A 72,089-nucleotide genomic window follows, 5' to 3' on the forward strand; every position below is an offset into this window, starting at 1 on the left:
GGTTTGGGATTAACTTTTGAGCATTATTTTGTACAAGTTTATTACTCTCTCATAGTGAAGTTGAATACTCTCTGTGGACACAGGCAGGATTTTGCCGAACCACGTATGTCTTGGTGTTCTCATGTATTTGTCTTCTTGGCTTATTTATTTATTATTTCATTTTTCATCATACATATATTGTTGTAGCGAGGGGATTTATTCCCAACACTGAGCGCTCGGAGGTTTTCCATTTTTCATCATACATATATTGTTGTGACTGTATGAAATTCATAAAAATTCACAGTTTATAAGGGTTTAATGTTTTTATTTAGGTTTAGGGGATAAAGTCCTACGACCTAGATACTAAATATTAAAGCTTAAGCCTTGCAAATACTTAAAAAAAAAAAAAAAAAAAAAAAACAAGTCAGAACAAAAGTTGTGACTAATGGACAATCACAGTTGAGTTTGTAAAAAAAGAACTTCTCCCAAGCTCTCGGTTTGGTAGTTAAAATGAAAAAACATTGAAATTTGGTACCTAAAATCAACGGACTTTTTCTTTTAGTCCAGACGATGCTCCTCAAACACGAAAACATATATGCAAAAGTATATATCAAGCCGGCCAACTTTAATGAGAGAGCAACATTATTTCTACGAAGTATATATTTATATTGTAATTAAGTATTTTTAATATTCTCATCATAAAGGTTTTCAAAGTGGAATTTTTTATCTTTTATTGTATATTCTTAACACATTAGTTATTCGCATTAAGATTTTTTTTTTGTAAGCCCAAAGGCATAAATAGCTTGATAGGTCGGCCCACAAGCGGTAGTGGGTGATAAGCTGGCCCACTTTTTAATGAGTCAACCGCCCGGTATCATTTGTTTTTTTAAACAACATTGAAATTGTTGAAGGGTTTCAATATAGGGATTGAAATTGTTGGATAATTTAATTTAAAAATTGCATAAAAATGATACTTATATAGATGCTTTTTGGTTTTTTATTACATACATGTGAAAAGTGAATAAACCAACACAAAACACAAAAGTACAATCATTGGAATAACATCAACCCTAAGGGCTTGTTTGTTATGATGGACTGTACGTGTTAGACTGAACTATTCTTATTTGATGGACTGTGTTGGATTGGAATAAGCTGGACTAAGTACTATCCTGTATTTGGTGCTGTGTCGAACTACGAAGCTGGATAAGCAAAATAGCAATGTCCTGTATGTGTTTGGTGCATGGTCAGACTAACTATAATTATCTTTATTTTTAAATTAATAAAATATTTTAATTATCAAATTGTTTTAATACAGTTTCAAGACTGAAATAATTAAATTTATTTATTTATTTGGTTAAATAAAATGTTATCTATTGGAAATGTACATTTTTGTATAACGAAAAGTTTAGTTCAACACAACACATTTTTGTATAATAAAATGTTGCACATCTCCATAATCGAACCTGTTAGACCCTAGAATTTATCGTATTTTAATTTTTCGGTTTGTTTTATTAGAATTTGGTTTTTATTCTTCGAGTTGACGAATTTTTCTGAAGTCCAAGTGATTAAGGTTAGACCTTGGTAGCGTAGAGCTCGTTTTTCTGAGAATAACGACATTTAGTTCGTTGAAATCAGAGTTCAACGAAGGAATTACGAATTTTCAAAGTTGGATAATTATTTTTAGATTATTATTTCAGGCTTACAAGGAGGTTTTGGCGTGTGTATGCTCACACGGAGCTTTCGGTGTGAGCAAGATCGCGTTCGCAAGCCCCCGTGCGACGCGAACGACGATGCATCTCAGCCACATACTCCAAATGAAGCGTCGTTTCACCCAAGCCTCTGATCCGTTTGTGCGACCCGCAACCTAACCGAACTACCCGTTTTGTCTCACACGTCGACCCGCGCCTAGACTTGATGGTTCCGCTCGACCCGGTTCGCTCCCAACCCATTTTATCTCACAAAAAACCTATTTTTCAACCTGTTTAACCCCTCAGACCCAGTTTGATTTTTCCCTTATCCCACATCGAAAATTCACTAGTTTTTTTTTTCCACTTTTTCAAGCCTATAAATAGAGAACCACCCCCTCCTTTTCACTCCACACCTTCAGCTGAAAGCTTTGTGATTTTTTCCAAAGTTTTCTTGAGATAAACCACTTGTTGGGAATCTCTTAAGTTTAAAATATTTGTTTAGGTTGTCTCGTTGGGTGGCCTTAAGGATTTTGAACCTACAAACATCTCAATCAAATAATTTTGGCAATTTGTGGGGAAATTCGATCTGCCACATTTTCTAGTCGCCTTGATAAGGTCTTTGGGTAAGACTTTTGAGCTCAGTTAAGCTATTTTATTTTGAGGTTAATTACTTTTAGGCTTTAATTTTATGTTTTAGCAATTCTATTGTGGAAATTAAGCTAAGGAGGTCTACAAACAGATATTTAATCTCTACTTTCTCTTTAAGTTTTTTATGCATGATTAATTAGTTAAGTTGGATTTATTAAATTAATTTTTTTTTGGCCAAGGGATTTATTAAATTAATTTATCAAGACTAAATTAGATTTAATTAAAAAATTAGTTGATTAAAGTTGGATTAATTATAATCAATTAATTATATAAATCAAGTTGGATTATAAAATTATTATTACTAAAAGGAAATAGATTTACTAGCAAGCATGCAAATAAAGTTTAAGTTTGATTAATTTACTTTGCTTGCATAACTAGTTACTAGTTAATTAATCAATTTATTAATGGATTGAGGCCACCCTATTAAAGTAACCAAACACGTGATGTCGAGGTCAGTATCGGCTGTTGTTGCTTTGCCGGCTTAAGGATACTGGGACTGATCCCCCAATCTCCCCCGTACTGATCTAGTCGTGTGTTGTTGGACTTTAATTGGTTAACTTACAGACTTATAAATAAAATCGAAGTTTAAGTAGAAACTCTAAGTCCTAAAAATACAGAGACTTAGTCTTAGTAGACTAGTTTCTAGAATTTTTTGGGAAAATATGACCGAAAAGAAAGGTCATGCCGAAACTCTATCAAAATTACCGTTTAACTAAAGTCGGTATTCTGTCAGATTTAGATTTCTAATTTCCCAGAGGTTAATCTTGTGTGGAAGTACATAGAGGTTAGTTTTGGACACCAGGTAGGGGGATTCGCCTAAAATTTAAAATTTACAAATCATTGCCTAAGGATGCATTTAAAATTTACAATCATCGCCTAAGGACATTGGTGCTGTGGAAGTACATAGAGGTTAATCTTGGACACCAAGTAGACGGATTCTCACACTTTGTGCATGTATGTATGATAATAAATATGTTGCTTGTGAACTCTGCATCGCTTTTGTATGCAATGTTGCATGGATTTGTTGTTATTGTTAATGATGATCGGAGAGTAAAGGGTCACAAAAAACGATGACCTTGGGTTTCAATCCCCTAAACTTCTGGAAGACGTAAGTACGAACGAGCTAGTCGATTTTTCCTTGAAGAGAGGCTAGGCTCAGGGAGTATTACCATGGTAAAGGATACTCTCACTACATTACCGAGTGTAGATGCGGTAAGTGTAATTGGCCATTAGTGATCGATCATCAGATGATGATATATTGAGATCCCATAAACGTTTTAAGAAGTTGCATGCTCATCATCAAAGATTTCGTGGATTTCAATGATTAAACTTTGATATTGGGCTGTTGGTGAATCTTTTCGAACTGTTTTATCACTAGCTATATTTATTAAATATTTTACTTACTATTTTCAAACCCAGCCAGGGTCCTCCAAGGGAATTACGTTATGATCGTATATGATGCTTACTCCTTACGTTGTTTGTTTTGCACTTGTTTATAATTGCAGATCACATTCCAGTTGACGATCTTGACTAGTTGGTTGGGCGAGGCACTCGTATATCTTGTTGAGCATTCTTAAGTTTTCTTCATGTTTAATATGTTGTTTTTGCTGGGTCTCCTACCCGTTTTATTATCTATCCTTTATTCGAGTTGTAATTATTCAGAACATCTTTCTAATAGTCGATTGGTATCCCGTTTTGGGTTTAATTTGTTTCACAAACATGATCTTTACTGATGTCATGTTGTGCTAAGGGTTATTTTGTAAAACTTAAATACCCTACTGGGTTGGATTATTTTAAATATATTTTGAAGTATGTTTATATGATTTTCATTGTATACTTTATTCTCTGATCCAATTCGTTTTCCATCGAACAAAGGCTAAACTCATCTTAAAAAACTTAGAATAATGATGCTAAGACGTGATATCATATTCTAGGGATCTTGGGGTTGGTGCCTCTGCCAGGACCCCCATTTGGGGCCTGACAGAACCACTGTTATAAAACTAAAGAAAATAACAAGAGACAATAAGAGAGAATTAGGGAGAATTCAGAGTGTTACTATTCTTCTCATTAGACTGCATATTTATAGGCTTACAAATGACGGATACAATAATCTAATGTCCATAAATCATAGATTACAAATCACTAAATGTGATAATTAGAGAATAGGTTACAAACCATTCAAATGTGTAACTTATGGACATTATGGTGGTCATCCACATTAATCCATATATTTATAACAAACACATATTTTTTCTTCTTTTTTTTGTCTTAAATATATAAATTTTGCAAAAAATTAGCAACATCCCCTTATTTTTTGGACATTTCCCAAATTTTACAACTTGTAGATTAATGTATAGTCCATAACACATAAGCGTATGGCCTTGCCGATGACTTGAATTGTTGGTTTTTGGCCTGTGGCCAGTCACCCGAAGTTTGTGGTGAGTTTTGTGGCATTTTCTGTGTTATTTGGGGGCTGGGCAGCCATCGTGCGTGGTGGTTACTATCTGTTTCGGTCGTTGAACAACCCATTTGTATTTCTATTTGGTATTTATTTGGTTTTTTGGTTTTACTAGGTACACGGGCTCTGAAAATCTTATTTTCGATGCTGTCATGCTGACGGATTTGACATCCGAGCGTGTTGTCATCCAAGGGTATTTCGGTCTTTTTACGTGGTTAAACTGTAAGTGAAATTAGATAGTTTGATTCGTTGCTTTGCTTGCGTGTAGGCGTTTGTTTGCTAGGATTTGATTTGGCTAGAACTAGGGGTGGACAATAACCATTCCAACCCGACCAACCCGACCATATTGGGTTGGTTTCTATCCCACATTTTAGAGGAATCGGTGCACAAACTGACCTACCCGACCTTAAATGGGTTGGTTTGCGGGTTGATCTTTCAAATAGTCGTCCCAACCCGACCCGACATCCTTTTGGTTCCACAGCAAAACCATTTCCATTTTGCTCCAAATGTGATTCGAACACAGGATCAATCTATTTACTACATGGAGCAACACCCACCACGCCACCTGTTTCTTATGTTCATTTGTTTACAAGAATATTATTTATTATATCCCAAGTTCCCAACAAGACCAATCAATTTACTTTACACCTAACACTCTTTAATTAATTAATTTTACTAACAGAAATTAAATATTCTATTAGAAGTTTTTACACTAATATATTTATTATTTTTTATTCCATAAGCATATCACATGTTTTTACACTATTATTTATATATCTTGTACACCCTTACCCTAATATCATTTGATATAAGAACTCTTTCCAATTAATTAATTGTTCTAAATTTATAATTTATATATTATAGTATACTAGTATATTAGATTATTAGTATAGTATACTAGTATAAAAACCAAACCCCAAACCCAAAACACTTATATATAGGTTTACATTTTCATAAACTAATTAATAACCAATATAGGTTTATATATTAAACATTTATATATAGGTTTGTATCCTTATCACACTGAATATTCACTTAAGTCAGTGAATCACAAAGAAATATATTTAATTATTCTAATATATTATATATGTATAAATATATTTATTGTAAGAATAAAGAATATATTAGACTTAAGTGAATATTTAATTAGTCTAATATATTAGATATGTATAAATATATTTATTGTAAGTATAAGATAACCAAACATTGGCAAACTGGTGGATAAGGTGTTGTCTTCTTTTCTTAATGGTCTTGTGTTCGAACCTTCCAGCCCGTTTCCTCATTTTTCAGGTATTTTACAAACCGTCTAACCCACTCAACTCGACCCGACCACATCAGTTTGGTTTGGTTTGGTTTCTATCTTTCAATTGGATTGGTTTGGTTTGCCAAAATGTGAACCCGTGGGTATCGGTTAGGTCTACGGTTTGGGCCCAAACCCGACCCAACCCTACCTGTGTCCACCCCTAGCTAGGACTTGGTAAAGTCTAGGCTTGAATCTTTGAGATTGGAAATGATGATGATTATGCAATGATATTATGGGTTAGGCTGTGAATGGTTGATGTTGAGGTTAATAGTTGACGTTCAGGCATTTGAATTGCTGAAATGATTTATGGATCATTGATGATGAGCTTTATGTGATTTATGAATTATGGATTTATGAGGATTATTTATTTATGTCTTGGTATTATTATGATTATCTTGTGGATTGTGAGTTGTGATAATTGAGAAAATGTATTTTGAGGCCATGTGATTTATTTATTGAGGTTAGTTAATTACGTCATTTCACTCATACGAGGTTTCGAGCTTACTGGGTTTGTTGTATAACCCGGTACACCATGGATGTGGTGTAGGGTTTGTGTTTTGCAGGTTAAGCAGGCTGAGGAAGCAGTGAGGAGAAAATGAGGCAGTGGGACTCAGAGAGATTTATTTAATTGTTTTTACTTATGTTGTTATGCATAGCTCAAAAGAAAGAGAAAACCGGTTTAAAAGTTTGATGTTCAGTATTTTTATGGGCCTGAAGTTCGGGGTGTTACAAAATGGTATCAAAACTAGACTCGGCCGGAAGTGTGTGAATTGCAAGACCCAAGGTCTAAGACCCTGAGTGGGTGGCTGTGCGAGGCAGTGGCGAGCTACCAAGTAAGGAGAAGTGAGTGATCCCACACTGCTCGGGTGAGGAAAGTTGATGTTACAGAAGGTTTGAGAAACCAGTTTGAGAAAATCAGCTGAGGAAAATATTTGAGAAAGCCAGTTTGAGAAAGAAAATGATTTTCAAGTGATTTCAGAAAAGTATTTTATTTGAGTCATGAAAATGTTTGAGAAAGTTGAGGAATGTCCCCTGCAGTGTCATCGCCTCTCTGCTCCTCAGCATGTTCAGGAAAGTTGAAGTTTGAGACTTAGTCTGAGGTTTGAATTTAGAAAAGTTTGAAGTTGGAGTAAGTTTATTTGTTAGAGAACAAAGGTTCAAGAGTAAAGGTGAAGAATGGTATTTTTAATTGGTTGAAGAGTTAGTTCACTGAGTAAATAGAGTTTTGAGGTTGTAGCTAGGTAGGACTTAGGTTGTTGTTTGTTTGTCAGAACTCAGCGCTTACAGTTTTGCAATCTCAATGTGGCAACGCTTCATAAGTGGTTGAGCGACTCGCACATGAAGATGGAAGTTCTGAAGAAGGAGAATCTAGAGTTATCGAGAACCACGGCAATCTACTCGAAGGAATTGATGACCAAGCTGGATGCACACGAAAGATCTTGGAAAGTGGATGCGGATGGAGCACGACAAGCTCGTTACCTACAACTCTCAAGTGAAGGATTCGGTCGTCATTTTATTTTTACTTTCCGTCTTGCTTGCGTTATTCATTTGATTCGGTCGTAGACATGAAGCACGCGTAAATCGGAGCTACGGTTTGGGTTTTACGGACGTTCAAAGTGAGGGGCATATTTGTAATTTATACTTAAATGGTTTTAAAACCCAAAGTCAGTTCCCTCTCTCCTCATTTCTCTCTCTCTCTCTCTCTCTCTCTCTCTCTCTCTCTCTCTCTCTCTCTCGCCGCCCCTGCCACCGGCGTGTGAGGGCACGTCCAGCGGAGGCTAGGGTCGGACTTTGGCTCCCCGCCATCGCCGCCCTCTCCTCTTCCTCCCCCTGGTGTCAGCGCAGCCCAGAAACCTCCCCAGACCTGCGAACCAGCTTAAGCTGATCCTTGGAGCTTCGATGGCGATCTCTCTTTTCCGGCCATAACGCGACTCCGGACCACATGGGTTGTCTTCCCCTCGTCGCAGCGAGCCTTTCTGTGCCGTTCCCTCACACCGATGACCACCGTACACGGCGGTGCGAACACAGAGAAGCCGCACCTTCTCCGGCCAGTTTCGGGCTTTTTCGGCAATAATTGGCCGTCGACCCAGGTAAAAAGTTGATCCTCTCGACGTTTTCTTCCTACTTGTGTAATTCGTTTACGTTGATTTTGAGTATTAAAATCGTGCAGGCCACCACCGCGAGTCCCGCCACGTTTGGTCGTGTCGATGACTTGAATTGTTGGTTTTTGGCCTATGGCCAGTCACTTGAAGCTTGTGGTGAATTTTGTGGCATTTTCTGTGTTGTTTGGGGGCTGGACAGCCACCGTGTATGGTGATTACCACTCGTTTCGGTCGTTTAACGGCCCATTTGTATTTCTGTTTGGTATTTATTTGGTTGTCTGGTCATAACATGTATACGGGCTCGGGAAATCTTATTCCAATTGTCATCATGCTGCCGAATTTGACATCCGAGCGTGTTGTCGTCCAAGGGCATTTCGGTCTTTTTACTTGGTTAAAATGTGAGTGAAATTAGATAGTTTAGGGTGCGTTTGGTAACGTATTTGAAAACTGTTTTCTGTTTTACAAGTTTAAAAAAACATAAAAACACTGTTTGGTAGCACGTTTTGACAGTTTTTATAAAACAAAATTTAAAAAACAGATTCACTTTTTAGCCTAAATTCCCAAAACACACTAATGACGTTTTACGTGTTTTATAAAAATATAACCCTAAAAAAAGTGAAAACACGGGATACACTTTTTACGCCTTTCTACTTGACGTAGTCTCTCATCTTCGATCACTCTCAACGACGTTCTGTTCTCCATCAAACCAGGTATTACGAAAACCTTTTCTTAGTTCTTGATTCGTTCAAGTCTCTGTAAATCTCACTTGTGTGGTAGATTTTCATGAATCTTAGTGTTGGTTTGTCTTATTTGTCTCAATTAATAGTTTGTAAAATTTATTAAAGCCCTAATTTAAGAATAATAGGAATCGATCATCTATGTTTGTATCTGAGTTTACTTTTCTGCTTATAATTTTTTTTTTCTGCTAATCTTTGTTCATCTGACTTCCACTCTTTACTATAAAATATAGACATGCTTTATATTTCATGCGACCTTCTTTTACTACCATTTGACATCAATATATATAGCTATTGCCTACAATAATGACGAAAAGATGAGCACATATTGTATGCCTTTCCTTGTATGTATGGTCTGCTAGAAAGTACATGTCACTCTTTTATAATCTAATTAAGTCTACGACTCTTTCTTTCTATTTCTTCTTCTTGATGTTTCTTCTTTCTTTTTCAATTTTTTTTTTCTAAGTATTGTCTCTGTAGCTTTGTATAGTTTCTTTTTGAGTCATTTTTGTTCTTGTTTCCCTGTTATAAACACAGGCTGAATAAGCTTGTCAAACTTATACTTTCCTCATTGCCTCTTGTTATTATTATTTTTTTATATTAATTTTATATTATTAGTTTGCTATTCATTATTATTAGAGCAACATGGTAGTGTAACAGTTTCTTGTGATTGTGATTTCAACACATATTAGGCTAACATACTGTTTGGAACCAAATGCCAAAAATAAAGGTTCAATTCATTTGTAAATGAGTTCTAATGTCTGAAATAGAATATCAGACTTCCAAACTTGAGACAACAATTATGGGAACAAGTCAATTTGGGTCAATTAATGCATAATTAATTTAGAGGGATTTCTTCATTAGATTTGAGAGCTGATGTGTGTTGATTTTTCTTGCTTATTTGGGTAGATGTTGGTTTGGTTGCTGCATTGTATAGTTGCCTTAAGCACTTTGTAGTGGACTCATTGTTCACTGTTTATGTTGTAGTTGCTGGGTATACTGTATTAAAATCTCTGTTTTCTTTGTACCAAAAAAATAAAATCTCAGTACAAAGTATTAATTATTTGTACCTAGTTTATGTGTGTGGTCTTCATTTAAGCTCAATATACATGGGTGGTGAGTTATTTCACATTGGTGCATGAATATTATTTTTATAATAATGTAAGAGTCATCAAAATTTAGACACTAAATAATATCTCAATAGTATTTTATATGTTAGAAATAAACGAGTTAATTAGCGTGGAGCATTGTATAGCAACAAAGAGCATTGTGATGATTTATCTCATAAAAAGAGACTTGAAACACCAGCCATTTAACAATGCTATATTAGGCACTTTTTAGGCGCAACATGTGTCTTGATTTTTCCCTTATTTGGTTAGATGTTGGTTTGTCATATCAACTCATTTTACTGTGATCTGATAGCAGTTTAACCAAGGTCTTGGTCTTCTATATTTTCTTCTGAAGTAAGCCTTGTCTTACACGCATACATGGTTGGAATACTCTATTTGTGCCTTGTTTATGTTTGAATGTTTTTCTATTAGGACTGTGGGGATAATGAGGTATGTATCTACTTGTTTCATTTGCTTGATATATTTTTATTTTCCTTAAAAGGAGATGGCTTCCAATGATGTGGATTTTGATGATAAAGCTGATTGGTCTGCAAAATCTGAGGGAATATTTATCCGAATATTGTATGAACATGTGAAGAGAGGAGATATGCAGACTTCGACTTTTAAAAAAAAAATTTGGCTAGCTATAAGTGATGAGTTGTTTGCAGAAAGTGGCAAAAGATACAATCTGGCACAACTTAAATCTAAATTCAATAGATTGCGTAAAAAACATCGTGAGTTTTCAGATCTCATTGAGCATACAGGATTTGGGTGGGATCCTATTGCAAACACTGTGACTGCTTCAGAAGAGGTTTGGGCTTCTTACATCAAGGTATTATTTTGATATTCACAAAATAATTTATTTAATTTTTATATAATTCACAATTGTGTTCATGTCATTGATTAATATATATTTTTTAATGGTTTGTAGAAAGTACCAGCAGTGAAGCCATATCGCAAAAAAGGCTTAGAGCACTATTCACTTTTAGGGGAGATTTTCAACACCACTACTGCAACGGGTCAGATGCATTATTCTTCTAGCCAACTACCTCCTAGCTCAGATGATGAGCGTGAATTAGAAGAGAACTTCCTTAATACTGGGGTTCATATGAATGTTGATGAAGATGTTGAACCTAGTGATAGTGGTAAAGGAAAAAGAAAAAGTGTTTCTGCTCCATCATCTGACCGTCGCCCAAAAAAATGGGACAAAATGGAAGCTTACTTGGAGGTTTGCAGTGAGGTCATGAACCAAAAGTTGCAGCGCAACAAAGAGAAAAGTGTAGAGGAAACTAGTAAGGAGATGTATACAATTGAAGAGTGCATTCAAATAGTGGAGGCAATGGGAGACATTGAAAATAGCCAGTTTATCAAGATGATGGATAAGATTGTGAATCTGGAATGGAGGAGACTTTTCCTAACCATGACCGAAGAAAGAAGAAGAGCTTGGTTGGCTAGTCTCTAGGATTACTATCTAGATGTGTGTTTGCACTTCTTTTTTATGTGTGACTTGCATTTTTATATGCTTGGTTATTCGGTACTGATGTTTGTTATGTTTTAGGCTTTTTGGTACTTATATTTGTTATGTCTCTGGATATTCGGTACTTATGTTTGTTCTGTCTTTGAATGTTTGATACTTGTGTTGGTAAATTTTATGGATATTTGTGAGTTATGATTCTTATTTGATGAATACTTGTGTTGTTTATTAAATGAACGATGTGCTTAGAATTTATTTTGGTTTTCGATACGTGAAAGGTACCAAAGATGGTTATTGACAATGAGGATAGTGATTCAGATCTTGAAGAAATGGCGCAACATATGATAATTTGCATGCATATTTATGAATATTGGCAATCATATGTAGATCGAACTCCATGTAATACATCTGCATTATCAGGGCCTGAATATGTGCAAGAGTTGCTGCATGGACATCCTGATAGAATGTATAATTCATTCAGGATGGAGAAGCATGTGTTTCTAAGGTTGTGTCAAACTCTTGAGAGCTTAGATTTGTTGCACAATGATAGACATGTGGGTATTCATGAGGCATTGGCAATTTTCTTATTTATAGTGTCACATAGTGTACGCATGCGAGTTGCTGCTGAACGTTTTCAAAGATCTAAAGAAACTATTCATAGACAGTTTAAGCGTGTATTAACAGCTTTATGTGCATTATCACCGCGCATTATACGCCCACATACTCGAGGAACAACTCCTCCGGAGATTCTGAACAATCCTAAATATTATCCGTATTTTGAGGTAATGATAAGTTATATTTATTTATGGAAATTCCTTAGATTATTGTATATGTCATTAAGTCTAACTATTTATTTATTTATTTTTTCTTAATTATAGAAGTGTATTGGTGCAATTGATGGGACACATGTCGCTGCATGGGCACCCGCACAAAAACAAACATCATATCGTGGTAGGAAGGTTCTTGTCTCTCAGAATGTCATGTGCGCATGTTCGTTTGATATGATGTTCACATTTGTTTACACGGGATGGGAAGGGACTGCAAATGATTCTAGGGTGTTCATAGATGCAGTTACAAGGCCAGAGAATGAGTTTCCTTTTCCAGAGGAAGGTATAAATAAGCACGTCACTCTTAAATTTAAAATATTACCTATATTATTGTGACATTCAATTAATAAACAAAAATTACAGGGTATTATTATGTTGTCGATGCTGGGTATACAAACATGCCAGGATTCTTGTCACCCTATCGAGGTGAACGATATCATTTGCGTGATTACAGGGGACCTCGTCAAGCACCAAGAGGTCCTATGGAGTTGTTCAATTATAGGCATTCATCATTGCGTAATGTAATTGAAAGGTGTTTTGGTGTGCTAAAAGCACGTTTTCCTATTCTGAAATTGATGCCTAATTACCCTCCACGTAGGCAACGACGGATCCCTATTGCATGTTGTGTGTTACATAATTTTATTCGAAAAGAAGCTCATCGAGATAGAATGTTCGAAGAATTTCAAGTAGAAGACATGATATTTGATGAAGGAGAAGTGACAATACCAAACATAGATATGTCTCCGGGAAACCTTGCACAAATGACCACTTTAAGAGATAAGATTGCATCAGACTTGTGGCGTGATTGTGGTCCAACTTCATGACAATGTTATCATAAATTTGGATATGACTATTTTATCAAATTAGGTGCATTATTATGAACTATTTTGTTCAAATATGTATGAGATGATGGTACTTTATTTAATCTATGGTATTTATGATTATGAACTATTTTGTTGGAACATATATGGAATGACTGTACTCTATTTAATCTAAGGTATTTTTTAGTTATTTTGTTGACAAGTAACTTGTGTATGTACGTATATATATATATATATATGTTTTTTGTACTAACATATTTGTAAATAAAAAGCAAAGTAATTAATAGTAATAAAAAAATATATTGTTATGTTTTTTTATTAAAAATAAATAAAAATTTCTTAAAAAACATATTTCAAAAACATTTTTACCAAACACATATTTACTGTTTTTACTATTTTCTGTTCACTGTACCAAACATGTTTTCACTGTTTTTGTTCTCATAAAGCAGTTCTCGGGTTAAGCTACCAGACGCATTCTCAAATCTCAAAAATACATAATTCAATTTCTCGTTTTCGTTTTTATAAAATCGTTTTTCAAAAATCGTTCTGTAAAACGTTACCAGACGCACCCTTAATTTGTTGCTTTGCTTGCGTGTATGCGTTTATTTGCTAGGATTTGATTTGGCTAGGACTTCGTAAAATTTAGGCTTGAATCTTTTAGATTGGAAATAATGATGATTTTGCGATGATATTATGGGTTAGGCTATGAATAGTTGATGTTGAGGTTAATAGTTGACATTCAGGCATTTGAATTGCCGGAATGATTTATAGATCATTGGTGATGAACTTTATGTGATTTAAGAATTATGAATTTATGAGGATTATTTATTTTTGTCTTGGTATTATAATGATTATCTTGTGGATTGTGAGTTGTGATAATTGAGGAAATGTATTTTGAGGCCATGTGATTTATTTATTGAGATTAGTTAATTACGTCATTTCACACATACGAGCTTTCGAGCTTACCGGGTTTGTTGTATAACCCGGTACCCTATAGATGTGGTGTAGGGTTTGTGTTTTGCAGGTTAAGCAGGCTGAGAAAGCAGTTGGGAGAAGAAGAGGTAGTGGGACTCAGAGAGATTTATTTAATTTTTTTTATACAATGGTTTTGATAAAATTGTATTTATTTATGTTGTTGTGCATGGCTCAAAAGAAAGAAAAAATAGGTTTAAAAGTTTGATGTTTAGTATTTTTATGGGCCCGAGGTTCGAAGCATTACACATGAAATCATCAAATTTGTTGTGCTTTTGATCATCTATTTTACAAGTACTGTTTCAATTTTAGCCATGTACTTTACAGATCGTTAGCAATTCAAGTACAAAATTAACGAATTAATAGACAAAAATGCTAACTTGTCTTATAATTGCAACAATGTGTAAAGCACAGGTACAAAACTAGAACAATTGAAATTATAAGAACCAAAGTGAAACTTGATGCAAACTACAGAGACTAAAAGTGAAATTTAACCTTTTGATGTATGGCCAATTAGTATGAGAAACACAATTTCTCATTAAGAGAGAAGAAAAAAAAATTATAGAGAAGGTCAGAAAGAAGAGACAAGTAAAGTGACAAAAATACCTTTAAAAAAAGGTCATGTGCGTGGCACATGATTTTATTCGTGTCAATGCCCCCTGAAAGTAACTTATATTTTCAATTTATCCCCCGAAACTTCATTTCTCTCACTTTGCCCCCCGAATTTTACAAAATAACATATTCCATCAAGTCCGTCTATGGGTCCGTCAAAAAAGCGTATGTGGAAGGGGCAATTAGGTCTTTTACTCGACATCAAGCTGAATCAGACTAACATGATGCCAAATCGGCTCCACGTCAGCATTAAGTGGGACCCCTCATAATAATTGAACCTTATTATTGAATTTATTGCTAAAAAAAAAAAAAAATTTATACTTTAATTAACAAAACTAAAATTTAAAAAGAAAAAAGAAATACTTTCTTAAAGAAAAAAAGGAAATACAAAATAAAATAGAAAAATCCCACCCCCTTCAAACCCAGTCGCTGGCCCCACCACCGGCGACTCCTCTTTCCAGCGCAGCACCTCACCCCACCCCACCCCAACCAGACACCGGCCAGCCTCTCCTCTCTCTTTTTCTCTCTCTCTTCCCCTGTCTTCTTCTCTTTCTCTCTCGTCCTCTCTTTCTCAGTCGCCAGAAACCCAAATTTGCTGGCCTTCGGGTAAGTCGCCGATGATGGAAGTCGCTGACCTCCGGTAGGAGAAAGGGAAAGAGAGGCATAGAGGGAAAGAGAGAGAGAGGGGAGGCTGGCCGGTAGCTTGGTGGGGTGTTGCGCTGGAAAGAGGACCCGCTGGTGGTGGGGTCAACGGCTAGGTTTGAAGGGGGTGGGGATTTGAACTCTTATTTTATTTTTATTTTTGCCAATGGGGGATCTGAAATTTTTAATTTCTAAGTTTTTAGATTTTGAATTTGATTAAAAAATAAGTTTTAATTTTTGTTTTAAAATTATTTTTATTAATTTTTTGTACACTTGGCGTCTTACATACCAAAATACACATCCATGTAAGTGCCATGTCAATTTCTTTAATAGAGCTTGTGACAGACTTGACAGAATAGGGCAAGTTGCAACAGCTAATTGTAAAGTTTAGGGGCAAAGTGGGAGGAATAAAGCTTCAGGGGGCAAATTGAAAATCGAAGTTATTTTCAAGAGACATTGGTGCGAATAAGCCTTTTATTTAACAAAAAAATTGGTAAAAATAGATGTGAGCATCGAATTGCATAATGGAGAATAGTTTGGGTAGTACATTACAAATTGTGTTTTGTTGGGGTGGTAAATTGCAACAACTCCAATAATTTGGATGGTATTAACGCAATTTTCCCAAATAAAAATAATCATCCAGTAAAAAGGAAGACAGAATAAAATTAATCATGATGCTTACATGTCTTATTACTTATACAGATTCGATTAGTGCGGACGTGCGAACATGCGAACGTGACACCACACGTTCGATAGCTTTGCTGAGTGCTCGGCAATGATTTTTTAAAACAAGCGAGCGCTGCTTCCTCTGCCAAGTTTTGAGGGTATATTTCGATGCAACTGTTGAGTGCTCGGCGGTCTAAATACGCTAACGGACGCATCCTTTTGATAAACAAATTAAACTTGTGTCTTTTTCAGTAAATTCAGTTTCAGTTTCTAGCTTAATTAGTGTAATTGTGTAAATTCAGTTTCAGTTCTAGAAAATTCAGTTTCACTTCCTGAAAATTCAGTTTTACTTATAACTGTGTTTTGTATATAGTTATAGTGTTTTGATTGAAATTGTTTTATTGTTCAGTTTCAATTAGGATTTGAAGATTTAAAGATTTAAAGATTTAAAGTTATGAAGATTTTGGTTCAGTTTTAGTTGTAATTGAAAAAATGCCCAAAGCTCTGTAACTTTGTAACTATTTTTTTTTAGTGTTTATGTGAAATTGTTTCAGTTTTTTATTTTAGTTTTTGAGAAATATTTAGTTTCAGCAAAAAATTCAGTTTCAGCAAAATTCAGTTTCAGTAAAATTCAATTACAGTGACGTCAATGATGTCAGCGGGTCAGCAGACTAATTTAGAAATATAAGTTATAGGAGGGTTTTGGGAGAGTTTCTAAATGGGTGGAGGTTTAGAGAAAGTTTTTAGGTGGTTACAATGATGTGAGCTCAAAATTCAGTTACAGTGACGTCAGCGAGCGCATCAGAACGCGTTAGCACGCATCAGAAGAGTAAAAAAGATATTATAAATTTTAGGGGGTTTTGAGAGAGTTTCTAGATAGGTGGGGGTTTAGGGAAACTTTTAAGATGGTTAGAGGGTTTAAAATTACGAACTATTAACTTTTTTATATTGCAATTAACATATAAACTAATTAATAGACTTTCTTTTTAGCCCAAACCATGGCTCTCAAGGACAAAACAACCCACATGCGGATAATTAATTCAAGTTGGCCACTTTAATGAGTCACACACTCGTGCCTATTTTATATTTTATTTTGGCTTAATTATCGATTTACCATCCAAAACTGTAACTCATTCCCTTTTTATCACCTGAAAGTTTTTTTAGATTACCACTTGTAACTTACATCCTTGTTCCCTCAACAATTCTGTTAAAAATGATGACATGGCCGTTAATGCTGACGTGGCGCGCTGGATGTGCGCCATGTGTCACATCATTTCTTGTATTTTCTGATTTTTTTAATTTTTCTTTTTTTAGAAACTTTGAAAATTAATTAAAAATAGCTCCGAACTTAGAAAAATACACGGAAAATTTCTACTGATTTGTCTTGACTAGTACTAATTTACTATGGGGTCAAAATGCCAATTTTCCCTCTAAAAATTTCCAAAAAATTTGGAAAGTCCAAATTTATTTCTAAAAAATTAAAATACTCTAGACTCTTTGGAAATTCATAGGATAATCTCCCGAACTCCAAAAAATATGAGGTCTACACCGTTATTCTTCTAAAAATTAACAATACATTTCTCGTGAACACTTACTACCCAAAAGACCTCTCAGTCTTAGAGGAAAATAAATTTCCCTATAAAATAAATTCTAGAAAAATTCTAAAATTTCTGTAAAGTCTCGAAATAATTCTCTAAAACAGGCTTTTGGTAATTTCCAAAATATTTTTGAGAATTTTTCCAAGAGTTTACGAAAATTCTAGAATTTTTTCTATAATTTATTTAATAGAGGGAAATTTATTTTAATTTTTTAGAAATAAATTTGAACATTCTAATTTTTTTGGAAATTTTTAGAGGGCAAATTGGTAATTTAACCTTATAGTAAATTAGTGCTAGTCAAGACGAGTCCGTAAGAATTTTTCGTGTATTTTTCTGAGTTCAGAGGTATTTTTAATTAATTTTTAAAGTTTATAAAAATAAAAAAATCTGAAAATAAAAGCAAAGATGTGACACGTGGCGCACATTCAACGTGCCACGTCAGCATTAACTGCCAGGTCATTATTTTTAATGGAATTGTTGACGGAACAAGGTAAAATGAGATACAGATGTAAGTTACAGGTGATAATCTGGGACAAAAAATCTTTCAGGTGGCAAAATGGGAATGAGTTACAATTTTGGGTAGTAAATCGATAATTAAGCCTTTTATTTTTTATGAAACTGTTGAAGAGTTTTAATATAGCCCACAACTTCAATCCTTAAATCATATAAAAATAATATTCATACAATTTTTTTTTTTTTGTTATATATATACATATGAAAAATGAATGAAACAACACAAACTACAAAAGTACAATCATTTGGAATCACATTGACCATAATTTTCAATGCTATTGTTAAATGATTTCAAAGGCTCATACTGTTCAACAATTTCAACTCTCCTGTAGAAAAAAAAAAATAGTGAGCCACCAAGCACTCAGCCCTGCACAAATAGAGGGTGAAGTAGTATAAATATAGAGTAGATATTTATATTGTGAGTTTTTTTAACATTTTTAAAAGTTTAAGTGGACCTTTTTAACATTCAACATTTTAGGTGGATACTTTATTACGAAAAGAGTGGACTGAACTTTTTATAATTTACGGTAATTATAATTATATATAAGAGATAGGGATAAGATTTGATTTTGGTCCAACACTAGACATCCTCGGTTCATCGAAATTTACAATAGTACATATGTCTTTTTTTTTTTTTTGGCCATTACAATAGTACATATGTCAAAGAAGGCGTTATTGTGCATTTGGCTCATTTACAATATATATTGTGTTTTGAGTAAATTTGAGCAATTTACAAAGTTTGCAAAGTTGTAACACACAACCTCATTACAACATTTGGCTCATAGGTACACAAGTATCCGAATCGAGAAGCAAAATTAAAGGAAATGAAATAATTATTACAAAACCTTTTCGAATATAAAGAAATAACAAAATTGAAATGAATTATATAACTCAAAAGGATATATTTAATAAATTCAAGGCTAAAATAGAGATTAGAATAAAACTTTTCCAAAGGCTAACAACAATAACAATGTCAGAGTCCACAAGCCCAATAAGTGCCCGTTCGACCTCAATCCGAGTCTTTTGTGTTTGCATGCAGAGTAACTGAAAAGTATGTAGGGGTGAACATCTGTTGGACATAAATTGTACCATCTTTTTATACACTAATTAACTCCCTAATTTAGTTTCCAAAAACTCGAAACTTTTGTAGATTTTTGTTAGTTTTTATGTTTTGTAAGTTTAAGAAGCAAATTAAAAGGAGGAATAGAGCTTAATAGGCCCAATTTGGAGGAGAAACAAATTAGGGAAAGGAGAATAAAATGAGATTGCACTTGGACAACAACATGAGCCCAAGGATCCAAGCATCTGTCGCTGCCTAGACCCTACTAAGGCCAAATAAAAGGGTGCAGCCCACAAGAAGAGGCGCCACCACTCAAGGCCGGCCATAAAAGCCCATAAGAGGAGGCGCCACATCAAGCCCGCCGCACACAGTGGCCCAACCATGCACTCATACACGCGCACACCATCTTGGGCCGGTCCACCACATCATGCCGCTTCCTTAAGACGCCTCTAGGAATGGCGTGCAAGGCAAGGAAGCTCCTTGCCGCCGCCTCCTCCTTGCCGCCAAAGCAACCACCACAAAGAGTGGCTGTTGGACACATTTTATATCATCTTTTATACAATTATTCATTCACGTAGCTTGCTAGAAATTGATATTCTTGTAGGTTTTTGTTTGTTTTTGTGGTTTTAGGTTTTTCAAGGCTTAATGGAAAGAACGAGCTGAATGGTGCTCAATTGGAGCTGAATGGTGCTCAATTGGAGCTAAATGGGCTTTCGGTAGACCAAATGGGCCCCAAGGCTCATGAACGACACTAAATGGCCCATAAAATTAGGGTTTATGGTTTGGATTTGTCCTAAAGTCTAAAGACTATATTGTAACCCCTAAATAGATACCAATTATAGTACAAACAACAAACGAAGTAAAATTTGACAATCACACAGTCACCCTAATATGATTGTCATCATGGTTTATTAATTAAAAGAAAATATTGAGTGAGCATTCGAATGCTCGGGCTAGCGTTTGAAAGGTGTTCATATGCGAGATGAGGTTTTTGGTTTCCTATATATTTGTAATTAGTATTTAATCTTAACTTTTCATATGTGTTAAGAAAAGTTGTATTTAGTATTTAATCTCAACTTTCCCTTCTTAATATTTTAAAAGCTTGAAATGATTTAATAATTTAACATTAAGTAAATTTTATTTTCACCAACTAGCTATTAGTCTAGTGGTATTTCTTTTTCCAATGTTGAAAGAGATCCCAAGTTCAAATTCTCATATCCTAGATAAAAAAAATATATATATCTTGGTTTCCTGACTATCAAAATGCCCAGTACTTCCACAAGCACCATCTTAACCCTAACGAAGTCCCATTTCATTATATCATGAGCTTTGTAGTAGCATATTATCGAATGCTAACTAAAGAATCGATCATATATAGGATTAGGGTCCTTTAGATATACCTCCATTTTTAATACCCCATTTTAGAATAGATCCATTAGGTAAACAAATGTGTGTGGGGTTTTTTTATTTTTTTCCACATCAGATAATGGCTTAGGTATTTACAAAAGATGTCATTTCTCAAATTTGAATCTATGATTTGAGGCATTTATTACTCCTAATTTTGAATGTTTTTATTGATGAAATTTCATGATTCATGCATCCAATTCAAAAAAAAATAATTGTTACCAATTATGAACATCAACATATGAACACTCGAATACAAAAAAATTAAACACCCAATATACATATAATATACCTATGATATAGATTTTAAAAAATGAACATAGTAAGCCTCCACTTTGGGTAAATAAAAAAAGAGAAAATCTAATAAAAATATAACAAATCCAACACAATATAAACATATCACTAAGATATATAAATACAAATACCAATACCTTGGACTCAGGTATAAAACAAAATAAGAAAAAGATTGAAGATACCGGCCTATCGCTCAGGTCATGAAAATGAAAGAACCAAAATAGAAATAAAGGATAATAATAAGATACCTTTGGTTCAGATTTATGTGTACCCAAACTCCATGTAAAGTATATAAACCAACAATAAATTCATAACATTTCATAGCACCTAACAACATTAGCTAACACAACCATCTAAAATTCATACTTAAATTCTCCCAAATCCAACCTCCTTATGAGGTATATATACTAATGGTTTCATCACCTCTTACTCAAGTAAAAATATGTGGAAGAAAAATAAGAACCACAATAATGGAGGGCTTGGTGTTGAAAAAAAAAAATCAAAGAAAAATATGGGAAGAACGAAGATTGATGATGATGAAGATAGAAGATAGAAGATGAAGAATAATAAAAGAAAAGGAAGATAAAAGAAGAAGAGGAAGATTGAAGAAACCACAAACACAACCAAAGCAAAATAAAACGTTACTTACCTATAAGTAAGAATGAATGAAAGTTTGAAAAACACCACAAAAAACGCCGTGTGAAACTTTTGAAATTGTTAACCTAAAGAATAAGTGAGGATGAAGGGAGTGTGAAGGTGAGTTGGGTGGTGGAATGCACAACGGAAATAGGGGTGAGGTGAAGGTGTTCTTGGTTAGTAAATATAACACGTAGCTTCTTTGGAAAGAAGTGGCAAATTTTCTCTTTTGACATTTGAAAACAAAAATAAAAAAAGGAAAATCTTAATATTCAACTTCATAAATTAATGGAAATTAATTACCAAAATAAGAAATAATAATACCTTAAAATAAGACATTAATTGACAACATTAAAATTTACTTTTTTTCAACTGAAAAAGGTAAAAGAGAAAATCACAAAATAAATTTTTGGGCTAATTACAAATAAGTCAATAAAAACATTTCAAAATTATAAATAGGTCGATGAACATTTTCCTAAATTCCAAAATAGCCATCATTGACTTATTTGTAATAAATGAAATTATGCATTTTATAAAAGATGACATAACAAAAACTACAAATTACAACCATTACCACTAACATCACTAAGTAACGTATGAAAATTTCAATAAATTACAAAAAGGTCAGTCAATGCTTACCCATCGATGATGTTAGCAATATATTCTAATTTTGAAAATTACAAAAAGGTTAACAAATAACCAGAAGTTGACACATGGTCAACAACAATTTTTGTTCCCTTTCTCCTTTTTTACCTACAGCAATGTGTAGCTTTTTTTTTTTTTTTCTCTTTCTCCTTTTTTTACCTATAGCAACGTGTAACTTTTTTTTTTTGACATTTCTCCTCTTTTTACTTGTAGGCTTGTAGCAACATGTAAGCATTTTTTTTTTTCCCATTTCTCCTCTTTTTTATTTGCAACAACGTGTAACATATTAGACACTGTGTGACAGTTACTGATTCAAAATCAATAATTGTATGATAGATACGTAAAATCAATATCTATAAAAACCTAAACAAATACTGTCACACAGATATTGAAACTGATAATGTCACACATATACTAAAACATATATTGTCACACATATACTGAAATAGATACTATCAATCTGTTTTAGTATCTGTGTGACAGTGTCTGTTTCAGTATCTATGTGACAATGGGCTGGGGCTCGCACCTATTGACCAAAACTTAATTATCAAAATTAAAATAATGGGCTGGGGGCAAAAGGGTAAAACAAACTAAAAAAAAAAAATCAGTAATGGGCTAGGGCCCACAGGGTTATTAACCAAGATGTAATTTTTCAAATTATATGATTGACTAAAATGGGATAGCAAATTAGGTTTTGACCTTTTTGTAATTTCCAAATTATTTAATGACTTATTTGTAATTTGCTATAAATTTTGCAGAAAATGAATAATTCTACGTGACAAATTCAAAAGTGAATGTATATCTAATTTCTCAAAGAAAAAATGGAGTAATATCAAATTGGGTCTACCGAAACGGATATATTTTTAATTAGGACTGTTAAACTTATATTTGCTATTGATGATCCATAAAAAACCAGAAGTAGTGGGCAAGTTATACGGTTGGACCCGTGTCATTGTTACTCGTACCCTACGGTTTTAACTTTCACGACAAACAATGTTTTGTATTCATTACCACGTAAAGGCATTGAATGTGTTATATATATGCTCGCATGTACGAATAAACGTACAGACAAATATTACAAACTTTGTTTTGGTCCATACTGCATATTAATTATACATCAAACAGCACTTTCCGACCTTGAATAAATAGTAATCTATATACCAAGGAAACACATCTTCTTCCTTAGGCTGACTTTGAGGCTTTTAGCTTTAGTTTAAGATTAATATGATCAATATGGATATTTAACAAAAAGTTGACACATGGCCAAAAAAACAAAAAGTTGACACAATTAAAACAAACTTTTTTGATTGACCAAGACATCGTCATGGCTTGTTCACATTTCTTTATAGCAAGTTTCCTAATCATGTAAACATCATAATTAATAACCATTCTTTAAAGCATGTTGCAGCATTAAGTACAATTTCCAGATGTTGAGCTAACGTATTGAGCATATATTAATAAGGGAGTGCTAGGGTGCCTCAAAAAATTGTGCCTCAACTATGCCTCAATGACATTAATCCATGTTAATTAAAGTAGTTAAATTTGTTAAATAAATCTCATAAATATTTGCTACATAAGCTTTTTTAAAGACTTGTCTACCCTTTTTGAAAATCTTACAAAATTAAAATTAAATTACAAAAGAATTAGATTTAAAGAAAATTCATCCCCAAATTAAAAAAACCTAAAGTAACGATATATCTTTGAAGACAAGAAACACACGACTTCATCACAGAGAAAAAGGGTTTATCAATTTCATCACTATAGGTTCGTATGAAGTTGAGCCCCAAAATTCTTCTATTGATTTCATCACTGCAGGTTCATGTAATTAAAGTTGAGCAAGTGTGAAGCGGAGCGAGATAATATAAATTAATAATATTCAATTTGGAGTACGTAGTTATTAATAATAAATTAATAAGATAAAATCTTAATAAAAGTAAGAATTACTGTCATTGGATTTAAAATGAGTAAGATAGTCCTTTAATAAAAATTATTTTAATTTGATATTGTATGTAAATAGTGATGTGTATAATTCATAAAAAATTAAATAGTGATGTGTCCAATTAATTTTGCCATATAGGGTTGAGGCACAATTTTTTGAGGCCCCAAATCTTTTCCCATATTAATAATTGAAACTCGTGCATAGATTAATTTTTTAACATAATATTTTTGGAATTGTAGGTCGACTGTCAACATATATAGAGATGTTAAGGAACTTTGTCACGTATTACGATTAAGGATTTAAAAATTTAGCGCTATGACTATCCGATCCTCATTTAATATCTTTTTTGTGTTGAATTGTGCTATGTATATAAAATCATAACAAAAATAGATGGTCCAAATTAGCTCTCCTTTTCCAAAGTTAAAAGTGTTTTAATGTATTACTTGAACTTAATTGTAATCTTCAAATTGTTTAGAACCATGGCATTACTATTATTAAAATTATATATATGAGCTATGTTTTTCATATTGTTGCACAAAATTAAAACTAAAAAGAATCACCAGCAGTTAACTGCGACTGGTTCGATCAGTGTTTTTATTTTGAGATTTAGAATTCGGATGGTCTACTTATTTTATTTATAATTTATTTGACTTTAATTTTTCAATAAAACCCCAAGGATTATTATATATTTTAAAATTTTATTATATATTGTAGCATAAATTATTTCATAATACATGGATGTGATTGAAAGTCAAGTAATTCGAAGAGATGTACGAATAAAATCCAGTATGAAAAAAAAGTCAAGAAATTTCCAGTATCTTTTCTTTTCTTGTTTTTTTAATTTGTTTTCACACTACTGAAAATTCGGAATATGAAAAGTTAGCCATCTCTTTCCATAGGTGGTGTTCAAGTCAAAAGATTATATATGGAGCCAACTCAACTATAGTATGTATTTACTATATATAATATATATTATAATATATATAACTCGTAAATGAGAATTGAGAAATATATAGTTTAAACTACTGTCATACGCAGGCTAATGGCAAGAGACAAGAAGGAAAAATAAAATCAGATTATGTATTTTGTAAACTTACTAAGTGTAATTCGTTTAATAGACTTCTTCTATTTCTATTCTCAAATCACAAATACAAACAAAACTAATTATTCAATCCAAATGAAAAACTTAAAAAAAAAATTGAATATGTGAAATTAAGGGAAAATTAATTAAAGAGAGAGAGAATTAAAGAAATTAAAATTAATTAAAGAGAGAGAGGCAGCAAATCAATTCTCATGGGCAGGAAAGTAAATTTGAAAAATAGATAACTGATCATTAGATTTAAGCCGAAACGATCTCAGTCATTCAGACCCAGAGATAAATTTTAAGATTTAAAAATCGTTCTATTTTATTAAATAGACTAGGGGAAACCCGTGCCACCATTGAAAGGGAAAATTAATTTACTTAATTAAAGGGAAATTAATTAAAAAAGTTGAATGTTAAGAGGAAATTAATTAAGGAGAGAGAGGCGGCAAACCAATTCTCATGGGCGGAAAGTAAATTTAGAAAATTGATAACAGACCATTGAATAAAAGCCGAAACGATCTCAGTCATTCAGGCCTAAAGATAAATTTTAAAATTCAAAAGTCGTTTTGTTTTATTATATAGATGTTTCATTTTTAAATATGTCTTCTTTTAACATTAGGGGGAAACAAAAAAAAAAAGCTCCAGCACATGCATATGATCTAAAGAGAGCAGTTTTGCTTACTTCCTTTAACTCAGGTGTATGCTCACCTCCCATCTAAAATTCTGCCATGTGTTTAAAAAATTAACCATGAGTTAATATATTGTATTTAATTATTTGTGATATTATAATGATGAGAGAGAAAAATAATTTGACAACTCTTTTTTACTTTTATCCTTATCTTTTATTACTCAACTTTTTTTACTTTTTTATTACCTATTAATTTTTATTTTCTCTTTTATTTAATTATTTCTAATAATTTTTGCTTCTTTTGTTTTTTTGCTCTTCTACAGTAGGCCTCTAGTATCTAAAAAACCACATGCATTTAATAATTTTTGCTTTTTTTTTTTGCTCTTTTCTAATAAGCCTCCAGTACCCAAAAAACCACATCCAATTTTTTTGGGTCAATTTCTCATGTATACACCTTTTATCTATTTTTTTAATTAATTAAAAAAATAATCCAACAACACCTTTTTTTTTTTTTTGCCTAAGAATTCTTCTTTCTTGTCTCATACATGACCTTTTCATATCAAACAAATTCTTAGATCAATTTAAGGTGTTGCAGCATTTGAAGAGAGAAGAATAGTTGCAACGACATAATTTTTTTTTTTTTTAACTCATGTAACTTTTTTATTGGATTTTCTATGTATGTAAATGAGTTGTTTTAGATTTTTGTTTGGCCAACATTTTAGATTAAACTTTGCAAATGAGTTTTTTGTTCGAATTGCAAATGTGTTGTTAGAATATTTTATTTTTTAATTAATTAAAAAAATAGATAAATGTGTATACAAGAGAAGACCCAAAAAAATGGATGTGATTTTTTGAGTACTAGAGGCGTACTGGAGAAGAGCAAAAAAACAAAAAAGTAAAAATTATTAGAAATAATTAAATAAAAGAGAAAAGAGAAATTAACAGGTGATAAAAAAAAGTTGAGTAATAAAAGATAAGGATAAAATAAGAAAAGAGTTGTCAAATTATTTTTCTCTCTCACCATTATAACATCATAAATAATTAAATACAATAGATTAACTCATGGTTAGTTTTTTAAACACGTGGCAGTATTTTAGATGGGAGGTGAGCATACACCTGAGTTAAAGGAGGTGAGCAAAACTGCTCTTTGATCTAAATGTCTGACTATTATGCAAAACAACATAAGAACGAAGGAAATTAAGAACTATTCCCACAAGAGCCAAGAAAAGAAATAGAATTACATTCCCCTCTTTGCTAATTAATATTCCTACCTCTTTTACAAATTTTGTAATGACAATTAAATCTTTTCTTTTGTAAAGTTATTTAAAACTAAAGAGGATAACAAAGATTAAAAAAATTAGGCTATCTTATTGCCAGCATCGACACATAGGATTGCCATGGTAGAAAGGTGAGTTGAGTAATCTTTTTATTTTATTTTTTTTTTGCAAAAAAACAAAAATGTGAGAAAAAAAAAGTGAATGTTTCTTCGTAAATAATAGAAAGGTAACTGAATTTTTTAATGCAAATATGAATTAAATACTGAATAGCAAAATTGTTTGAGCAAAATAGTACACAACTATTTTTTTGGTTGAGATTTTAGCTTAGAGCAAAATCTTTTAGACCGATTAGGCCAAAAATCTGGTACAAAGTGGAGATTAGGCCACAAACTTTTTGGTGTGACTGCCCCACAATTACAAATGTGCCTGTAAAATTCATAAAAGGTTAGGATTTATAAGGGTTTAAGGCTTCATGTTTAGGCCTGGAGGCTGAACGTACTCCTATAGTCTAGAGAGTAAGCACTAAAACTTAAACTTTAAGCCAAACTCAAAATACTAAGAAAACAACAAATGAGATAAGCTGCGTCTAGAACTCAATAAAAAAAAGTTGTGATTGCATGTCATGCAGTCAAAATTGATTTTGTACATAAGAAAAAAAATTTGTTTGGTCAATATATTCATCGGTGCGGCGATGTGTTGGCTTGGTAGGTCAACTAAAATAATATAATATTTTAGTATTTAAAGTGAAAGAAAGTTCTGATTTGGTATCTCAAGTCAACGACTTTAATTTCTAAAATATCACAATAACATGACACAATACAAAGTTGGTGGATTTAGGTTGATTATCAAATGACACACAGCCATTAAGACATGGCCTGGTGATACAAATAAGTAATAGGTCAAGTTAGTGGTTAAGCATGAATAACTTGTTTTAATATAATTATATGAAGAAAATAACTATTTTTCTCATCTCTTAATTTGTATAGTGTATGAATTAGCTTTTCTAAATTAGAAGATTATTTTTATGATTTTGCTAGTATCACGACCAAATAACTTTTTATTTTTTGATAAATGGATGAATGATATATCTGACTTAGAAATTAGGGGAACTTAATTTGAAGTTTTTAGCTCAAAAATATGTGAATCAATTCAAACATGATGTGATTAATGACTGACTTGAGTTAGTTTCGAGTTATTCAATATGGTTAATTAAATATAATAATAAAAGAGACATTATTATTTCAATTTTTATTTACTAAAATAACATGATTGTAAATAAATGAAATCTAAAACAAATTTAATTATAAAATAAATAAAATACTACCACAATAATTGAAATCTAGAAAGCATAAATATTAGTTGATACTTCTAATGAGTTAATTACACTTACACCCCATGAGGTTTATCGTCTTTTTACATATACCCTCAGGGTTTCAAAAATTACACATACACCTCCTGAAATTTCAAAACTATTACATATAACCCCCTACAAGAGAAAAAAATAAATAAACAAAAAAGAAAGTATTTGTATTGAGATTGGAACTTACACCTTGAGTAATCTTATTAGGTCATTTCACTCCTTAGCATGCCTTTTTGCATAATTTCTCATCATTTTTTGTCTCACTATAGGAAGTTATATGCAACAGTTTTGAAACTTTAGGGAGTGTGTGTAATTGTTGAAATCCTATAAAATATATGTGAAAAAATAATAAACCTCAAAGAGTGTAAGTTTAATTAACTCTACTTCTAATACTACTCAAATAAATATGTCAAGAGTTGTTGAGTACTGGTCCTTAATTGATGGGGGACAGGAAGAGGGGCAAATGCATACTGTGATATTTTAAATTTCTTCCCCGAACCTAGGAATTAGGAAGCTTCACAGAAGTTGGTGCGATTTGTGGACCAGCCTGTAGGCCAACATACCTATAGGGGTTTAGTAGCTTACCAATTTTTTTTGGTCAAAGTAGCTTACCAATTGTGCACTACATATGCATCCAACTCAATTGAGGACCATATATTAAAGAAAAAAAAAAAAAGAATCTCAATTCTGTACAGGTTAAACACTTTTTTTTTTTTTTTTGGCTAATGAATAAACATCTTAATTGTTCAGTGAATATGAAAAGGAATTTGGATCTTCATCCTCTGTGATGAATAAGATTTTAGTTGATGAGTTAAAAAGGACACTGGAGCCTACATTAAATACATTGAAACAAAAACCCAAATGCTTCCATTAAGACAGAAATTTAAAGAGTAAAAAATGCTATCCATATTCCTTTTTCTCTATTCTTTATTTATTTCACCATTCTCTTCAAAAAGTAACAAGCAAATTACAAATAAATCCAAGAGGAAAATTTTTCCTTTTTTCTTTTTCTTCACAAAAGCCCATATGCCCAACATTCTTGATCCCAACTGCTGAAGTCATCATCCCACAAGCCCAAGCTGTCATTGTTATTGAGGTTGTTTTTGCTGTATTCACAAGGCCACTCAAAATCTGGGAGATGAAAGTGTTCAAGAAAGTTGGATGAATTTGAAGAGGATGAAGATGAAGAAGTTGATGATGAAGCAGGAGGACAATTAGGAACAAGAATCTCATTGGGCTCAATCAGTGGAACTTCATCTGTACAGAACCCATTATTCAAGAGCTCCATTGTGTCAATTAATAATTCATCACCTGTCATGCTTTTGTGATGTTCATCTTCCTCTTTGGCCTCAGTGATGGTGGATGAGTACCCATCAATTGATGTCTCTGCCTCCTTGTTTTGATAGTCAATTTCTTCTTCTTGTTGTTGGTGTTGTTCTTGCTGGTTTTGGTTTTGTAATTGTTGCTGTTGTTGTTGGGCTTGGCTTTGATCATTGGCAATAGGAATTGGCTTGTGGTTGAGAGGATCAATTCCCATTTTTTTCAACTTCTTCTTGATGTGGGTGTTCCAGTGATTTTTTATCTCATTATCAGTTCTTCCAGGGAGATGAGAGGCAATCTTAGACCATCTGCACCAAAAAAAAAAAAAGAAGAATAAATTATCTTTTAATTATTTTAGCATCATAAAAGATGAAAGACTTTGTGAACAATAGAAAGGCCCAAGTAAACCATGCCCTACAAATTAAAAATCAGAAATAAAAAAACCCAGAAGGACAAGACTGCATATTCAGTACTATTTGAATATTCAAGGTTTACCAATTAATATACTGTTATATTATCTGAAAGTCAAAATAAAAAAAAACAACTTATAGGGGACTTGGTGTACAAGCCAGCTGGGAATTGAAGTCTCATTTCCCAGAAATGGTACAATCTGCTCGTCTACTTGCATGGTCTTCTCTTTTTAATTACTAAATTATATATTAAAAAAAAAAATCTGCAATTTTAGAAGTGAGAGAGTAGTAACCTGTTGCCAAGTTGGGCATGAAGATCAATGACCATTTTCTCTTCATATTCTGATAAAAGACCTCTCTTCAAGTCTGGCCTAAGATAGTTGGTCCATCTTAGCCTGCAACTTTTTCCACACCTTAATAATCCTGCAATGAGACCCACCCAACCACAATTATAATCAGTAAACTCATTATCATTCTCTTTCATTTAGACATTCAAATTCTAAAGTTTCATTTTTAATATTCACAATCTTGAAATTGATTAATTCATTTTGTTCTTCTGGGTCATGCCTCCTAAACTATTAAGCTCACTTTCCTTTCCCAGAGCACAATACAGAAAAATAAAATACAGAGCCACCTGTTTGATTTTTTTTTTTTATTCCTGAGAAGAATACACAAAAAAAAAAATGAAGAAAAAAGATTAAGACCCTCAAATAATGGATTAAAAACAAACCCCATTTCTGAAAATTTACAAGAAACTTGTCAAAGTTCTTGATTTTGAAAAGTAACAGAAACAAATTAAGCACAGCTCCCACCCCTCTCTGCCCTTTGAGGAAAGAAAAAACAAAAAAAATGACAGAATGGATCAAAGAGCACTCAAGTTTGCAGAAGCTCTCTCTCTCTCTCTAGAATGTAGGGGCATATATATATAAATTGCAAGTATATAGATGGTATGGCATGAGAGACCTGCAAGCTTGGGCACAGCTCTCCAGCAGCATTGGCCATTGGTGAGGATGAAGTTAATGAGCTTCTTGTCCTCTTCAGCTGTCCATGGCCCCTTCTTCAACCCAACTTTGTCACAGCATGGTTGCCTTCCCATTATTCCAAACACATCAAACCACCCCCAAATTTAGCTAATTAAGCTCACCCAAAACCACCACTTAATAATTAAGTCTTCAACTTATCAAGCTAGCTAGACAGACAGACAGACAGACTTGATAACAAGGTAGACTCATCCCACCACCCACCTATATTTATACACACCAACTACCCACATAAATCAAGCACCCAAAGACTTCCCTTATATGGACTTGGCTTGCCTCTGCTTTGCTGGTTCATCTTTTTTATTAATTATTAATTATTAATTTTTTTTTTCTTTTTTTCTTTTTGGGGGTATACTTTTCAGTTTCCTCTAACTGTGTACACGTGTTAACATGGTGGGCAACTCGTACACACGTGCGGCCGTCTTCATCAGATAGCTCTACCTCATCAACCTCTTTTGCTTGCATCTGAAGCGTGAGATACTCCACTACTCCATTCCCTCACACACCTCTGAAACTAAAACGACACCGCCCCAAATCTTCATCAACAAAATCTGGAAAAAATAATAAATGCTTTTCTACTTGTCATCATCCTCATTTACATTTACACTACAACAACTGTATGAATGTAATCTATTATGATGGCTCTTTAATTAGTCGTATATACCAAGCAAAAAGGTCCCTCCAATTTCTCTTAATTAATTGCCTTCATAAAAAAAAATAATAATAATAAAATATTTGCTCGGAAACAAATTTTTACCTCTGTGATCATCATTATGATAAGCAAGAGAAGTTGTCATGGGCCACCTCAATTGGTGTGATTGATAATTTTCAATTGTTGCACTCAGTTAAATATGGCATCTTTCAGATCATGGTCTGTGTGACTATACACACATATATTATATATAATTGACAAATTTTAATTGTAGTTATAATTGAGAATGCCTTTTAATTTTAATATAATACTCTTTGGTTAATTAATTATCAAGGAATACCATCATACCATACCAGAGTCTTTATATGTGGTGCACTATAAATTTATATATTTAGAAATCAGTATACGCCAAATATGGTCCACACACTTTTGTTTTAAGCTTAGCTTTCCATCTTTTACTCATAATCTTTTCCCGTTAATACAAAAAAATAAAATAAAATAAAATAAAAAATCAACAAAAGGACTGGAATAATATAGCATCTAACTGGTTTTATTTTATGGTCCTCTACTGGAAATAGCGTCACACCATAATTAGTAAAGAAAGAGTTTCTTCAAATATATGGTCCCTTTTTGTAGGTCATTATTGGAAAAATAAGATGTTTCTGAAAAAGTTTAAAAAATAATTATTTTACATTTATTTCCTAATTTGGAGGTAGATTTGAATTTAGGACATGTTTGGATCTTGTATAAACCATGCCACGTGGCAATCATCCACATGAGCTTGAAAGAATGGCCCAATTCCCAAAAGATTTGATTTAAATGAAGTTGGGCTATTCGGAATATTCTCGGCCCATACAAGCAATCAAAGTTCAAGTTTAAAAACAAAGGCCTTGTTTGGACAATATGACAGGACTACACAGGACAACAAGATTGTGTAAAATAGACAGGACAAGTCCGGTCCCAAATTTGGTGCAGCACATGACTGGACTGGACTGGACTGGTTGTGAACATCATAGAACATAGGGCTGGGTTGGTTTGACCGAAAAATCGAGACCGTACCTGAAACCGTTTCAACCGATGCCAAAAATAACCGTACTGGAAAAAAATCGTACCGAGATATCGGTTTGCCAATCGAACCGGTATGTTCGGTTCCGGTTTAAGTTCTCAGATCTTAGAACCGTCGGTTTACCGAACCGAACCGAATATATATAACATTTAATTTAAATATTAAATTTTATACATTTTTATACCCTAAAATACCTTTCTATAATACATTTATATACATTTCTATAATTTATATAAAAAATATATAAATTTATAAACCCTAAACCCTTTCTATACCCTAAACCCCATAATTAATAATTTATATAATAAATTTCTATATAAAAACTAATTAAAAATACCTTAAACTAATATTATACTATATCCTAAACAATTTATACCATATAACTATAAATTGAATACTAAACTCTATATCCTATTCCTATATCCCATACCCTAGACCCTATTGTGTATTTTAAAATTTTTAAATCATATATCTTATAAGGCTTATTATATCTATACCGATATAATTAATAATAATTCAATAATTTATAGTTGGTATATAGCTAATAACTATAGTCTATAGAAATGTTTAGTATGGTGTAATATGATAATAGTCTATAACTAATAATTATAGTCTATATAAATGTTTAGGGTATAGAATGTATTATATAAAGTATGTTTTATGTAAATTATAAAACATATGTAATACAAAATAAAAAATCCAAACCTTAAACCCCACCCAAACCCCAAACCAAACCCTAAAATACCCTAATGTATAAATTTAATGTATAATATTAGAATATGGTATATCACTATATGTTATACCCTATATACCCTAAGGTTTAGGATATGGTATAATATTAAGATTTAGGGTATTTTAATTAGTTTTTATATAGAAATGTATTTTATAAATGAAAAAATTTATAATTTATAAATTTATAAATTAGATGTTTTATATAAATTATAAAAATGTATTATATAAAAAGATATTTTAGGGTATAAAAATGTATTTTATATATAAATATATTTAGTAAAAACTCCAAACCCTAACCCCAAACCCCAAACCCCAAAACACTAAACCCCCAAAATCAGAAATTAACTCTATTTCTCTCCATGGCTTAAAAAAAAAAATCTCAATATCTCTTATTTATCTTTCCTCTCCCTCGATGCTCTCAAGTCTCATCTCTCTCATCCCTCTGTACTCACGCCGAGCATTGACAGGCAAAATTGCCGTCGTCCGGCCTTGGGGTGGCGACGGGACCACCCTAGAAAATCTTCCCCTTGTCTTCGCTTTCTCCCCCTATCCTCAAATCACCCAAAGATTCTGAAAACCCAAAACCCAGTCAAGGCCGGTCATCTTCTCCGACAAACTCTGCGATTCCGGCGTCGTCGTGACTCGTGGTTGGTACCCAGAGCCTCCTCTCGTCGACTTGAGTCTTTCGGTGTATTTGGATTGTTCGTCCGACCACCGTAGGTGGCAGATCGAAGGCTTAAAAGGTTGCTAGTTTCCCTGCCAATTTTCCGGCGTACTGGTATGTTCTTGATCCTCTCATCAGACCACCGCTCAACCCACCACCATTTCGGTTAAATGCCCATACCGAGCCGAGCCGAGCCGAAATGCCGGTCCAACCGAGTGCCGGTTTACCGACATTCCGGTACCGGTCTCGGTAACCAAAATGGCCAACCGAGGGGGGTTCGGTCGGTACACGGTTTGAGGTTTTCGGTTCGGTAACCGTACCGAACCCACCCCTAATAGAACATCACATCCCAACTCATGGAAATGGTTTAGAAGTCCAATTAAAAATGAATGGTTGTGAACATATGCTCCATTAACATGGCAAAAAGTTTTATCTAATAATAAACAAGTTGGTTGACATATGACTTACTTATTTTTCTGATTCCTCTCTTTTTTCAATTTTGCAGACAATTAAATTTAGTTACTAGCTAGTTTGACCTTTAACTGGTTGTTCATTACCGATAGAAATTTTTGCCATCCCCATTTGATGATCTCTAAGCCTTTCATGCAGTGGATTTGTATGGGCAAGATAGAGCACAGTAATTACACCAGTAGTTGTTTCTAAAAATTACACCAGTGTTTCTGAAATCTACTGCAGCAAACACAAGCTATTTCATATAATACACATGAAACTTCACACTCAAGAGCTAATAAAAGTTGGACTTGCTCAAAGCTTTTATTAATTAAATCCACATTGCTGCTCCATATATCATAAGAAGAAACACTTGACCAAAATAAATAATAAAAACAAACAATAGAAGAGAATGACCGACTCTCTTCTCATATGGTAATTTCAACATTAAGCAGCTGAAGGGAAATTTTTTACCTTAATACATATTGCTTTTGCGCAAATTGCAAAATCAATATGAGAAATGGCACATATGAGTAAGAAATAATAATCCATGATGAACAATGGAAAGAATAGACAATTGAAAAACCTTAAAATAAAAAGCGTACAAATTTTATCTAAAGGTAAAAGTAAAACCTGAATCTTGCTTAACCAACTTTGAACCAGGCACACAAGTACTCCGTCTGTCACTGCTATGAAGTGATTTATCTATAATCTCATCAGGGATCTGCAATTAGACCAAAAAAAAAAAAATGGCTTCGTTTACAGAAGAACAAAAATAATGAAGTTAATATAATTCTCAAGGCATTTAATATTTTAAGTCATATGAAACTTCACACTCAAGAGCTAGCAAGCTAGGAACTCTCATCGAAAGTAACTACATTGGAAATTAAACATTCAACTCAACTGAAACTTGATTTTCTAAACAAGGCCATGAAGAAGGCAAAAAATAAAAAATAAAAAATGTACAACTAGCAGAGGCCCAAAATCAGAGCAATGATATGATAAAACACAGACAAATGGCTCTGTCTGAATAGCAAAACCAAACAAGAACATCAACTGCACCTGCAAAACATATATCAAATACATGTAATCCAACTCTAATCAATAATGTGCTTCCATTTATTATTATTATTTTTTTTAAAATGGTACAATGACAGTGTCCAAATCCAAAAAAAAAAGGAAGAAAGCCAGCAAAAAAAGCTAAACTAGCCCACAAATAAAAGAAATCCAAACTCAGATTACATTCACCATAACTCAAATGTTCAAATACACGAATCTTATGTTGCTCTATTTCACCTCCACTCATCAAACATTTGAATGGATAGATTATCCCTCCAAGCAGACCATTGATTGGACGATTCAATGTTTTTGTTAGAAATTTAGAGGGTGTTTAGGACACTCGTAGCTAATGGCTTGTGTAAGCTTCTATTAGCTATCTATGCTTGATATGAGAAGTGTTTGAACTATAAAACAAAGTATCTTTTATTGATGAACAAAGGAGGATACAAGTGGAGATGTAGATGTCTAGGACAATAGGACTTTAGGACTAGTGGCTTTTAGTATTGCCTCTTGCTTGCCCTTAGATATGGGTACATCCTATATATATAGAGAGTAGATGAACCCTCTTGACTTCTCTAGAACATCTATTAGCCACATGCTACTAGTAGGTTCTAGAGTATACTACACTTTTAATTATATTCTAGTACATTCATATATAAGCTTAATATTCTAGACTCTTCTTTTATGTAGAATTATGTAGACTTCTCTAGTTAAGATAGTTACTAATAGATTTATCTAGAATACTCTTTCTTCTTATCAAGCTATCTTCTAAACTTCTAGAATTATGTAGAACTATGTGAAATATTCTAGCTTTAATTTGTATGGGCTTTGAGGAAGTCTCTAGAATTTTGTAGTATTTTCCAATTATGTGCATTAATTTTCAACACTCCTCCTTAATGCACATTTGGGATACTCCAAGCATGCTTCGTAGCATTTCAAATCTTGGTCTTGGAAGTGCCTTGGTGAATATGTCTGCTATTTGCTCCTCCGTCTTGCAATACTTGAGTTCTATCTCCTTGTTTGCTGAGACTTCACGTAGAAAGTGATGCTTGATGGCAATATGTTTTGTCCTACCATGAAACACTGGATTTTTTGCCATCGCTATAGCAGACTTGTTGTCACAAAATATTTTAGTAGCTTCATTTTGTTGTTCTCCCATGTCTTCAAATATTCTTCTCAGCCATATAGCTTGGCATGCCGAACTTGACGCTGACACATACTCCGCTTCTGCTGATGATTGTGCCACTGTCTCTTGTTTTCTTGAAGACCATGAGAATATGCCAGACCCAATTGTGAATGCATAGCCTGATGTACTTTTGAAGTCGTCCGCTCCAGCCCAGTCGCTATCTGTGAATCCGAAGAGGCTTGTTTCTGTAGAAGGTCTATACCATATGCCATAGTCAATAGTTCCTTGCAAGTACCTTAATATTCTTTTTGCTGCTCCATAGTGTATCTGACTTGGAGTTTGCATAAACCTTGAAAGTAGGCTGGTCGCGTACATAATGTCTGGTCGAGTTGTTGTTAGATAAAGTAGGCTTCCAATGAGACTTCTGTACGTTGATGCCTCCGCTTTTCCGGATCCATCGTCATTTCTTAGCTTTTCATTGGTGATGAGCGGTGTAGCCACGGTCTTGCACCCAGACATCTTGAACTTCTTCAAGAGATTTTCAGTATACTTCTTTTGACATACGAAGATTCCATTTTCTTCTTGGCTTATCTCAATGCCAAGAAAATAGTGCAATTTACCGAGGTCACTCATCTCAAATGCCTTCATCATATCTTCTTTAAATTCTTGAATTAATTTTTCATTGTCTCCTGTATAGATAAGATCATCAACATATAAAGAGACAATAAGAATGGAGTTACCTTGAGTTTTGGTATAGAGTGTTGGCTCGCTTTTGCTTCTCTTGAATCCAGCATTGATGAAGTATTTGTCGATGCGGCTGTTCCACGCTCTTGGTGCTTGTTTAAGTCCATATAAGGCTTTCTTTAGTCTTAGGACTTTGTCTTCTCCTCCTTCCTCGATGAATCCTTGTGGTTGCTCCACATAGATTTCTTCTTCGAGCTCTCCATTTAGAAATGCTGATTTTACATCCAGTTGGTAGAGTTTCCACTTCTTTTGAGCTGCAAGAGCTATAAGTGCTCTTATTGTATCAAATCTTGCCACTGGCGCAAAAGTTTCATTATAGTCTATTCCTGGCTGTTGTGAGTAGCCTTTAGCTACTAATCTTGCTTTATGTTTTTGTATTGAGCCATCAGGATTAATTTTGGTCTTATAGACCCATTTCACGCCAATGATTTCTTTATTTGGTGGGCATTCTACAAGCTCCCATGTTTCATTTTTCTTAATTGTTTTAATTTCTTCTTCCATAGCCTTCCTCCATACTTCTTGTTTTACTGCAGCTTCAAAACTTTCAGGTTCTAAAGTTATGAAGTTGCATGTTTCATATATATCTCTAAGTGATTTTACTCTTCTAGGTGATGACTCAAAGGAAGATTCATCTTCTATTGATGGAGGAGTTAAAGAAGATGCAGGAGGCGTACCTGGCGTTTCTGAAATTTCTCTTTCATGTGCGTCTTCTTCAGGCTGTTGTGTTGGGGTTGTCTCTGGTTCTCCTGACAGGACATCACCTTTCTTCTCTATTTTTCCTTCATCCCAATTCGAAGATGCAGATTCATCAAACTCGACATCTCGGCTGATCACGAGCTTCTTAGTTCTTGGATTGTAGACTCGATAGCCTTTAGATTGAGAACTATATCCCATAAATATGCCAATTTCTGATTTTTCTTCTAGCTTATGTCTTTTTGGAGCTGGAATGTGCACATAGCATACACATCCAAAGACTTTGAGATGCTTTGCTGATGGCTTCTGGTTACTCCACGCCTCAATAGGAGTCTTGTCTTGTAGAGCTTTTGTTGGACATCTATTTAGCAAGTATACTGCTGTGTATACTGCTTCTGCCCAAAAAATCTTTGGTAGTCCTTTTTCAAATAGCATTGATCTAGCCATCTCCATTATAGTTCTATTTTTCCTTTCCGAGACTCCATTTTGTTCAGGAGCATAGCCCACTGTCAATTGGTGCTCTACTCCTTCATCTTCACAAAACTTGTTGAATTCTTTTGAGGTGTACTCTTTACCTCTATCGCTTCTAAGAGCTTTGATGTATTGGCCACTTTGTTTTTCGACATGAGCCTTGAACTTCTTAAAGACTTTGAAGACTTCTGATCTTTCACGTAGAAAATAAACCCATGTCATTCTAGAATAGTCATCAATGAAAAGAATGAAGTACCTGCTTTGATCGAGAGATGGGGTCCTCATTGGTCCACAGACGTCTGTATGCACGAGCTCCAACAAGGCTTTTGCTCTCCAAGCCTTTCCGGATGGAAATGCTTGTCGATGTTGTTTGCCAAGTTGACAGCCTTTGCAGACATCACCACTCTCCTTTATGCTTGGCAGATCTCTCATCATATTTTTCTGGTGAAGTAATTGTAGTCCATGAAAGTTGAAGTGGCCAAATCTTTTATGCCAAAGCCATGAATCTTCTAGTTCTACTTTCATGGCCATATTTTTGACATATTGCCAATGGATGGGAAAATTTCTATTTTCCATCCTTACTTTAGCTATAATATGATTTTTATCTTTTTTATCATATATTATGCAGGAGTCTCTAGAAAAGTGTAGAGAATATCCATTTTCAATCATTTGGCCAACACTCAATAGATTATGCTCCAAGCTAGGAACTAAAAGAACATCATGAATTAATTTAGTTCCTTTGTTTGTATGGATAGAGATCGTACCTTTTCCTTTTGTCTCCACCAGTGCGCTATTTCCCAATTTAACTTGGGATTTTATGGATGTATCTATTTCAGAGAAGATGCTTTCATCTCCTGTCATGTGGTTGCTGCAGCCACTGTCGATGTACCATTTCCTGTTGTTCACTTCAGTTGCTGCTTGACAAGCATAGAAAAGCTCTTCATCCTGCTCCTTTTCTTCTGTATAATTGGCTTGATAATTCTTCTTAAGCCGACAGTCTTTTTCCATATGTCCAAACTTTTTGCAGTTTCGACATTTTGGTTTTCCTCGAAACCAACAATCTTTTTCTAGGTGACTTGTCTTTTTACATGTTCCACATGGAGGGAAGTTTTTCTTCTCCTTGTTTTCATTTTTATTTTCCCAGTTATTGGGTTTATCTCCTCCTCTAGAATTTTCTTTTGATTTCCAGTTTCCTCTAGATTTCTGAGACCTTAAATTGACTTTTGACTGGAAGGCACTTTCTAGTGAACTTTCATTTCGCCTACTCAGTCTTTGTTCGTATGCTTCTAGAGAACCCATTAGTTCTGTCACTGAAAGAGCCGTTATATCTTTTGACTCTTCAATGGCAGTGACTATAGGGTCATACTTATCAGTAAGACTAATAAGTATTTTTTCTACAATTTTTGTATCAGTTATCATTTCACCATAAGCTCTCAATTGATTTACTATTTCTTTTACTTTGGAATAGTAATCTTTAGCGGTCTCAGAATCTTTCATTTTAAGATTTTCTAAATCTCTCCTTAGAGTTTGTAGTTTGACACTACGTACCTTTTCATTTCCTTGAAACTCTTCTTTCAAAGTATCCCAAGCCTCCTTTGAAGTTGTAGCTCCCATGATCCTTGGAAATATGGTGTCATCCAAAGCTTGTTGTAGAGCGTAAAGAGCCTTTGCGTCTCTCTGCTCGTCCTTCTTCGCCTGCTTTCGTTGCTCAGCGGTGGGTCTTTCTGGAACAGAGAACCCACTAGTAACAATGTCCCATAAGTCTTGAGACATAAAATAGGTTCTCATCTTGATGCTCCAAAAATCATAGTTTTCACCAGAGAATATTGGAAGAGGGACAGAGTTTTGGCTAGAGTTATTAGACATGGTGGTAAATTAGGATGACCCTACGCCCAATAAGAAAGCTCTGATACCACTGTTAGAAATTTAGAGGGTGTTTAGGACACTCGTAGCTAATGGCTTGTGTAAGCTTCTATTAGCTATCTATGCTTGATATGAGAAGTGTTTGAACTATAAAACAAAGTATCTTTTATTGATGAACAAAGGAGGATACAAGTGGAGATGTAGATGTCTAGGACAATAGGACTTTAGGACTAGTGGCTTTTAGTATTGCCTCTTGCTTGCCCTTAGATATGGGTACATCCTATATATATAGAGAGTAGATGAACCCTCTTGACTTCTCTAGAACATCTATTAGCCACATGCTACTAGTAGGTTCTAGAGTATACTACACTTTTAATTATATTCTAGTACATTCATATATAAGCTTAATATTCTATAGACTCTTCTTTTATGTAGAATTATGTAGACTTCTCTAGTTAAGATAGTTACTAATAGATTTATCTAGAATACTCTTTCTTCTTATCAAGCTATCTTCTAAACTTCTAGAATTATGTAGAACTATGTGAAATATTCTAGCTTTAATTTGTATGGGCTTTGAGGAAGTCTCTAGAATTTTGTAGTATTTTCCAATTATGTGCATTAATTTTCAACAGTTTTCAATATTTCCATGATCCTCAGTAATCTCATCGATGGTATCTTGATGGACTTCATGCTCTATTGGATCAAAAGACATCTCTCTTCTAATCAAGATTTGTAAAAGACAACAAGCAGTTATTATTCGACACTTCGAGTTTTTAGTGGATAGAATGACGGACTCCTTAAGATTGCCCAACTTATCTTAAGAAGTCCAAAACAATGTTCCACCACATTCTTTGCTGCTGAATGCTTCATGTTAAAGTATTCCTGATGATTCAAAGGCGTACATCCATCTCTCCATTCAAATAAGTGATATGTTGTTCCTCTATATGGTGCAAAAAACCCTTCACCGTTTGTGTAACTAGCATCCACAAGGTAAAAATAGCCTAAAAATATAAAGAAGTGAATTTTAAAAAATATAAACAATATACACCTAGATATGTGTTTTAGTCTTACCAGTTGGAACCCTTAACCCATGTGGCCTAGATATTGCATCTCAAAGTACTTGAGACTCTGATGCAGAACCCTCCCAATCCAGTAACACAAATCTGAACTTCATATCTCAAGAACAAACTCCTTAGACATTAGTAACAATTTTACCTTTTCTTGTTTGATATCTTGGCTTGTCAACCTCTGGTACATACAACTTAATATATGTCCTATCTAATGCTCCCAAACAATTCTATACAAACAAAATTACAAGGTTCAATTGGCATATCAACCACGTTCAAAAAACTAGTTAATTAATGTCTTAATACTAGTTTAGAAACATATATACCTTAAACCATTTCCACCTCTCATCAGTGCAATCATTGGGCACATGATCTGGCACTCTTAATAAGATTTCATGTAGCCTCAGAACCGCACTAAGAACCACATTGAAGTACCTACTAATTGTCTCTCCAGATTGCCCAAACCTATCATGAATTGTACTATTTTTTTACTTGATGAGCAAGTATATGTACGTAGGAACATACAAAGTTGCTCCTCGACAGGAACCGTACCATTCATCTTCAACCCTCTACTAGTGCGAAGTAATTCACATGTGTTTTCCTATCCATTCGGAGCTCATTTACACATGTTATATCATTATCCCCTATAAAACGATCTAGAACACTCAATCAAGTTTCATTCCTAACAAACATCGATTCTTAAGATAAAACTTTTCGTAGTACAATGTTATCTAAACTGGCTTTACTTAGTGCTCCTTCTCTCCTTAATTACGCACACCCAAGACCATCTTTAGCCCATTAACAAGATAAGAGGCCAAATAAACTTCTCCTACCACTAACTTATATATATTATATATGATTATTATTTGATAGACAGTGTTATTTGTCTTAACGTCGATGTGCCTGTGTCATGCTTAGACCTTATTTGTGGTCCTATACCTCGAAACAATTGATTGTGTTAAATGACAGCCAGACTAAACATATCCTTAATCCTTGATGAATCCTAAACACATTATCATGCAAGATCAAATTGGTTTACTCTAAGTTTGGATAAGGCTTTTGCAAGCTGCATAGAACTATCTTTTGTGTGCACCTTTATAATTCATTGCTTCATTTGCTTTTAATAAGGAGGAAACATAAAATAAATAAATAAATAAATAATTCAGCACATGGTAAACGAGAAAGATGATCCACCAAGAAATCTGTAACTACCCAAATATTCTTTTAGAAAGACCAACTGCCTAATTTTCATCTGTATTTTTTTGATAAAGCAAATAATTCACAAAATAATACTTATAAGAAGTAATGTTCTTGTTCTCAACAATTTGATTCTTTGTGATTCTCCAACACAATGAATGCTCACACTAAAACATACTTTACAGTCTTTACTGTAATTCAAAATTCACAACAATGCTTAAAGTTCCTAAAACTCAATTTCCACGAGCACTTAAAGGACACAATTTCGATATATTCGACACTTCATATCTAGCACCCCACTCCCCATTCAACTGAGTACGCAATCCTCAAACAACACAAACCAAACACCTTAACAAAAATGTCAATAGATATTACTCTTTTTATATCAGATTTGAAATCAACTTATATTCACTACAAAAAAAAAAAAAAAAAAAAAAAACCTTAGGCGATGAAGCATTTTCATCGCCCAAAATAAGATTTCGTCGCCTAAGGGTTTGGGTGATGAAATTGCTTCGTCATGAATTTTTTCGCCCAAAGATCGTCGCTCAAGAGCTTAGGCGACGAATATCATGAACGTCGCCTAAAGGTCACCTTTAGGTGACGTAAAGGTGACCTTTAGCGACGAAGACAAATGACGTCACCTCAATGCACTTTGGGGGACTAATATGGTTCATCGCCCAAAGAGCCTTTAGGCGACAACATCATAACTTTGTCGCCTAAAGTGACTTAAACCACTTTGGGGGACGAATATGGTTCGTCGCCCAAAGGGTCTTTAGGCGATGACATCATAACTTCGTCGCCTAAAGTCAAACCATATTCGTCACCCAAGGTTTTTTATTTTTTTTATTTTTTTTATCTATAGCTTTTTTATCCAAAAACTATATAACACAAAATTATTAATAAATTTATATTAACATAAATTAGCAAAAAAATCATAATTATATCCAAATTATATCCGTGCAAACGATAACTAATATATGACCATGGTGGTCAATCTAAGTCGTTGGCATCATCAGAATCTCGTCTTCGCGGCTGAGGCACGATAAACCCACGTAGGTACTGGGTCAACATCTGAGGCACCTGTGCCTGCATCTAACTCACATGTGCCTCGCAAGTCTTTCTCTCAGAATCTAGTTGATACTGCATCTACTCCAATCGAGAGGTCATATCAGCGATGGCTGGAGATGGTTAAGAAGAAGACGAGAAGGGGGTACTGACGTCACAAATCATCTCATATCTCATGCCGCGTATCTCCATACCAGGCTTAACACCAAGTGTGTCCATTCGAATACGAAGGCCGGCATTGGGATCAGGTTGGATCGACTCCAACAGAGTGTCAGGAGGGAGCTGGCTGGCTGCGTCATCTAAACCTCACTTTCTTGACCAACATCGCAGCCTTCAAAACAAAATACATAAGTTAGAAATTAAGAAATTAAATATAAATATAAAAAATTGTTAAAAAAATTAAAAGATAAAAAAACTAACATGCATTGCCCTAGCTGCATCATTGTCCCCATAACTACAATAGACATCCTCGTAGGTGTCCATCTCTGAGAATTGCGAACCTGCCTGAACAAAAAAATAATGTTGTCAAAGATTAACAATACTAACAAATATATATGTATTAAATTAAATTAAAGAACGATGTACCCGATGTCGCTCCTCCAACCGGTATGTGATGGACCTCGAACCACCATGATGTTCAATCCTTGACGACGCTTTCCGGTTTTTCACATTGGCGAATGACTTCTTCTGTTAAATATTAGATAAATTGTAAATGTGTTAGTGCATATAAAATAAAGGAATGAAATAATAAAATAAAATAATATTTTGCAGTCTTCAAATGATATAACATACCAAAAACGTAGGAGTCTCGAACTCCGTGCACATAATATTGCCATTGCTCAAGCCGATCTAGCATCTCCTCAAGGGGGTTGACCAATGCCTCAACTGAAGATGCCCACCTCTTGCAGTGTATGTTGGAAATTTCATATTAATATATGAAATTTAATATGAATAAGAAAATTGCAATGATCTCATTTCAAAGGAAAGGGTATGTTTCTTTTGAATAACATACCTAAAAGATGCCAATTGCATCACTTGGTGAAGAGACATCATTGCATACCCAATCCATATGTATGAGAAATGTATTGTTTGTAAATGTTGTGTCTGTTAAATTTAAAAGGTACAATTTAACAGGAATAACTTTTCTTAAGTGACACTTTGTCTTCTATATAAAGGTCACAAGGTCATTGTCATTATATCTTGAGTCTTGTACCCTCCTCCATGTTAAGAGTGTTTCTAGTACACTTTCCATGTTTTTTTTTTATAGAGTCAATTTCTAGTGAGAGTTCAAACACTATCTTGGTTCGCTGGAGTCTTGTGATTTGAAGTGCTACTATCACAAGAACGTGGTCGTTGTATCCTGGGAGACGAGCGTCGATTGACCGTAGCACTAGTGGGCGGGCGTAATTCGTCTTGAGGACATAGTGTCAAACACTAGCCTCGACCAAATTTAGAGGTTCTTCTAACCTTTTTCTTCTTTTATTTTATTTTGATTGTGGTCTTAAGTTTGCATTAAATTTTATATTTAATGTGTACTATTTTATTATTAAATAAATATAGCAATGAAACCCAATTATTTCCAACAACCTCAAGACAAATTATCTGGTTTAATTGCTTTACTATGTTATAATGTTTTATGAAAGTTTGATTTCTTATGTGGTTATTAGTATTTGTGGCGGATTGCTTTGTCTATATATAAGAACCAAATTCATGGGCTAGTGTGCGTTGCATTCATCTTTTGAATTTGGGAACCAGGTGAGTAAGTCAAACTTCTGTTTTGATTGTTTTAATTTTCAAATGAGGCATTGTCTACATCTGTGTATAAAAATATAACTACAAGTTAGTTTAATCATTGTTGGCAATTGAATTTTTGAAGGTCTTACTGTTATTCTTTATTTGCCTATTTTACATTTTACAATGATGCTCTTGTGGTAGTAATATATTTCTTTCCATCTTGCCTAGCGATGATGATCTATTGATATATTAATTAGTTCATGTTTGCTATATATGCTTCATGGTACATAGGCATTGTTTTATATTTGAGTAAGAGGGTAATGTTTATATATGTATATGTATGTATTGGTGTTCTGCAATGCCTTTTTTTCATACATATATGATGATGCCTAGTGCGATTGTGGATTATCTTCTTTAGTCTTATATATGTGAATTCTGGCTGATTTCTTGTTTCACAATGGTCACATGGTTAATTGTAACTTTTCAGTTTTCATGAATAACTGCTTATGATGAACACATACACCAAAGTATTAATGTTCTAGCTTGCACAGCCAATTGAATTTAGGCACTGCATGTTTACCAATATTTTTTAAAATTTATGTTTCTGTCTGAAATTATTTGTACAATTTGCGTGCCCTCTATATGGCCATGGGACATCTTGTATCTACTGGGGACTGACAATTTCAGACATTACACAATTAGTTGTTGTTCCCTTGAGCAATGTTCGTGGGATTGATTGAGGAGGCCATTAATTTGTTTTACCACTTGCAGTGTAATAAAGGGTTAACCAATTTAATTAAATTGATTGAATTTCCTTTAATTAAACTTATGGTTTGCTGCCCATTTGAATGCATGCAGTTCTGCAAGTTAAAGGAAAAAAAAAAAGGGGCTAATTTCGAAGTCCTTTGAACGGCATGATCTTCATGTACATGCAAAGTGTACATCATTATGTTTGAAAGTGGAAACATGTAAATGATGCATTTCATATACATGTTTATTTCTTAATTTATATAATAAGATATATATATTCACATGTTGTGGAATATGTATGAGATATAAAACCAACATTTTCCTGGGTAATACAAGTTATGGAAGACATTCCGCATGATTAGATCTGTATTGTATTTACTAATGGATTTTGGTCATACACTCTTATATGACAGAAATGCCTTATTTCACAACAAGAGAGCGAGTAGAACTATGTCAATTATCCATAAAGAGTCTTGCCTCCATTCATGTTAGTCGTTGTAAGAATTGAAGTCCAAAAAGTTCAATGAACTTATATTGGCAGCGAATTATGGAAACAAAGGGTACGTCGTGTTAGCCATTGTTGATGAGCGATCTCGCCTATGATTTACGAAGGTTATGTAATTGATATATTACAGAAGGTCATCACAGGCATAATAAATTTTTAAAGAGAAAGCATTTTGAGTGAGGATAGAGCCAACCATAATAACTCTGAAAGTTCGAAGGAAATGCCAAGAAATGCTTCTCAAAGCCTAAGAGGTGACTAAGAATGGAAGTTTCAATTCCTACTTCTTTATGAAGAATGTTTTAGCACCCACTGTGAGAAAATATATTGTGGGGTGGCTCAGTTTATAACATTCTTAAGAAGATAGGGAAATTCTTAGCCTTCTTACAAATATCTCAAAATGTGGGGGTGTCTAGCAAAGTGGACACAATTGATGAATCTTTAAACATATATGTGACGTCAAGGACTTATTGGAGAACAACTACTCTCGAATGGAATTTATTTCCATAAATGAATTGTATTCTTGTGCGCGCGCGTATAGTCAACCTAGTGTGGATCCAACAATGAAAGATTGATTAGAGAGTAAGTTGATTATCGAGAGGAATGAGTTAAAGCCATAGTGGAAACCCAACCTAGTTGACTGGAGATCCCAAGATCTTGGTTCAAAAGAGAAAACTAAATTATGGTATACGCTGTGCTAGCACTGCGGAGATAAAATCTCCTTCCCATTCTTATTGTAAAAAGAAGCAGTGTTTCCTGAAATGTGATTAGGCTAAGCTATGCTTTTAATGATCCTATATCTTGGATTATCTAAGTGGAGTATGACATGATACTCCTTATAGGCAGTCACCTATATGAGTGTGAAATGTGGCCGTTTCTATGAGAATTTTATTGAAGGGCTGATTCTCTAGAGCACTCATGAAACCAGGATTTGTTCAGGGCCGAAATGAACACAACTGTTAGAACCAAATGTGTTTGGAAGGGTACTGTATGAGTATTATTGTCTTTACACCTACGGTTGAACAGTTCAAGAAGTTACATTCACTGATTAGCCAAGTAAATCCGATTGTACTTCACTATGGAAGGTTCAAGGCCAAAAGCTACCTATCCTAACGCGGTATCTTTCCTTAATTGAACTCTCTCATGTGTTTATGTTTCTGTCTTTGTGTATTTTTGTTCAATTTTCCATTCATGTGGGGGATTATTGGAAATTTTATATATTAATATATGAAATTTAATATGAATAAGAAAATTGCAATGATCTTATTTCAAAGGAAAGGGTATGTTTCTTTTGAATAACATACCTAAAAGATGCCAATTGCATCACTTGGTGAAGAGACATCATTGCATACCCAATCCATATGTATAAGAAATGTATTGTTTGTAAATGTTGTGTCTGTTAAATTTAAAAGGTACAATTTAACAGGTGTAACTTTCTTAAGTGGCACTTTGTCTTCTATATAAAGGCCACAAGGTCATTGTCATTATATCTTGAGTCTTGTACCCTCCTCCATGTTAAGAGTGTTTCTAGTACACTTTCCATGTTTTTTTTTATAGAGTCAATTTCTAGTGAGAGTTCAAACACGTACTATCTTGGTTCGCTGGAGTCTTGTGATTTGAAGTGCTACTATCACAAGAACGTGGTCGTTGTATCCTGGGAGATGAGCGTCAATTGACCGTAACACTAGTGGGCGGGCGTAATTCGTCTTGAGGACATAGTGTCAAACACATGTGATTAGGCTAAGCTATGCTTTTAATGATCCTATATCTTGGATTATCTAAGTGGAGTATGACATGATACTCCTTATAGGCAGTCACCTATATGAGTGTGAAATGTGGCCGTTTCTATGAGAATTTTATTGAAGGGCTGATTCTCTAGAGCACTCATGAAACCAGGATTTGTTCAGGGCCGAAATGAACACAACTGTTAGAACCAAATGTGTTTGGAAGGGTACTGTATGAGTATTATTGTCTTTACACCTACGGTTGAACAGTTCAAGAAGTTACATTCACTGATTAGCCAAGTAAATCCGATTGTACTTCACTATGGAAGGTTCAAGGCCAAAAGCTACCTATCCTAACGCGGTATCTTTCCTTAATTGAACTCTCTCATGTGTTTATGTTTCTGTCTTTGTTCTTGCCGCTTTGTTTATTTGCATTTCTAGAATATCTAAAATAGCCTCAAATATGTATGTGCTCATACATGCGCACAACATCAGTTGATGTTCATGAGATTAATTTTGCTTATCAATATGATGTTAATGGACTTCCATTTGGGAAGATATTTGACGGATTTAAAGTTTTTGTTCCATATTCCATTTCATTGGCTTTAGTAAATGAAGCCAAGTATCCAGTTATGATTGAACCATGTCCTTTTTTGTTTTTTTGTTTTTCTCTCTCTCTCTCTCTCTCTCTCTCTCTCTCTCTCTCTCTCTTGCAGCACATATTAGAACCTAATCTAGTCAAGAGAACAAAGCATCATTTCTCAAAGAATATGCAAGTTATCAAAGGTATTATCATTTAGTACACTCAGTGATAATTGCTCAACTTATTGTGCAAAACTGGCCTTTATAAACAAATAAATTATGATATAAAACTGTACAAGTACCATTTAAAAAGAAAGAATCATCCAAATGTCTCCAAGGACATTCATACTATAAATGGTTTCCACTAGCTAGTAGTCAAACTTATTTAATAATAATGTTACTATTATTCTTTCTTGGGTCTTTTTTTTTTCTAATACCGATGGCCAAGAGTCACTAAGTATTTATTCTAAGGTTAACATTGAATTTTCAGTGTAGGTGCTAACCACTAGCATTTGTTGATTAACATGGTCTTGTATTTGGCTCGCTGGAATTTTTCTGGAAAGTGGACAAAACAGGTAGGTTGCAGCTGGTTCCAAGAAAGGGTACAGACCTAGGAAGACTAAGAAGACTTGCATAAGGCCGGTTTTCCTAGTTTAGAAAGGTAGTTTTAAGGGTTTCCTAAGTGTACAAGGTTTAGAATTAGGTAATTAGGCTTATTCCCTAATTCAAGTAGGAATAGGTTTCCTAGTTGTATTTTTACTTGTAAGTTGCAGCCTATACCTTATAAATAGGTTGCAGCAAGCCTTGTTAAGGGTGTGTGGGAAAAACACCAAAGGGTAACAAGAAGGGAAAAGCCAAGGGTGAGAGGTGAGTTTCTCAAGTCTTCAAAAGTTATGAAGAAAGGCAGAAACTAGGGGTGGGTATTAAGACCGAAAATACCGAAATCATACCGTTTCGTGTCATTCCATATCGTTTGGTCTCATTCCATTTTTCTGTTTTCAAACCTCGTACTGTACCGATCTCAAACGGAATGGGATCGGTCCTGAATGTTCAATACCGAGATGGTCCCGTCCCGTACCGATTAATTAAAATTTAATTAAAAATTTATTTATTTCATTTAATGACCCCAAATAACACTAAGCCCAATCTATTTTTTAACTTGTTTTCATAGCCCAATTCTTCCCAAGTAACACTACTACTAGACAGCCGAATTTGACAAGCAAATAAGGAACATATATGATAGGCTTTTGAACTCCTATTTTCATAATCTTTGCTACTTATTTTGACTTCCATTTATTCACAACTAATCAATGCATGTCTAGTATTTTGTGTAGTTGTACACTGCAAAGCAGTCAACCAGTCAATTGAATTTTTTTTTTGTCTAGGATCGGGATGGTACCGAACCCATACCGAACCAGTTGGTACGGGATGAGATGGTACCATAATCCCAAAACCCCCATCCCATCCCGTACCGATCCCGAACTCAAATCATGAGATGGGAACGAGATAAGGTAAATCCCTTCCCCCACCATCCCGTGCCCACCCCTAGCAGAAACTCAAGAGTGAAAGGGAAAAAACAAGAAGCTGCGGGTAGAGGGTTAATTTTAGGGTTTCAATAAGTTCTTGTAATATATTTCTAATCTTTATAGTGCAACTGTGATTCTCTAAAGATCACACGAGGACGTAGGCAAAGTTAGCCGAACCTTGATAACAAATCTTGGTGTTCCTATGTGTGTTTGCTTTTGCTGGTATTTTTGTGTAGTTTGCTAAATCTGTCTAACTTTAGAATATATCAAGGAAAAGATCACAAGGGTTTAATTCACTACAATTGGTATCAGAGTTTAGGCTTGAAGGTTTTCTGCGATGTCTAGAGGAGGAAGAAACATGGACTTAGGGGATCTAAGGCCTACTTTGAAGCCATATGATGGCAAGGATGATTTTACAGATTGGCAACAGATGATGAAGAATGTGCTGGTGCAGCAGGATCTGGATGATGCACTTCTTGGTGAGAAGCCGACAACCATGCAAGAAGGCGCATGGAACAAGGTTCTAAAGAAGGCCAAGAGTTCAATAGAGATCCACCTCACAGGATCTGTGAGGTCTCACATCACGGAAGAGATGTCAGCAAAAGAAGCATGAGATAAGTTGGAGAATGTTTACATGAGCAAAACTGTGTCCAATAAACTCTTCTTAAAGGATGAACTATTTGGGCTTTGACTAGAAGAAGAAGAAGATGTTGCAGATCATGTATGCAAGTTTCAGAACTGCATAGCAAATCTCCAAAAGGTCGAAGAAGTTTACAAGGATGATGATAAGACTATCATACTGCTGAGATCCCTGCCACCTACTTTCAAGCACTTCTAAACTACTTTAATGTTTAGAAAGGAGACTCTAAAACTTGATGACGTTGTGCAAGCGCTCCAATCATATGCCAAGCTAGATGACTTAACCAAAGGCACTCAGTCACAAGGCCTTTATGTTAAAGGCAAAGAGAAGGGTCAGTTGAAGGGAAGGAGTGGAAAATCTGGTAAAAAGGGGAAGTCTAAATCCAACAGATCCGAGGACTAATCTGGTTGCTTCAAGTGTGGTTCACTAGACCACTCGAAAAGGGATTGCCAGATATGGCTGGAGAAGAAGAAGAAAAGGGCTGAAAACTCAAGTTCAACCAATGTCGTGGTTGACGACGATGATGAGCTTTTGGCGGTATCTTCAGGTATTTCTACTCCTCAAACTTGGTATTTGGACTCCGGATGCAGTTTTCATATGTGTGCAAACAAGGATTGGTTTTATACATATGAAGAAACAAATTGTGGCAAAGTTGTGTTGGGGGATAACTTTGTGTGCAATATTCATGGTGTTGGCACAATCAAGGTGAAGATGCAAGATGAAATTGTTAGGTTGCTAGGTAATGTACGGTATGTTCCTACATTAAAAAGAAATCTTATTTCTCTAGAGAGGAATGGGTATGCATTCAAGTCTTGAGCAGGGAAGCTCAAAGTCACAAAAGGGTCAAGTGTGATTATGAGAGGAGTTATGCAATCTAATAATCTCTACAAGCTTTTCGGGGTTACAGTGATAGGTGGAGCAGCTGTGTCTACCAAAGAGAGCTTGAAATTTGAGCTCAAGGAGCATTGTGACAAGGGAGAGCAAGGGAATCTCACAAAGGAGCCCCATCGAATAAGTGCTACGGCTAAAGAAGAAGAAGTACCAAGCCATTATTGTTGCTTGGTTAATTATTCATTAAAGATTGACTTCAAGGATGCAGCAAGGGAAGTCAAGAAAGATGAGGAAGGATTGATTGTTGATATGGAAGATGAAACCGTAAAAACAACCAAGGTGATTATGAAAGAAATTCTAGTTGAAGTGAAGACCAATTCCAAGCTGGTGGAACATGACACAAGGGTTGAAGAGATTGGTTAGCAACAAAAATCAACAAAGGTTCAAGAACAGGTGGAGCCAAGGAGGACAAGGCAGTTCAGGACCAAAAGTACCATTAAGCTAATTCACAAGTCTTGGTGGGAAAAGGACAAAGTTTACTATGGGATTAGTAAGACAAATCCGACTACATTCAAGAGGGCTTGTGAGAGCAAGGAATGGGAACATTGGATGAGTGTTAGGTTGTCTCTACAAAGAAACTTCAGTTGGAAGTTAGTTCCTAAATCCAAGGAGAAAATTGGCTATGAATGGGTTTATGGGACAAAAGGTGAAAAGAATCTTGGGGCTGTAGAAAAGATTCAAAGTACAAAGGGGAAGTTCAAACTTGGTTTGAGCTTGCTCAATCTTTCAAGTTACTAAAGATTGAGGTGGAGCACCTCCTCACTTGAGGTGCGTTGAGGCAAGAAGTTTATTGCCAAGGTGAAGGGTTCTTGGAGGTTTGTTTCAAGGTTACTTCAAGAATGACAAGATATCTCGAAGGTGGAGCATTCATGACTTTGGTTCCAACTCACCAAGGTGGAGATTGTTGTGTTTGGCTCGCCGAAATTTTTTTGGAAAGTGGACAAAACAGGTAAGTTGCAACTGGTTCCAGGAAAGGGTACAAACATAGGAAGACTAAGAAGACTTGCACAAGGTTTTCCTAGTTTAGAAAGGTAGTTCTAAGGGTTTCTTGAGTGTACAAGGTTTAGAATTAGGTAATTAGGTTTATTCCCTAATTCTAGTAGGAATTGGTTTTCTAGTTGTAGTTTTACTTGTAAGCTGCAGCCTATACTTATAAATAGGTTGCAGCAAGCCTTGTTAAGCGTGTGTGGGAAAAACACCAAAGGGTAACAAGAAGGGAAAAGCCAAGGGTGAGAGGTGAGTTTCTCATGTCTTCATAAGTTATAAAGAAAGGCAGAAACTCAAGAGTGAAAGGGAGACAAACAAGAAGCTGCAGGTAGAGGGTTAGTTTTAGGGTTTCAATAAGTTCTTGTAATCCATTTCTAATCTTTATAGTGCAGCTGTGATTTTCTAAGGATCACAGGAGGACATAGGCAAAGTTAACCGAACCTTGATAACAAATCTTGGTGTTCTTGTGTGTGTTTGCTTTTGCTGGTATTTCTGTGTGGTTTGCTAAATCTGTCTAACTCTAGAATACATCAAGGAAAAGATCACCGGGGTTTAATTCACTACACATGGCTCATGTTGTAGCCAACAAAGAGGTACCCTTGAGTTTTTTTTTTTTTTTTGGTTAATAAATCAAATGTGTGTTTTTGTGTTGTGTACCTATTAATCTATAATGTGAAGCTAAAAGAATTTGGTCAACTTAGTGAAGCAAGGGCCTATTATATATCTGCTTTCAAATTTAAATCTTGTGTAAAGTACAATGTGGCCGGTTGAATATTAATTAAATTATCCTATACATACTTTGGGTGCAGGATCACTCTTATGATGAGAATAATGATGCTCAGAAAACTAGTTTTGATTTGGGTGCATTTGTTGGGGATTAGACTGTTGAGGAGGATGCAAGCATGTATGTTTTTCTTTTTTCTTTGTGCTTGTTGAAATATTGAAATCACATATGCAATATTGGCTGCATGCACAGACAATATGGTGTTTACATGTGTTGTCATAAAGAAGCCTCAACAACAATTAAATGATAACTTTTTCTTTTTAATTTGTTTATAGAAATTAAGAGGAGAGGTCTATGGGTGTAAATTAAATTGCATACTTAAAATAGATGTCTGAATCCACATGTTATGCTAAGTATGTTGATGACAAACAAAATAAGTTTTATACCATTGCAATTTATAATCTGAACATATATATTATCTTGACAAGTAATTCTATTATAACTTTTCCCCCCCTCCTAGTGATAATATATCATTGGAAGGACTACAACAAGAACTGGAAGTATGTAAAAATGATATGTAAGTAATATATTTAATTTTCTATGCAATTCTCACTTGTTCTAGTTGTCTTTAGTAGGTTTGTATGAGAAAATCAATTAATGCTTTGCATTGAGGTAATCATCTTGATTATTAGCAAGTTCCTTTGAAATTGAAGTGTTCACTTTTTTGAGTATGTTTGACATTGTGGTGTTGGTTTAGAGAAGGTTTTTTGTATGGGGACAAATAGTTTTTGTTTAATTATAGAGGGCATGGTGCTGGTTTATGACTTTGTAATCCTGTGTTTGGAACACTGCTGAAATACCTACTATGTAAATGTTTAAGTTACATTAATATCAATAAGCACATTTGTTCATTGTTCCTTAGCTACTTAATTATCCAGATTATATTCCAAATAGTCTATAATGTTGAATTTATTGTATAGCATCCAACGTATTTCAAATTACTTGGAATTGTTAATTGATGGAGCAAGGCAGCGTAATTAATATCACGATTATATATCAGACCTGATATTGATACCATGGTCATATATCGTGACAATGAAGCTACGATTATGTATCAGACCTTATATTGATACCATGGTCATATATTGTGATATTGATATTGATACCATGGTCATATACCATGGTCATATATTCCTGATATTATGTATCAGACCTGATATTGATGGAGCTAGGACGTGACATTCTTAACATACATTAGACATTCCTAATGGTCTCTTACACTTATAGCCGCCCTTCGTGCCTGTTGTACGAACGTCACTCGGCCGTGCACGTGAAACATCTTAATGAGGAATTTCTTGGGATCAAGCTTACCTTTATTATAAATATGAGGTTCAGAAAGAAAAGAGGGGACCTTCAAAATTTAACCCAAAGCCCTATCAAATTCTCTTCAAAATTCTAGATCTAAACAAGTTTATTTTTACAAATTTTAGCAATTTACCTTTCGAAAGAACTTGTATTTACATTTTCATTACATTTCCTTCACTTGTTGTTAGCTTTGCTAGGGTTTCCTTAAGCTTTAGTACTGATTTAGTGTTCTTGTTAGAATACAATATTTATTCACTACTCTCCTTTTTGTCCCTATACTTTATGCAACCATGACTAGGTTCGTAGTGAGAACTACAATCACTTACCAGCCTAAAATCAAGTTTACTTTTAATTAAGGTGTTTGCTTTTACTTAAGTCCATTTCATCAAGCCTACTGTGAGAACCTTCGAGTTTTCGATACCATCACCATTGCACTTGACTAGTGAAGTCCTAACCAGACTACGCAAGAAAAGAGCCTAGGCCTTCCTTCTCGATTGTCACTCCCCAGTCCTCGGACACATGACAACGACACATACTCTAAAGATCCCAAGAGTACAACACTAATCCTTTAGTGTCCAAATCCCAAGTCCCTTAAAATACGTTAAGCCTTTTTGTTTGGGTTGGACCAGAGATAAATCAGCAGGGAAAATAAGAAGATCACCACATTAAATTAAATCAAATGTTTAAAATAAAACCAACCCCTTGAGGTTATTATTTTTTTTTTTTGGCCACTAACCCCTTGAGGTTAGATATAAAAGAAACCATGAAAAAACTATTTTTAAAATTATTAATGAGCCAAAGTAAATATAGTAATGATTTCAACATCAAATATACACAATCGGAAACAAGGTTTGTCATCCTGGAATGCCCACTGCCATGCCCTTTCCACATTGCCTCCTCAGGTTTACCTACATCCAAAATCTGTGTTAAGGTGAGCATCATATACGTTCATCACTCAGTAGGGTGCCATGCATGCACACCCCTGACAGGTTTTCATGCCGCCACTATGTTTTTATAAAAATAGTGTTTGGTGTTTTGAAAACTTTCCCACATAATCAAGCAGTCAAGCATAACCTTGGGAACTTCGTTCATGAAATTAATGCCTAGGTTATCCCACCACAAAACAGTGATCACAATAATTCATAGAATCTCACATTTAGCATAACAAATATTCAATGCTGATATATAACCATTATTTGCCACTTGAGGGATGTGAAGTGCCTAAGTTGCTAGAAAGTGGATTTTAAGAAAACATTAGCAGAAGCACAAATTAGCATGTTATAAAACTTTTCTGACAACATTATATCCAATTGAAGGGAAATCATATCTAGGGTTTTAAAACTTTTTATGAAATTCCCTTGAGAAAGACCAATATCATAGTTGATAGAATATGGAAAATCAAAGATTAAAGTGAGAGAGGTGCAGAATATACCCTTGAAGACCGAAGGGGCAAGCCCTTATGTCACTCGTGGGGGTATCCTCTCCCTTGTGGTTTCGACCAAGGTGGGAAGTCCAGCTTTTCCTCCTCCTCTTGCACCCAAAACTTGGTTCCTATCTCCTAATTAGATCACTCAAAGGATTAACACACTAAGTGACCACCTAGAGATGAGATTCTAAAGGAGAAACTAGCTAAAATGATCTCTCCTTTAGGACAAGGAACCAAAAGGGCTGTGACTTGAATGGTGAACCCTAGGCTTATCTCATGAGCACCATTCATCTAGCTCTATAAGGCTTTTGGTGAGGAAGATAGTTCTCTTGAGAGAAAGAGAGAAACCTTTTGGGTTAGGGTTCTAGAGAGAGTTGAGAGAGATAAGAGAGAGATGAGAGTTGTGTTGTGTGAACCACACAAAAGCAAGGAGCACCTCAACCCCTGCATGTGCCGAACCCCTTCAAGGCTCACATGTGATGGGTGATGTCACATACATAACATCACCATCCACTCACATCTCATCCTCTCATTCCTTATCCTATCCACGACCCTTAGATTAAATAGGATATTTCATCTCATCCCTTGGATGAGATTTCCTCTCAATAAAAAACACTATCCTCTCACCAACCTTTCCCACCATTTTTAAGTCACATGTGACTACCATGTGCATGGTTTCACATTTACACTTTTGCCCTTTCTACTTTCCATCAATTCCAGATGTGACCCAGCATGTTACATGTGGATTCAATTAACACTTTAATTAAATCCTATTAACCATAGTTTAGTGATTAATTAATTGTCTTAATTAATTTAATCACTTGAGTTCGGAAATTAATTGGTTAACAATTAACCATGATTAATTAATCCAATTAATTAATCGTTCTTTTGCTAATTATTTTGGTCAAACATTTTGACCTAAAGTAACTATCATATAGTCACTTATCTCATCATCTTTATTCTAGGAAGTCAACTTATAGGTGTGAGATCCTGAGAATAACTTATTGGCAATGGAACAATCAAATCCCTATTTGATTTTCCTATGAGAATAACTGCATTAGAATGAGGTGCATTCGACCATTTATTCACTTGGTTGCCAAAAGCCTTGAGTGACACTGAGCTATGTTTCAGACTTACCCAAATTGAATAGATTCAGAACGTATTCAGCTGTAGGTATAATTTGATACGGTCCATCTATCCTTTAGTCATCTATTGTCCCGATCACTGACATGAGTCATGGAGAGTTGTCAAAACCTCTAATTGTGATTCTATGTCAAATATATTTCTGATCATGAGCCTGGTCGAGATACAGTTAGAAAAACCTCGTTCTAATTGTCATCTCACCCATGTGCTTCAGCCAAAGTACTTTGACTCAAGTCAGATTAATCGCATAGGACAATCTTTCCTTCCACATAGGGTAAGGCGATAGATCCCTTGTTGACCATTCATATGCCTTCATGTCCCCTTTCACTGTACCCAGCGATACACACATTGTACATCGATACACGTGCATTGTACCACCAAAGCACATCAATTAGCCACACAAGATAGTCGATGGTGTCTCAAGTCTAAGGACTAATTCGAATCTACTACAACTAATGAGATCTTGTTTAACAGGTGCTTCACTCCATACATGAGTCTCATTTGTTGATCTTGTTTAGTAGACCTATATTCACTATAAGCACCCATACTTTCTACCCTTGGTGTCTCTACATGCGCAATCCGAGACCAACCGCCTCCACATTTGAGTAGGCTAGAGAGCTATGCTGATCTTGCTCGGATATACTGTTTCTCAAACAATAATCCCTTCGATCAGGAACAGTTTAAGAACTATCAATGGAGATGTATAGGTCTTGTGGATAACAAACCTTTATTCCACTTATAATCTCTTCTTAAATAGCTCTAAGGTGTCATCTGTCTTAATGAGTCTACTCGACGGATGACTACCCGAAATGTTGTCCTCAATGTCACAACGATTGGCCTTAAATACACTAGGATATGCTTTTATATCATTCAATGACATTTAATAATTTTTAAAGATTTGAGAATATAAGTATATAGATCTCTGAAATATGCAGTGACAACATTCCATAAATCTCACATTGATATAATAATTGTACTTATAGAAATGTGGCTAAATCTATGATAAGAGAAAAATTTTCTTCATAATCATAATCTCAAGTTTATAGGGAAATCCTTATGTCATAAATAATGATTTAATTCAGATTATTTCAAACACTCACTGTAACCTTTAAGGTTTAATAACTTTGATTTTGGTGTTTGAACTATAGGTTCTTATTATTCCACGTTTTTAATTCAACTGGAATTGCCTCTTTCCAGTTTGACTAATCATTTAATTTTTTTGACAATTATAACGCGGTTCTACATCGTTATAGCCCTTGATGATTTTAGTAGCTACAATAAACAAAATATCATCAATATATCAATTCACGATTTAACAGTTCTCTTTTGCATGTATTATATATATATATCTTTGTTATTGGGTACCCATGCCTCTTCAGAGGTTTTCATATTCTTTTCATGGACTATCATCTCTTCAACGATGAATTGTAATATCATCAATATATCAATTCACGATCTAACAATTCTCTTTTGCATGTATTATATATATATATATCTCTTTGTTATTGGGTACCCATGCCTCTTCAGAGGCTTTCATATTCTTTTCATGGACTATCATCTCTTCAACGATGAATTGTATAGAGAATGTGGATCTTTATGTTTAATGAGCTTATGTGGACCTCTTCATATACTCTCCACTTCTGGGGAGTTAAATTTTAGAACCTATAGATTTCACGCATCAGGTGTGTAACAAATAAAACATATGGTGCCAAAATTATGGATTTTTGTTTCAAGTCGTTAATAAATATTTGCCTATTTAAAATATGTGCATGTGTAGCCTCTTAAGAGTGCTAACTTTTTCTTGTGGACTTCTCTTCTGGAGAATTGTGCCATTTGCACCAACGGGCTTACCACGCTTGAGGCGTGACTTAAGTTCATTTAAACTATCTGGTTGTTCTTCGAGGACATCATCCCGAGTCAAAGCATTTGCAACCAGAACATGTGAGTTTGTCACTTTGTTAGTATCAATGCACCTGGTAATTCACTTGCAATATTTGGAAAGTAAATGATCCTTTGAACTTAACTTTCTGTTCACATGATTAATATGTATGAGGATCTAGATGAGACAATGATTATGCATTGTATAATAATTCATGCCGTTCTTCAGGAATAGTCTTTTCTCCCCTTAATAACGGGAAAATTGTCTCACAAGGTTACATTCCACCTAACGTGTGATACAAATAAAATTTAGCTAGACAATCCCATTGCCAATTAGGGGACCACAAGATTTACCATAAATATCCACACAAAATTTGATGCATACAACAAAAATATTCATCCCTTAGTCTTATTTGGCATTGTTCCACTTCTGATTGTGTAATATGAGTTGCATGTTTGAGGAAATATAATCATGATCCGCATGTGTTGGGTGGATTTTTTTATTTTTCAAGAGAAAATCTTTACATTTGCAGTCCTTGAATTTTATACCCATATATATTGACATTAGGATCCCTGAAAAATCATAACATGAACTTCAGGTCCATATTAACATAAATCTGACAAGAGAATAAGATATTAGAATTCAATTCAAAATTTCGGGTCCTAATTTGGATTCTGAACTTCAGGTCAGATTTAGGCCTTGTGAAGAATAAGATTGCAATAGAACCATTAATTCAAGATATAAGTAGCTAGATAACTTATTATAAGTGGAGAATACCAAATGACATATGTTTGCATTACACATAAGTTGCCCATTAGAATTACATATACATCCATATTATGTTAGAATTTCGGGTTCTTTGACAAGATTTGTATTTTGGATTTCAAGCCAAAATTAATTTATTTAAACCTTTAAGTATGAGTGTTAACATAATTAGAACTTCAGAAGTAAGGTTTTAATAAGGCAACTATCATTGATTGGTGGACATCCAAGGGGGAGTATTATAAATATATGGATTAATGTAGATGACCACCATAATGTCCATAAGTTACGCATTTGAATAGTTTGTAACCTATGCTCTAATGATCACATTTAGTGATTTGTAACCTATGATTTATGGGCATTAGATTATTGGCTCCATCATTTGTAAGCCTATAAATAGGAAGTCTAATACGAAGAATAGGATCACTCTGAATTCTCTCTATTCCCTCTTATGCTCTCTTCATCTGTTATGATGTTATTTTCTTTAGTTTTATAACAGCTTATTATTTTATACTTTATAATCTAAAACAGCGAAATTCAAATTTGGGTATTAATTTAAAATTATTTAAAAATATTAAATATTTTGCTTATTTTAAGAATTCATTGAGATATTTTCAATGATATAATTTTTAAAATAAATAAATTTATAGATTGTAATTTGTAAAAAAATATACAAAAATATTAAAAAACATATAAGTCTTAACTTATAGTATTGACTTAAATCATAACAGCAGTTTTATGTTAAGTCAATAATTGACAAAGTTGAAAAATGTGGGTCAATAAACTTGTATTGAATTACTAATTAACACCGGCTATTGCACATGCACTTAGAACGTGAGGAATTATTGTCTTGTAATTTTGAGTACGTCAACCTTCTAGTTACAATGGCAAACCCTTAACCTATAAAATCCTAACTCAATATCTCCACCGTCCCTTAGCATTTTAACTAAACCCTAAAGACTCGAATATGTCAACCTTAATTCAATCGGACCCTGACCGATGGACATTCAGCATTGTGGGTGATAAGTTGATAACGCCTAGCTCATATCTAACGGAAAGGGTTTAGGGAAAGAGAGGTACGGAGAGTTAAAAAAACAAAAACAAAAAAAGAAGGAAAATGAGGTTTCTTTTTCTATTTATGTTTTCTAATGGATCAACGGATTAAATTTATAGAAAATTAGGATTAAATACCAAATATCAATAGTTTTTTAATAAAGCAGCAAGACACTAAATTTTTTTAGTTTAGGTACTAACCTAGAGTAAAACATTTTAGATTAGGTCACAAATCAGTTTGTTATACAATTGTGACTGTCGAACAGTCACAGTTGTGACTATTTAAAATTCATAAAAAATTAAAATTTTTAAGAGTTTCATTCTTTTGATTTAGGTTTGGGGGATAAAGTTCTATAACCCAAAGACTAAATATTAAAGTTTAAGCCTTGCAAATATTGAAAAAACAATAAATCAATAAAAAAGTTATGACTGTTAAACAGTCACAGTTTAATATAACTATGTTTTTTAAAGTTGATACCTAAATTGAAATTTAGTACCTAAAGTGAAATGACATAAATGTTTTAGTAATTGAAATCAAAAAACATTATAATTTGATACCTAAAGTCAATGGACCTTTAAATTTAATGGTCATTTCATTCGTAGGAACACCCAAAAAGCTGAAATGGGGATTACCACATAAGATTCCCATATCTAAATTAAGTTAATTATAAGTCTGATGTCGGTTTAAAGTGTAAGCTTCTATTAGGATCTTGATCATCATAATACAAACCTCTACAAGTTGAGAGGCAATAGAATCAATGTGCCTGGTTCTAAGCATATAAGAAATGGAATGACAGCATAAGAACATTTACCCAACAAATATATGGTGCTTCTAATTTGGCAACCTTCAGCATGAAAGAAAGTAATAATTTCAAACGAACAGGGGAACTTATAACAACCAAAGCATTATAGACTTGCTACCAAGTACTATACAGATCACTCTATTTGGAGAATAGCTAAATCTTATTATTGTGAACACAATCTCAACATAGGTTTCCAACAATTCACCTTTCAGCTGGTGATCTACACCTTGAACTTTTTTTTTTTTTTTTTTTTTTGAGCAAACACCATGTAAAGCCCATTGATCAATTTGCTGTTTTGGAGTGTTTGATAAGCCAATCAATGACAACATCTATGTTTATGGAATCTTTGCATGAGATCATATAGCAGCATACCTCCTTGTCCGTAATTAAATCAAGGCCTCTGAAAACCCAACGGAAAACGTCAAGATTTAGGAGTAGAAATCAGCAACGAAGAATGCTACTAATATAATTTCTCAGTATGGTGATTGAAGTAGCAACTTATATAATATTCTGTACTCACAGCTGATCAACCAATGCTTGCTTGGAAAGAGCCTCAGACTTGTCGATTTTGTTGCCAAGAACGAGTAAAGGAATTCCACTTAAGGAAGGTTTCATCAAGAGGTCATGTAGCTCACTTCGAGATATTGGAACACTGTCTCTGTCAGCAGCATCAACTACATACCTGTAGTGACATCCATGACGAAGGAAGAGTTAGAAATAAAATCAGATTGAATGGCATGGCAGCTTACAACCACATGTGAGAGTTAATGCCAACACCCCCGAATTATATACATATACAATGTATGGATAAGGGAAAACTAATATGGAAGTTATTGAAATAGCTGTCTGATGAACCATAAATCACTGTTAAGAAATAAAAGCACAGCCAATGCTGTCTGGAAGAACTATAATCGAATGATTGACAGCCCACTTTATATAATACCGGATTTAAGGATCAAGGAAAGGAGTCATCTTTTTTTATAAACATGATTTGCTTTTAAATTGCATATGCTGATTAGGAGAATAAAAATATTACAAATACAGATCGAGTCCAATTTCAAGTAAGGACTAATTTTCCAGGATCAAAATAATACTGTTCCTGTATCCTGACGGGCATTTTCTGGTTTCCTGAAAAGCCAAAAGCAACTGAAAAGGGATTGACCACAAAAGAAAGAGACAAGACATTAAGAGGAGAGAAAAGAAGAGAATATTAATCTGGAAGGAATTACACAATTACAGAGACGCCACGACAGTAACGCTCCCACATTGTACGGAACCTCCGTTGCCCTCCAAGGTCCCAAAGCTTAATTGTTACATTTCCCTTGGTTACTTTTCGCATGTTGAATCCAACCTGGTTTTCACAGCATGAATAATTTCTCATAAAACACTAGAAACATATAGTTTTAAAATCATACACTTAATTCCACAATTTGTTCAAGGAAAGATGCTTACAGTTGGAATCATGTCCTCGCTGTAACCCCCTGTCTGGTAAAAACATAGAACGCTTAATGTGAAGGGGAAGTCACTATACATAGCTGAATGGATATGCGAAGTTTGTGTTTACTCACAGCAATGGCATTTAAAAGAGAAGTCTTTCCTGCATTTTGAAGCCCTACAAGTGAAAGTTCCATTTCCTGCTTAAAAAATAAGCTGGCATGTAGGCACACCCCGACACAAAGTTAGCACACTGGTCACAGAGAAATCTACAAACATTTCATTTCCCAACAGTTTCAAAATAAGAGAAAGGATGATGCAAAGTCAAAGTAGGGCTCATTGAGAAGAATATAAGGAAGCGTGAACAAAAATGAAAATATGGAAGCCATGAGTTGTCAGAGTTTACGTTACATGTTCAATCGTGTAAGTATCATGAAAAAAATTATTGCAAAATTACATGATTTAACTAAAGAATATGCAATCTGGACTGGGTTCAAGGAAGTCTCTTTTGAGAAAATATTTAAATGTGCATATGCATGGATAGCTTTATTTACATATGTACTTTTAGCCAATTTGGTCAATAATCCCACCGATGTTCATAATAACCAAAAGAATCAAGGCTGGCTAATTACAACAATAACAGAACTACACTCCAAGAGTTAGCTAATACAAATAAAAAAAGACTACACTCCAGGAGTTTCTAAAAGAGAGATTGACGGTACAACATTAAACATCAGAGGTTTAGTTAATTTAGTGGAAAGACTTATGTTTGGGACTGAATGCTTTCTTGGGGGTGTATTGTGAAGGGGTTGTTTGTCTTGTAGCTGTTGTAGTTTCCTGTTTGTATTTCAGTGGACTCCTAGCCCACAGATTTGTACTCTTCATTTGTTTAATGAAAGGCTTTTGTTTCTCATCAAAAGACGAAAAAGTTATGCGAGGGAACCTATGAATCAATGAAGCACAACTAAGGTTCAATGTCAACTTAGGAACACAGGAAGGAAGTGTATGAGTCTTTCACAAGCCTTTCACTGATTATACTTAAATCCTTGCTGTATAAGTAACAAACTTATGAGCTTGTGTATTTGCTTTCCTATTCATGTAGATACCACCTAAACTTAAGAATGTTAAGCAAGAAAACTGTATGTAGCTACCGCAACTCCAACTTATAACTCTTTTGACTAACACGATTTAGATACTCAAATTTACAACATTGAGTAGTATAAAAGTGACATCATTACTGCCAAATATTAGCTTGGTTGCTTTAAAGAATGATGTTCTTAAGTGGAATAATGAGGCCTTTGGGCATTTATTTCATAGAAAGAAAAGACTTATGGCTCGTTTAGAAGGCATACATTGTGCTTCACACACTAGAGCTTCACCCTTTATTCTCAACCTAGAACAAGAGCTCACCAATGAATACAAATTCAGACTTAAGGCATTTACTTACAAATCTTTCAACAACACAGTTAAGATACGCAAATTTTCAACATTGAGTACTATTAAAAGTGACATCATCACTGCCAAATATAAGCTTGGATGCTTTAAGGATGATGTTCTTAAGTGGAATAATGAGGCCTTTGGGCATTTATTTCATAGAAAGAAAAGACTTAGGGCTCGTTTAGAAGAAATATATTGTGCTTCCTGCACTCGAGCAAAATGAATACAAATTCAGACTTATGGCCTTTATTTCAAAGAAAGGGAAGACTTAAGGATGATGTTCTTAAGTGGAATAAGGAGGTCACTGGGCATTTACTTCATTAGAAAAGACTTATGGCTCGTTAAGAAGGCATACAGTGTGCTTCACGCACTAGAACTTCACCCTTTCTTCTCAACCTAGAACAAGGGCTCGAGGCCTCAGAAACTAGGTTGTTTATGATGATGAAAAGAGCTTTTAATTTTATGTTATGTAAAACTGATAAAAACCCGATATTTAAAGGTCGTTAATTCTTAATCCTAAAAAAAAAGGTCAGTAATTCTTGCCACAGGCATTCTCGAGCTATTTGGTCAGCTCAAGCAAACTAAGGACAAACTAGACTGTTCCCTCATGCTTCTCCCTTTAGGGGTGAAAACCTTCCTGACTGGAGTACTGTTCACTCCACTTCTCCTGGAAGGAAGTACTTGTTCCCTACAAAGAAGTTTGGATCCGAAAAACAATGCTTAGGAAGTTCCTCCGCTGAGTACAACAGAAAGAAGCGGAATTGTATCATTTCAAATCCCTATCCTTGTTGAAGAGAAGGGACGAGAAAAACTGAAATCTTCCTACTTGAACAAGAAGTCCTACCAAAAGCTGTGGTATTTTATGGACCTAATCACATCCCTCATGACATACGATTGAAAGATCTATACCTTCCATTGCGGAGCGGAAACGGTCGTGGGAGCTGGGTCAACTACGTCTTTGTGCCTGACCAGTTGAGGACAAGGTTAGAGGAGGAGGAGGAGAAGAAGCAGAAGAAGGAGAAGAAGGAGAAGGAGAAGAAGAAGAAGAATTGCACCACTGAAGTGACAGTACCAACATCCACTACTGGTATCTTTCCAGATACAGTTGCTGATTGACATCTCTTCTAATTCACCAATACGAGAAGCAAATTGTTGTGAGGAGGAACAATATCTCGACATAAGCCAAGAGGCAAATCTTGTGCCACTCCACCTGGTCGCATGAAACTGGCTGGTGAGGAAAAGCAGGGAACCACAGATGTGGCTACCTCTTATTTTATTGACCACTTCTCTAAGAGAACGAATGAGGATCTCTAGTGGGGATTCCCAATCTTTTCCCTTTCCCTGGAAAAGGATGACCTCAAGGTTGCTGATAGACCAATCTCTTTAAAGGAAGTCAAGGATGGTCTCTTCTCTATTATAACTCTTAAGGCTCCAGGAGTTGATGTTACCTTGCGGGATTTTTCCAAAGACATTGGGAGATCTGTAAGAGTGATATATTTGAATTCAATTGGGTTCTGTCCCCACTGATTTGAACTCCAACCTCATTACTCTGGTACCAATCCATGCTTGAAATCAGACATACAAGTCTTTGCTCCACCCTCTACGAAATTCTGTCCAAAATCATTGTGAGTAACACGAGAAATTTGATGCAAAATTGGTTAACCCAGATCAGGTTAGCTTCGTACTTGGAAGAAAAATTTCAGAAAACATCTTAATTGCCCAAGAAGTGCTGCATAAATTTAGAGTTTAGACAAACCAAGGGGAGGAAAAGATATCTGGGGTGGAAGATTGATCTTTCCAAGGCTTATGAAAGTATCAGTTGGGAATTCTTGAAAGCTGTCCTTTCTGAAATCAGGTTCTCAAATTAAATTGATCATGATCTTCTTAAATACAGTAAGCTATCAGGTAGTGGTTGATGGTGAGCTGACAGATAGCTTTGTCCCTTGTAAAGGCATTAGACAGGGAGACAGGGAGATCCTTTATTTCCATATCTCTTTGTTTTGGGCATGGGAAAACTCTCACACATCATTGCTCATTCTGTGATCTCCAAGAAATGGAAAGCAGTCAAGGCTTCCGATAATCCGTTAACTTAACAAATCAAATATGGACTAGAGCTAATCCAATCCGATTATAATCCAATCCAACTTAATATAATATTTAATGTATTTTTTATATATTTTTAATAAACATTATATCTGTGTAAAAAAAAAAAAAATTATGGTTTTTTTAGACCATGAGAATGCACATAAATATTTATACTTATTTATATAAGTTCAAAGTTAAAAATAATATACAAGAAATGAATGACGCTAAATAAATCCAATTAAAATCCGATCTAATCCAAATCCGTTACTAATCGGATATGGATTAACATGTTGAATCCAATAATCTGAATATGATCCGAATCCGATAATCCAATTACAAATGAATTCGGATATGGATTTAGGTCAATCAGATCCGAATCCGATCCATTGACATGTCTACTTTTAGCTAAGACCAGTTGAAGACTTCTACAAAATAAAGAAGATCTATGGGCCAAGATATTAACAAAACAAAATCTCCAACCGGGGGCAGGGATCTTTGAGCAGCTGGAGAAGTATTGTCCATGGGGTTAAATCATGTAACTTGATCTCAAATGGAGGGTTGGTTCCAGTAAATATATTCCCTTTTGGTTTGCTTATTGGTTGGGAATTGGCCCTCTGGCTGAATAGGTTCATTCTTCGAATTTGTTGGTAAAAAAGGTGTCTGATTATGTTGATGAGCATGGACAGAATCTTGCTGCAAGAGAATTGGACAGAGCTAATGTTTTATCCTCAATGAAACCAAAAGGCGAGATTGCCTTGCTTGCATTTATAAGTTCCCTTTATCCTCAATGTTTTACCTTCATTGGCTATTAATCTTGTTCATGGGACCATTAAGGAATGTCATCCTCTGTTTGGGCTGGTGATGGACTGCAGAACTTTGATTTGTAAGCCTTGTGGCTGCAATATGGTTGCTGATATGTTTGCTTCTGTTAGGTTGGCCTAGCCATACAATCTTGAACTACTCTACAGATCCACTTATTCGTCTACTGATGATGATTTGCAAGGGGTCACTAGACCCAGGAATATCTGTATTTAATCTGTTTCCCCCACTCACCAAAAAAAAGTGACATCAACACAAACTCCCCACTCTAAAATCAATTCCAAGATTTCTCCTATGCCAACTAATAACGAAAAAGTGAACATTCTGCGATCGCATTATCGTGGTCCCCAAATCCCAATAGAGTGCAGAATTTCATGAACCTATATTCTTGGTGTTCAGCCCATATTTTTGTGTTGTCCTTTCCTTAGCCAAAGTAAACTCAAGCTACAACAAAGGTTTCATGCAATAAAGTTTTTAAGATGAAGTATAAGTTGTACATCATTTCCAACTTAAGGTAACTAATTCATATTTTCAACTTCTGACTTGATTTAGGACCTAAACGACTTAGAGACCAAAATCAAGCATTTTAGGTGGTTAATACGCATATGGATATGTTCAAGCATTTGTGGTAAAGTTAAAATGGAATTCTATTTTGATAGGATAAGTTAGTTAAAATGAATTCCTTTCTGCCTTCTCTCTTCTCCTTGTAGTCTCATAATTAGAACCGTTCATTTTATACATTACTGCTAACAGATTATCTCTGCAAAAATTAAGAAAATCAGACATCATTTAGTCATCTACCTGTTGTCAAATAAATAGATGGTGAATCTAACTATTACAAAAACCATCTATTTATTTGATAACAATTTAGATCACTGAACAATTTCCAATTTAAATAATTTTTGGCAGAGATCTTTAAAGGGTAATCTAGTAAATAAACAGTTCTGATCATGAGATTATATTGCGGAATGGACGGAAAAAGAGAGAAGGCACAAAGGAGAAGATACATAGCATTCCTCCATGTGTTTTTTTTTTCTTTGAAAATCTGATCTATATGCAATCTCCATAGAACGAACCCTGGTTTGATCGATTGATTTGTTAACTTCAAATTTATTCAAATGGTTTATAACTTAAACCATACAGAAATTTTTCCACGAATCTTGATCGAACGACATCTGCATTGGGATTTTTATAAATTCAAGATTTTAAAATTTTAAGTTCCCTTTTCAAATACAAACTTCCAAAACTTGCTTGTTTTTCTGCTCTAAGATTACTATGGCTTAGAAAACCTAGAAAGATTATATATATACAATTTTCCAATAGCTGTACAAACTTTTGTGCATTTAGCTTTAGAGTTGAGACTTATCGCTTTCAGTTTTTTTTTTATATTTTTTTTCTTTTTTTTCTTTGTGGATTGTTTGGTCAGTTAGACTAGGTCTGGTGATTTATTTCTTCCAGGTTTCCAACCTTAAAAATTGTTTGTCTTGCTTAGTTTTGTTGTTGCATTAAGTTGAGTGATGTTTCTTCAAGAGTTATATGTCTGTTTCGATCTGCATGTAAGGCTTGAGTTGATTGATTGGATTTTCAATTATGTTGTGTGTTGCATAGTAAATTAATAATTGTGTGATTGGCAAGATGACCCTTAGGGCCCGCTTGGTAACGTTCCTATTTTTTGTTTTCAGTTATGTTAAGATATGTGAGAAAGGAAGGAGGGAGATGAGATAAGGGCTAAAACAAAAATAACTAATTAAATTTTTTTATAGTTTTTCATTTTATAAACCATTCTACATACATTTTATTGTCTCAGCCTTGCATCTATCATCTCTATTATCATCTTCTTCTAAATGTTGCTTCTTTATTTTTAACTAAAAACAAAAACAAAAACAAAAAATGAAATATGGATTAAATATCAAATGAGAAAAAAATTTCAGCAAAAGAATACATGACTATCTTTTTTTAGTTTAGGTACTAACCCAGAGCAAAACCTTTTAGATTAGGCCACAAAACTTGTACGAAACGGAGAGTTTTCTTTTCCACCGATAAATTGGTGGCTTACGGATTGCTCCGTAGTGTTTTGGTATATTGGTGACTGTCATTGTGACTACATGAGATTCATAAAAGTTTTAAGGTTTATAAGGCTGTAAGGCTTCAGAATTAGGCTTGAGGGCTAAACCCCTATAGTGGATAGAGTAAACACTAAAGTCTAAGGCTTATACCAGAATCCAAACACTAAAAAAACAAATGAATAAGCTATGAACCTGTGACTGTAACTCTCGGCCAAGCTACCGATTGAATCTGTAGAAGGATTTTTATAGTTATAAGGCCATAAGGGAAGGTTCTGTGGGATAGAATCAGATTTTGGTTTTTCTTGTGGGTCTCCGTGTCTACAGTGTTCCAGGATATTCCAGTTTTTGCTGTTTTTTTCTGATTGGAGGGCTGCTGTATTATAGGTGCAGGGTTATGTTGTTTTAACAGTTTAAGCATGTGTGCTTGTCATTACCTGGTTTTGGTGTTCAGTGGACATCTTGTCTGTATGTTTTGATGATTTATCAATTTTAATACAATTTTGTTTCTTATAAAATAAAATAAAAAAATAAAAAACATGACAACTCCATATAACCATTAATAAGGATTAAGGAGTGCCTCCAGAACGTATGGCTCAAGGCATTTTAAGTGTCTGACCTTGAAGGCAGATGGGGCAAAACAGAATCAAACACATAAAACAGAGAAATTCACGGTCCAGATCCATCAAGGGTATGAAAAGAACAGACAAACAGATTGGCTATAGTGTTTCTCTAACCTCATTAGAACAAACTCACGTGAATCTCAAAAGGCCATTCATAACTATGAAACTTAATGGCCCTATGAAGAAGTATCTAACTATGACAGCAAAGGAAGGAGAAGTCCTTGTCAGGTTACAAAGAGGGGAATGAGAAATGTGGTTTAGCAATGTGCCCACATCCACTAAGAACATAAGAAAGAATTTCTGCCCTGCAATGATGGGATTGTAGTTCTATCTCTCAAGTTAATAAGCTAATTCCCTAAAACAGAGAAATTGAAAAATTCCAATATCCCTGCAATAAAGCATCTATCAAAACCAACACAGAAATTTCAAACTCGCACTAACATACAGTACTTGGCAATTCCAACAAACAGCATTATTTTGGCTCTTCAATTTTGTAGATTAGAACAGGCTAGAAATGGGGAGAAAAGGAATTTAAAGCAAAAAGAGTATGAGCTCAAAGATGGGTTGCGAATACTTAGTTCGCAGTTGGAGTAACACTACTCTAAATATTTCCTCAAAGTCCAATTTTGGTTAAAAGAGACTTAGAATACATAATTGTAAACAAGAATTTCAACCTTCATATAGTTTTCCTAAGAGAAGTAGGGAGGGAGGAATAAAATGGAAGCCTTAATACTTAATGGTATAAAGTCAATAGCTCTCCCACTATTAAAGTATGTTGACAATGGCATGGGTTCTAGTCCCCAAAGATTGATATTCACCTCCATCATTATCAACATTATGGTCAACATAATGATATTAACCTCAAGCAGAAAAGCCACATAGTTGCAATTTTCATAATGACTGAGAATATCATATTCCTAAAATTTTCTAACTCCACATATCTTTTCAGCAGCTAATCAGGCATTAAGAAAAACATTTTTCAATTATCTGAAAGCAACAGAATAGAACTCAATTGAACACAGCTCTGTGTTATTACAGATTC

The 72,089-nt window shown here is 34.4% G+C and overlaps 4 protein-coding genes, 1 long non-coding RNA gene and 1 pseudogene across 7 annotated transcripts in view; 2 read left to right on the forward strand and 4 right to left on the reverse strand.

Annotated features, from left to right (window-relative positions):
- The first annotated feature begins 10,529 nt into the window (after positions 1-10,529).
- LOC147286175 (L10-interacting MYB domain-containing protein-like) lies at positions 10,530-11,486 on the forward strand. Its single transcript, XM_086238917.1, has 2 exons — positions 10,530-10,856; positions 10,956-11,486. The coding sequence occupies exons 1-2, from the start codon at positions 10,530-10,532 to the stop codon at positions 11,484-11,486; spliced, it is 858 nt and encodes a 285-aa protein (XP_086095043.1).
- A 299-nt stretch (positions 11,487-11,785) lies between these two features.
- On the forward strand, positions 11,786-13,149 carry LOC147286176 (uncharacterized). Its single transcript, XM_086240693.1, has 3 exons — positions 11,786-12,280; positions 12,377-12,608; positions 12,689-13,149. Exons 1-3 carry the CDS (start codon positions 11,786-11,788, stop codon positions 13,147-13,149), a joined length of 1,188 nt encoding a protein of 395 aa, XP_086096819.1.
- A 16,225-nt stretch (positions 13,150-29,374) lies between these two features.
- Positions 29,375-31,488, reverse strand: LOC147286177 (transcription factor MYB20-like). The gene is made up of 3 exons (XM_086242738.1): positions 31,170-31,488; positions 30,500-30,629; positions 29,375-30,104 (listed from the first exon to the last, which is right to left on the reverse strand). The coding sequence occupies exons 1-3, from the start codon at positions 31,300-31,302 to the stop codon at positions 29,489-29,491; spliced, it is 879 nt and encodes a 292-aa protein (XP_086098864.1). The 5' UTR covers positions 31,303-31,488; the 3' UTR covers positions 29,375-29,488.
- A 4,599-nt stretch (positions 31,489-36,087) lies between these two features.
- LOC147286178 (protein ANTAGONIST OF LIKE HETEROCHROMATIN PROTEIN 1-like) lies at positions 36,088-42,526 on the reverse strand (annotated as a pseudogene).
- Positions 42,527-56,286: 13,760 nt separating this feature from the next.
- Positions 56,287-57,352, reverse strand: LOC147286179 (uncharacterized). The gene is made up of 2 exons (XR_015122057.1): positions 56,953-57,352; positions 56,287-56,428 (listed from the first exon to the last, which is right to left on the reverse strand). It is a non-coding gene; the product is annotated as an uncharacterized LOC147286179 (long non-coding RNA).
- Positions 57,353-62,462: 5,110 nt separating this feature from the next.
- Positions 62,463-72,089, reverse strand: part of ARLA1A (ADP-ribosylation factor-like A1A) — a 10,208-nt gene continuing 581 nt past the window's right edge. For all 3 annotated transcript variants that reach the window (XM_086239733.1, XM_086239734.1, XM_086239732.1), the window contains 5 exons: positions 64,155-64,236; positions 64,039-64,071; positions 63,816-63,937; positions 63,107-63,268; positions 62,463-62,986 (listed from right to left, as the gene is read on the reverse strand). In XM_086239733.1, the coding sequence (XP_086095859.1) occupies positions 62,869-62,986; positions 63,107-63,268; positions 63,816-63,937; positions 64,039-64,071; positions 64,155-64,236 (517 nt within the window). In that variant the 3' untranslated portion in view covers positions 62,463-62,868. The remainder of the gene's footprint in view (positions 62,987-63,106; positions 63,269-63,815; positions 63,938-64,038; positions 64,072-64,154; positions 64,237-72,089) is intronic.

This window comes from Dryas octopetala, chromosome 4 (genome assembly GCF_963921425.1).
Source record: "Dryas octopetala chromosome 4, drDryOcto1.1, whole genome shotgun sequence".
Classification (NCBI taxonomy): Eukaryota; Viridiplantae; Streptophyta; class Magnoliopsida; order Rosales; family Rosaceae; genus Dryas; species Dryas octopetala.

What these genes read in the sequence shown, in the direction of transcription:
- LOC147286175 (XM_086238917.1), top strand. Translation starts at nt 10,530, where the DNA reads ATGGCTTCCAATGATGTGGATTTTGATGATAAAGCTGATTGGTCTGCA. An exon ending in TTTGGGCTTCTTACATCAAG is followed by an intron (nt 10,857 to 10,955) that starts GTATTATTTTGA and finishes AATGGTTTGTAG; the next exon opens with AAAGTACCAGCAGTGAAGCC.
- LOC147286176 (XM_086240693.1), top strand. Translation starts at nt 11,786, where the DNA reads ATGGTTATTGACAATGAGGATAGTGATTCAGATCTTGAAGAAATGGCG. An exon ending in AATATTATCCGTATTTTGAG is followed by an intron (nt 12,281 to 12,376) that starts GTAATGATAAGT and finishes TCTTAATTATAG; the next exon opens with AAGTGTATTGGTGCAATTGA. An exon ending in GTTTCCTTTTCCAGAGGAAG is followed by an intron (nt 12,609 to 12,688) that starts GTATAAATAAGC and finishes CAAAAATTACAG; the next exon opens with GGTATTATTATGTTGTCGAT.
- LOC147286177 (XM_086242738.1), bottom strand. Translation starts at nt 31,302, where the DNA reads ATGGGAAGGCAACCATGCTGTGACAAAGTTGGGTTGAAGAAGGGGCCA. An exon ending in AGCTGTGCCCAAGCTTGCAG is followed by an intron (nt 30,630 to 31,169) that starts GTCTCTCATGCC and finishes GTCTCATTGCAG; the next exon opens with GATTATTAAGGTGTGGAAAA. An exon ending in CATGCCCAACTTGGCAACAG is followed by an intron (nt 30,105 to 30,499) that starts GTTACTACTCTC and finishes TTTTTGGTGCAG; the next exon opens with ATGGTCTAAGATTGCCTCTC.